This window comes from Hemicordylus capensis, chromosome 5 (genome assembly GCF_027244095.1).
Source record: "Hemicordylus capensis ecotype Gifberg chromosome 5, rHemCap1.1.pri, whole genome shotgun sequence".
Lineage (NCBI taxonomy): Eukaryota > Metazoa > Chordata > Lepidosauria > Squamata > Cordylidae > Hemicordylus > Hemicordylus capensis.
In genome coordinates, this window is record NC_069661.1 from 62700203 (window position 1) to 62772291 (window position 72089).

Here is a 72089-nt window from a genome sequence, read left to right on the forward strand (position 1 = left end):
GGGCACATTCTCAGCATGTCCCCTTCCTAACTGTATGGACAGAGATGGTATGTCTACCAGCCCATTGTGCTCATCACACACATATAGTAGTGCTTTTTCTATCTGTACTCTGCATCTGAGGGCACCTGTACTCCAGTATGCTTTTAAAATGAAATGAACACATGTACATTCACACAAATCCATATATACAACACCTTGCATGTAATGTATGTGGCTGATACTTTCAGGTATGCAAATTACAATGTGGACATACTGGGAGGCTTATTTCACTGAAATCTGCAGAATATGCTCACAAGCAAATATGCTTAACAAGAAGGTGGTAGGAATAACAGCAATCATTCTGCAATTATATGTCTATTATTCATGCATACATTTTATGCAAGGAGTTACAGTTAAATTATGAATTGATTTTAAAAACAACATTTGGAAAAACATGATGTTAAACATAATGTTGCAATTAAAAACCTATTAAAAACAAAACTGAATATATCTGAGAAGCTCAGCAATGGGAACCAGTTTGTTCAGCCGTTCCGTCAGAATCTCATATGTAAAATGGAAATAACTTCAATCCATCTTGTGTGGGTAAAGATAAAGACCGTAAAACATGATTAGTACTTAGTAATAATGCAGTATCTGTCAGAAATTTCACCTTGGTGCTGTTTAAAGTGCTCCCGGAAGAACATTCTTCCACTGTGTCCATAGGAAAAGTTTTACATTTATCTCGATAGTCTGCTCAGCCTCTGAAGAGGATTTCAAATTTTTCTCTGGTCCTGATGAAGGCACTGACTGAATTTCTTTCTGCAAATAGTATAACCTGACTAGACATTCCATTTGGCAGACACCAGATGGTTGGTGGGAATGTCTCGTCAGAGTCTGGCAATTGCCTAAGCCTGAAGAGGGAGGGAAACGACATCCGTTGCATAGCGTTCAATATGATCATGAACTGCTTCCATGGCTTAAGCAAATAACAGAAGATGGTGAGCCTCTGGGTCAGCTTCTTAAGACTTCCATGTCACTTTCATGTAGAGTCAAATGGTAAAAACAGACACCACAGTAATCCAAGACATGCATGAATATGACAGCAAAGTCTGTAAACACAAATGCCTGTATGTAGACAATGTGCTCCCGTTCCAAAAGGTATGGAGGCCTTTGTAAACAACAAAATCTTGGGCACACATTTCAGCACACTGAATCATAGCAGTGAAGCTCAATGAGATAGTTGCCTCCTTTATCACTTACTCTTTGTAGCTGTTCTTGGAAGTGACTGTCTCTCAACCCAGGAGCATTTAGTATGCAATATCCAGTAAACAAGGGGGAAAGCATTCTGAGCAGGAAATAAATTGTGTTCCAGATCCTCCAAATATTATAGCAGTTGACTTAGCCTTTCAGTTTACCACTTGCTTGATTTGAATAATGTGGTGTACTACTAATCCCCTAGAAATTATCTTTATGGGAATATTTGTGAAGGGTTGTTTTTCAAATTTTAAAATGTCTATAACTACCACATTTATTTATATCATTTCTGGTATCTGCTTTTCATGAAGCTGTGTTTCCTGTTTTGATTTTTATAAACATTTAATTAAAAAATACTTTTATACATGTTCTCAAAAATCTCAAATGTTTCTGTTGTAAAGAACAATGCCTTATACGAGAATAAAAATCATCTTCATTGCCTTAATCAGTAACATGTACCCTAGGAAAGGCCTGATACTTCATCGAGTGGGTCCCAAGGCAACTCTTATGCATTTTTACTTCCGTGGGACTTCTTTCTAAGTAAACATGCTTAGGATTCGCACTGCAGAACATGGGACTATTTATGTCCTGTCCAAATAAATTCCAATAGTCTTCAAAATATTAGATGTAGTTAAAGAAAAATATAAACACTATCACACAGAAGCTCTACATGATTTTGGACCTTAAAAAGGTGAGTGGGTTTCAGTATCAAGAATATCAGTTCAAAAATAATCTTGGAAACATCCCTAGCATCGAATGTTTGCCTTGAGACAGAAACAAAAAACGGAAACAGGTTCATAAACTGACTTTGATTAAATACAGTATACTAGTAATTCTAGAATAATTATGGTATTTTGCATGGAGCAGAATGCTGAGATAGACTACTACTATACACAGAGGGTGCTTCACACATTTAAAAGAATGGAAAAACATTCAGCAAACTTACAGAATCTGGATATACAGTACCTTTGATTAGGTAACAGAATATGTTAAAACAGGTTGCATTTAGGAAAGGCACCAGCTACCTTTTTCTATTGTTAGATCAAGGCATAGAGTTATAAAACAAGAGAATAACAACTCACACAAATCAGATTTGGAAGAGCAGGAATGAAATACATGGCACCGTCAAAAACTCAAACGTGTGTGCATGTGCAAGTCTGTGCACACACAAAAGCAATGAGAGCCAAAAGTAAAGAATGGTGAATGGAAGGTTCTGGAAAGGCAGTTTAACAGTTACAGAATCTTAATATGCTTGCAGAAAATGCTGCTTGAAATGTAAGTTCATGTCCTATGCATTCTTTTGTTCTTTTTTAACGACATAGGCAGAAAAGAATTCACAGCTATTATTTCTTTTTCTGTGGCATCCTGTCTATCATTGTTCATTTTCTAATGGCTCCAGTTTTCCTATATATACTTTTGAGGTAACAGGGATGAAGCGGTTCAGTAGGATCTGTCAGGATTTTAGGCCTCAGGCCAAACTTGTTTCACTTATGTCCTAAACCATAACAGGTTCAATATGTGCATGTGGATGCTCAAAATAGACAACATTATGAAAATGAGCCACATTGCACCAATTTTCATCAAAGCTGTAAGAATACTCTGTTGGCCTGTTGGCTCAAATCCCCCATGGAAGCATTGTCACATGTGCAAACCCATTTTCAGATTTCCCCAGCTCCCATTACACTAAATTGTAGTTACATTTACAGAGAGTTGGAGAGCAGTTGGCCCTGATCTCCTTTGTGTTTATGACATGTGTTACTGTAATGCAGACCAAGAAACTTAACTGAGAAGGCGCATTGTAGCCGCAATTTCTTAGGTAATAATTCTTTGATCTTTTATTGCGGCCTTGTAAACTCTGTGAACTAGTTCTTGAAATTTTCATTCTTGTGAAAGCTTTAATTCTTCATTTTTGTCCTTTGTGAGGTAAAACTACCATCACCTAAGAAAGATTTAAGCTTTAATGGGAGTAGATGTTTCATGATTTGGCTGTATTCCTTCAACAAATTAAGGCAGTGACTCATTTCCTTAATTATTTTTATCTGCAAGAATAAGATTGGCTATGACTAACTATAAGATACAGTTTCCTTGGGTTTGCAAGCAATGTCAGAGATGTCAAAAGACAATCAATAGACTGCCTGTAGGTACAAGTCCAACATGGTCTTTTGTGGCACACTATATTTTCTCCTCCACAAGTAGAGGTAGGTGGAGCAACGATTTTAAAGATTGGGGAATTCTGTGCTGAATCCCCCAACACAGAAATTGATTTCCAAAAGAAGGAATTTAATAAGCTTAAATGTCAGCCAAAAGGAGATTCTGCTCCTGTTGTCCAAGCCAAACGTTTCCTTACTATATTGCTATATTGAAAACAAATGAATTGTTACATAGGGAAGGTGGAATAAATGCAGGTCAAACTTTACTTGTCTTTTTTGCTCACTGTATAATGTTTGCTCAGTGTGCACATGTCTGTCTCATGCTTGTGCTAAGCTACAAGTTGCCATCAACAGGATTTGAACAGATTGCTTGCATTATGGCAGCAGAGAGGAGCTTGGCAACACTGATTGGTGTTATTATGATGCTGACTCCTTGCTCAAGGGCAAAGACAGGGAAGAAATATTGGTTCCAACATGGTGCTAGAACCACTATCTGTGAAGTTCAGAAGTTGGAAGCAATAGCAGTAAATAAGGCTAAAATTATTTTAGGTTTACATACTTTTAAAGTCCCTAGTGACTGAAAACACAGCCAAGAATTGCTTCAACAGTATTCCTTCATAAATCTACATAATTATCTCTCTCACAGGGGCTTTGGTGAAATTACAAATATACATTTACTAAATTGGGTTCAGTGTCCGTATCGCACATGCCACATTAATATTCAGGACTACAAATGCTTACAAACTGTGGTGAAGTTAGCACACTGCTGAAAAGTAATTCAAATTAAGAGCCCATAACTAGATTAGGGGTAGAAGGTTGTAGGCTACAGTTATCATCAACCCATTCACATTGGTAAGTGCCTATTGAATTAAGGGGATTTCCTTATGAGTACATTTAGAATCACAATAAGAATGATTATAAAATAGTTGTAGTTTCAATCCAGTGAGCTGTTTTGTATAAATTGTTCCAATTTTGATTTTCTGATATAATAAACACACTTAAAACACTAAAAAAGTAAACTGCTTTGTATGAAATGTGGCACACCATAATTCATTGGTTCATGAATTGTTAATTTACTAATTATATTCATACCCATTTTTATACCAGTTTTAATGCACTCTTCTTCGTGGGGCTGCATTGTACGTAGTCCATAAACTACAGTTGGTGCAGAATGAGGCAGCCACACTGGTCTCTGGGATAACATGAAGATCCCATATAATACTGAACTTACAAGAGCTACACTGGCTGCTGATACGTTTCTGAGCAATATACAGAGTGCTGGTTATTACCTATAAAGCACTGGATGGCTTGGCCCAGGATATTTAAGAGAGTGCCTCTTTTGTCATGAAATCTCTCACCTATTAAGATCATCTGGGGAGGTCTGGTTGCATCTACCACCAGCTCCTGGTACCAGGCCTTCTCTGTGGCTGCCCTGGGGCTCTGGAATTCACTCCCTGTTAAAATCAGGGTAAAATCAGGTAAACAAACAAATAATGTGCAAAGTAGGGGATCTTTTTCTTCAGATAGAAAACAATTTGGAAATACATTATAGTGAGTCAGTGACTAACACTTCCAATGTAGTGGGGGCTCTATTCTATTCTATTTAGCCAAGTGTTAATCAAGCCTTTGATGGGTATTGAGGCCATTCATACAATCATATGGGGATCGCTTGAGGTCAGGAAGAGCTCCTACCATGTTCCAGATAGATGAGCAGAACTCCCATTTGGTTCTGCAAACCCTTCACCCAGACAAGCACATCAGCTGGGAGCTTGAAACAAAGAAGGTCCTCCCAGGATCAGGAGAACTTTCCTGGCAGGCATTTCACTGCAGGAGAAGGGAAAAGCCAATGATGTCAGCCTCCACCAACATCCATCAGACTGGCCTATTCAGTCAGTCTCAGTCCTATTCATGCCATTTTGAGGAATGAACCATAGAGAGTGCTGTGCAGAGTGGCTCATTTACAGCTAGTAGCCCCTCTAGCAGCAGCTCTCTGTTACAAACAAGGTGGCTGGCTGCTGGGAGCTTCTGAAAAAATGAAATGCCAGCACACGAGTAAACTCCAAGACAGAAGAACTCCTCTTTTTTTCCTGCCTCAGTAAAGAACCCAGAGGCGCTCTTACCCCTGGACTTCCGGGCCTAAGTCCAGGGCCTGCACACACCCCTGGGGTCCCAGGGGTGTGGTCACAGCTGGCTCGCACTGCACCAGGCAGCCAAGTATGATTGTGACCTGTGCCAGGTGCTTTAGAGACAGAAGGGGGGAGTAGGGCAGGAAAAATGTGGGCTGCGAATATGTTAAGTTGCATATTGAAATGTTTCTGCTAATGCATATTTGCATAGATATACCAGTTTTATATTCTTACATTCTTGTGAGTTCAGTTGCTGTTTGTGTTCTCAAGATGTGTTTAAAATACTGTGTGTGTCACGGTGTGTGTGTCTGTAGGGGGATAATGCTTAATTTGCAGTGGGGTGTGTGTGTGTGTGCTCCAAAGGCCTTTGGTCCAGGCTCCAAAATTACCTAGGTTAAAAGTTTGAGTACACTGGGTGGGAGGGGTTATCAAGGTTTGAGTACATGGGGTGGGAGGGATTATCATGGGTCCACATGAGCCTGGATAACTGGTTTGCTGTTTCCAGTCCTCTTATTCATGGTCCTGTGAAAACATGGACAGAATTTGCTGAAATAAAGTGGGGCTTCTGGCCAACCCCAATTTTTGCATAATTATCAGATTGTCTTGCTGTCTCTTTCCATGCCAAAAGTGCAGTGGTCAAATATCTCCTTCCTCAATATAATAACCAAATACTACCTGTGTGCAAATGAGAAAAAACAGACAAACTACCCTTGGACAAACATTTCTGTTTGTTTGCTAGGAGAAGGTTTAGAGGTATTTGCAGTGTCCCTGGGGTTCTGTAATATATTATTGTCTAAATCTGTATCACAATTTTCTCAAGAATGTCAGTCTTTAAAGTTCACTCGGCACATTTCCGCTTCCTTCATGGCAAGCATTTACGCGTCTTCATAGTCACTTGCCTTGGCAAATGATATTGTAATCCTATCTGTGGGACAGTTTCCCATGTAACAATATTTAATACCACACTACTTAAATTTTGCTTTAACATTAGGAACAAGTTAAAATAATTTATTACATTTATATTCTGTCCTTCCAAGGAGCTCAGAACATGATGCCTAGTTCTTCCCCTCTCTCATATTATCTTCACAACAACCTTGTAAGGTAGGTGAGGTTGAGAGATCATGACTGACTGAAGGCAATACAGAGAGTTTCATCCCTGAGTGAAGCTTTAATCCAGCTCTTCCTGCTCCTAATCCAACACTCTAATCATGCTGGTTGTCAGTTGGACATATATACTTATAAAACTGCCTTTGTGTCAGACCACTGGTCCCTCTATTGTCTGCTTTAAAGCAGCACCTCTCCAAGATTTCAAGCAAAGGTATTTTTCAGCCCTGCTATTTGATATCCTTTTTACCTTAATGTAGCTGAGATTGTATCTTAAACATAAACATCATATCCTGACCCACTGAACTATTATGGTCCTTCCCCTAGCTGTGTTTGGTGAATGTGTCTCGAAAGTATCCATAGGTCAAATTCATACATGCATGTTCTTCACTTGATGTTTCATCCCTAGAGATGTGCACGAACCGGGGTTCAGACAGTTCGGCAGTGGGAGTGTGCATTTACCTTTAAGGAGCAGGAAGGGTGTCCATCCCCCCTCCATGTTTCTCCTGCCAGCACTATCACCAAAAATGCTGGTGCGGGGCTGCTATGTACCTACATGCAGCCCTGGTCAGCGTCGTACTGGAAGTGGCTGGTGCGCATGCGCACATCACACACACTGGCCACTTCTAGTACGATGTTGACTGGGACTGCAAGGAGGTATATAGCAGTCCTGTGCCAGCATTTTTGGCAACAGCAATGGTGGGGGAAACGTGGCATGGGCACCCTCCCTGCTATTTAAAGATAAACCCCCTGAATCGTCCAAACGCCAGACCTCCAGACCAGTTCAGTGGTCCGTAAAAGGTCCGCCGAAATGGTTCATGCACATTCCTATTCATCCCTTGACTCAGCTGATATTGTGAATTGCCTCCATCTGAAAGCATTGTGTTTGTATTGAGTATTGCTATATTTTAACCTGCATGCACCTATACAGTGGTCCATATTGGTAGGGTTGGTCTCAAAATAAGGCAAATAGAGGCGGCCACTTCAGGGGGTGGAGAAGACAGCAGTTGTTGTCCTGCTTCCTGCCTGCTACCATCAAGGCCACCTCACTTGCCCCTCTGCCCTGCATCACCCATGCCTGCTTCCATTTTTGCCCCACCTGTCCTCCTCTCCACTGCTGCCTGGCTCTGTGGCAGAGCACAAAGAGCAGTTCCATTCTCTTCCCTCAGTATTAAGAAGGAGTGGGGATGGAGCAGAAGAGGAAGCTGGGAGGACAGGAGAGTGGTGGGCGAGAACATCTGGGGAGATGTTGTAGCTGACAACTCTCCTTCATTCAGGTGAGGAGGGCAGATAGGTTTCCGATCGAAATACAAAGTGCTGGTCTAAAGCCCTGAATGACTTAGGTTCAGGGTATTTAAGAGACAGCCTTCTTTCTCATGAACCCTGCTGCCTATTAATATCATCTGGGGAGGTACGGTGATGGAGGTGACTTGGGGCGTGGCCTTCTCAGTGGCTGCCCCAGGGCTTTGGAATGCATTTCCTGTCAAAATAAGAGCTTCTTAAACTCTGATTGCTTTTAAAAGTCCCTGAATGTATGCCTGTTTTCTCAGGCTTATAATTAAAATTAATTTTAAACTGTTTAATTATTCTTATCCTGTTTAAAATATTTTGTTTCACTCTGTGAATTGTTTTTATTCTGTGAAAGTGCTTTAATTGTCTTTATTTTTATATTGTAATTTGGGTTGTGTACAGTGCCCAGAGATGTATATTTTATTTATTCATCAAACCCAAACTGCCCAAACTTTCATCTCTGGGTGGTTAACACAGAACAATTAAAACACATATAAAAGTTAAAAAATATCAACAGTTTAAAATCTACCATAAAATTAAAACTGACAATTTTATAAAGCTGAGAATGCTTGAGCGAAAAGATGGGTTTTCAGGTGTTTTTTGAAAATTGCAGAGATGGGGAGGATCGTATCTCAGCAGGGAGCGCATTCCACAATCTCGGGGCAGCAACCGATAAGGCCCGTCTCTGTGTAGCCACCAAACGAGTTGGCAGTAACTGGAGACGGACCTCCTCAGATGACCTCAATGGGCAGTGGGGCTCAAAGTGAAGAAGATGCTCTCTTAGATACCCAGGGCCTAAGCTGTTTTTATATATCAGACAGTTTATAAATATGATAAACAAATAAGAAAGAAGGTGAGAAGGGATAGTATTGGTACATGCCTCAGGTGCACAGAAGTCTTGGTCTGTCCCTGAATTCTGGTAGTTTCTAGCATCTTGAATTTATTTCTTATTACATTTATACCAATCCAGCATTGAAAAACAAGCTTTGAGGTTTTATAAAAGGCCCATTCACATGTTATGTGAATGATCATATAATGAGTATACACAGATACACTCCGCAGGTACAGAAATACACTTCTTATCTCTATCATGCATTTGAAGGGCCTGTATCCAGGCTCACTTTTAAAATGAACACAAGTACAAGCAGAAGGCTGCCGGTTCGAATCTCCACTGGTATGTTTCCTGGACTATGGGAAACACCTATATCAGGCAGCAGCAATATAGGAAGATGCTGAAAGGCATAATCTCATATTGCACGTGAGGAGGCAATGGTAAACCCCTCCTGTATTCTACCAAAGAAAACTACAGGGCTCTGTGGGCACCAGGAGTTGAAATTGACTTGGCAGCACACTTTACCTTTTACATTCATTCACACAAACACTTGTACAGCATAATGTCTGAATCGGGCTGAAGTTGCCCTCAGTTGTCAAGCACCCAATTCTGTGCCTGTTTACTAAGAATCAGATGGTATACGGGTGATGAGATACGCATTTCCACACTTCATAGCTTTTTTCCAATGACCTTCTTTAATGCACAATTGATTAATTAATGCTATAGCCCTTCTCCCAGTACTGTCAAGTATCTTTGCATAAGGCTGCAGCCAAAACTGGTAACAGTTTTGCTGAATTATTGATTTAATGCAACAGGGATATGACTTGAATTTTAGTCTTCCGAGATTAAATATCCGACACTGTACTCAGTTATCATGCTTCCCATTCAAGAGCTGCATTACCTGCTTTGTGAATAAACAGCTTTTATTTTTTTATTTATTTGGCAGCTACCAAGCTGCTAACTTGGCAGCTCTCTTTCTCAAGTAATAAACTCGCTCTTAAAACCCTGCCACAGGATAAATGTAATACCGTATTATTAGCTCTCAGTTTGGCACTATTTTTTTCTCTGAAGGTCTGTACATTTAACACCTGTGTGTCAGGCAGAAATTCAAAAGGTGAGGCTTTGAATGGCGTAGAGATAGCTATGAGGAAAGCTCTACCTGTTTAACTTCTGTCTGTCATACAGCTGTGAAAGGTGCAGTGACTCTGACAGGAATAAAAATGGCAATTTTATATTCAGCCTGGATACAGTCCATACGTTTATAATAAGAATGTGATGTAGTTTGTTGAGATGGCACCACTCACATTGTAAATGGGGGATTGTATGTTTGAAGGTGCCTGAACCTAAAAACAGCTTGCATTTAGGAAACTAGCACATGGGGTGGGGGGAGAGAGCTAGGATAGAATCTTTCTGTCTGATGTAACATCATGGAAAGCATATACTTTTAACCATGTCATTAGTATGTCCATCCAAAATTTGCATAGAGCTGTTTCTGGTTAAAAAAAGTACCTGGATGAAATTTTGCACAACTGATAAGCATTCTGCTGTTATCCACAGGTACTAAAATGGGATTGATTCAATGGACCTGTGAACTTGAACGTGGCTCATTACTATTAAAAGAATAGTATAGATTGCTGAAAGTCTTTCAGCATAATCATTTTTTGAGAATCAAATGTGCATTTGTTTCCTACATGTACTGCATAATCTACGCATGTTTTGTTTGAGCTGAAACCACACTTTCGTTGAGGACATCACATTTTCTGAGTAGTCAAAGTACAGTTTTTGCATCAATTAAAAAACCAAACCAAACCCTCCAAGTAGTGCTTTTATAGGCTTTGCCAATGCAATGTGTGCAGAAAAGTCAAAAGATTATTATGTCTGTTTTGGTTGAAGGTTTTCATGCACTCCCTTGTCCAAACTTACTAGTGCATCCTCAATATTAGAAAAAGTTGCAGACATAAGTATTCCAGCTTCACTCAGTGAATCCAGACACTTCCCACATGCAGGAGAATTACTGGGCTACACTGGAATGGTATGGATCATGGGTTCTCAACCTTGCGTTTCCAGGTGTTGTTGGACTTCAACTCCCATAACCCCCACCCAAAGGCCTTTGGGGCTGGGGATTATGGGAATTGAAGTCCAGTAAGATCTGGAGACCCAAGGTTGAGAATCCCTGGATTGGATGATTAGGTTACACTAATTAATGCAAGAAAATATATAATAAATATGTATACTGCTCTTCAACAAAAGTTCCCAAAGCTGTTTACAAATGAATGAATGAATGAATGAATAAATAAATAAATAAATAAGCTCCCTGTGGGCACCCAATCTAAATGATATAAGAAGTAAATAATGTAAACAGTAAAACCTATGTTCCTCTTCCCACCCCTCATCACTTGTTACTTTTTAATATCACCTTTTTATCATTACTTCTCATTTAAAGTTGATTTGGCATTGGGCAACTTCACCTCCTATGTCTAATTGTATTAACTCTAAATATATTTTTTAAAATCACATTTAGATTTTGGTGTTTCCTAATCAGACTGAGAAGGGAATAGAGATATATGTATCAAGGCAGGAATATCCTCCCAGAAATCCTTTAGAGTGAGAATCAGTGAGCTGTATTGTTAATTTCAAAGCTTTCCCTTGTAATACTGTTTTGTCGATTATAAAGTTGACGAAAATGAAATTTTTAAAAGTGGTTTTCTTCATGGCATGTTCTCCACTTAGTCATGCTTTGAAAAACCAACAGGCTCTTTTACTTTTTTCATTTGAACATCCTTCATCCAAAAGAGGCTAATTTTCTCTGTGGGTATGCTTGTCAGATCAGTGAACTGCAAACCTTGAACCTTAACAAATAGAAACCGAAAAGCTGGCTTTGAAAAGGTAGAATTGCTTACCGTAATGCCTTGCACAAGAGGCATCTTAAAAAGATAAAAAAGCAGATATCATTTGTAATGCATATGGAAGAGGCTATATTAGCTGGACCAAAAAAAAAAAAATCCATATTTTTAGAACAATAAAATATGATGAGTTGTCATTAGCCTGCCCTAAACATATCTGCCTATATACATATCCAGTGTTTCAGGTCTGATGCTTTTTAAGGGTTGGAACCACAGTGCATTAGTACAATTTATTATTGATGTTGCCTGACTGCCATATTTAATGGCTGGACTGAAAGCCCCAACATTCCATTATTATTGTTTATCTGAAATCACATATAAACTGTTATCAGCCATGCAGACCTAGGGCAAGTTTGCTCAGTCAAAAATAACTCCACAAGAAGTGGCTCATGCCAAATGTAATCATGCACATGCCTGGGATTTCATGGAGGATGTAATCTGGCATGTCTCTCAGTACAACTGCAGCTTCCCAGTGGCAATTGCTGCTGTCCTAAGAGCACTTTTTCAATTCAGTGCGCTCCCAGGAATTACTGCCAGGAAGTTGCAGCTCCATCTGGGGAGGTGCTAAGTCACACATTACATCCATGTATATTACTGCATCCTCATGTGAACCATCTCTAAAAGACAAGGCAAATAATTCAGCCTTAGGCTGAAGATTGATATAGATGGCCAGCCTAACCCAGAAATAAGTAAACAGTCAATCCAGGATATATTCCCTTTCTGCTATCAATCTTTCCAGTTCATTTATTATACATTTTGTGCACTGCAGCCTGCTCCAAAGAACTGCTGCATCAGCATCAAGTGCTTGAGGTGGGACATACCAACAATTACACCAATATAGTATCACCAAAAAGGATGTTACACCTGGATTGTTGTGGTACTATGCCAATGCTGCATGCATATGCAATAATATATCTTGTGAGGCAGGGATGCAAAATATATAAACCACTTATTATGCAAGTCCTTTATCTTCTCGTGTATCCATTTACAGGTGGAACTCGGAAAATTAGAATATCGTGCAAAAGTCCATTAATTTCAGTAATGCAAATTAAAAGGTGAAACTGATATATGAGACAGACGCATTACATGCAAAGCGAGATAAGTCAAGCCTTAATTTGTTATAATTGTGATGGTCATGGCGTACAGCTCATGAAAACCCCCAAATCCACAATCTTGGAAAATTAGAATATTACATGGAACCAAGAAGACAAGATTGAAGAATAGAACAATATCGGACCTCTGAAAAGTATAAGCATGCATATGTATTCAGTACTTGGTTTGGGCCCCTTTTGCAGCAATTACTGCCTCAATGTGGCGTGGCATGGATGCTATCAGCCTATGGCACTGATGAGGTATTATGGAAGACCAGGATGCTTCATTAGCGGCCTTCAGCAATTCTGCATTGTTTGGTCTTATGTCTCTCATCCTTCTCTTGGCAATGCCCCATAGATTCTCTATGGGGTCAGGTCAGGCGAGTTTGCTGGCCAGTCAAGCACAGTACACTGTATACTTTTCAGAGGTCTGATATTGTTCTATTCTTCAATCCTTGTCTTCTTGGTTCCATGTAATATTCTAATTTTCTGAGATTGTGGATTTGGGGTTTTTCATGAGCTGTACGCCAAGATCATCACAATTATAACAAATTAAGGCTTGACTTATCTCGCTTTGCATGTAATGCATCTGTCTCATATATCAGTTTCACCTTTTAATTTGCATTACTGAAATTAATGGACTTTTGCACGATATTCTAATTTTCCGAGTTTCACCTGTTTCTATGAAACTCAATGCAAACAGGACTTTCACTTACTCAGGTACTTGACACATTAGGAGATGGGGCATCGCTCAGTGGTATGCTTTGCATGCGTGTTCTAGATTCCATCTTCAGCATCCCCAATTAAAAGGACCAAGTAGCACGTGATGGGAAAGACCTCTATCAGAGACCCCAAAGAGATGCTGCCAGTCAGTACAGACCAGGGCTGTACAACTTCAGCCCTCCAGTTGCTGTTGGACTACAGTTCCCATCATCTCTAACTAATGGCCACTGTGGCTGGGTCAGGGGCGTAGCTAGGGGAGAAGGGGCCCATGTTCACCCCTCTCTCTGACAGCCCCCCAGAGTGAGGGAGATAATGAAGAAAAGAGGGAGTGGTGGAACTGGAGGGCCTTCAGGAGCTGGGGCCTGGGTTCTTTGAACCCTTCCGCTCAATTATAGCTACATCCCTGGGCTGGAGATGATGGGAGTTCTAGCTGAAGAACAGCTGGAGGGCAGAAGCTGTGCAGCCATGTTATAGACCATAGTGAGCTATATGGACCAATGGTCTGACTCCCTATAAAGCAACCTCATCTGTTAATCTCCCTCCTGATCCTGCTATATGAATACTGAACTGAATTATGCAGATTACTGTACAAGCACATTGTGGAATGGTACTGTAAAGCTATACTGTATCTTTATTGCTTTCCGTTAAAAAAGAAAGAAATATACATGGCATTATGACCAGTTCTATAATTACTGTAATATTGCTCTGCTGTTTAATGAGTATACTGATTATGCTTAGCAAAAGTTTGTGGAACAGCTTTCTTTAGTCTCAAATTCACGACAGTTCCCCCTTCTATTTGGCAGTACATTAATGGAAATGGAAAATTGCCTCATTCTAAATGTCAGAATAATAGAGCACCAAAAACAGTTCAGTCATGTCTTTCAAACCACGCACATATGGTTCAGCACCAAATGTCACAATTCTTCCCCACTTCCTTTCCATTTGTCTCTTGTCTCTTATCACTGTCTGAGTCAAAACTTTCTCAAAAGCTCAGTCTGTAACCTGCCTCCCTTGACAGTATATTTTTCTAGCCAGGAAAGCATAAAGGTCTGTGCTCAGTACCCTAAATTAGGTATGCCAAATGAGTTAGGCAAGTTTAGAGGCCACATGGTAGCAAATGCCAGCCTTAAAAGTCAAATTCTCTTAAGTTACAGTTTTTTAAATTATTCAAAATCTTATGTCAATCACTTCATTGGTTTCTTAGAGCCAAGGAAGACTGGGATACAATGAAGTTGTGCTGAATGCATTTATATTGCCATAAAGCACTTAACAGTTTCTAGCAGTGCACCATATTCTGCCCTTTCTGTCTTTCATGACCAGGCTCAGCAGGTGAGTAGCCACAGGAACTATCTGTGGTGTAGTAGTTCAAATTCTCTGCCCACAATATTTCACAGGACTGTACTCCTCATGTTAAGTATTGTGTCCTGATTTGGCCTTAAATTAGGATAATATTTCTGTCTCTTAAGAAACTGTTCACAAGTAGAAGACAACTTTTGTTTCATTTCTTAAACTGTGTTCTATTTCTTTCTTTTTCATTGCAGCTAAAATACTCTTCCCTCTGGCTTCAAAATACTGTAAATCCTCAAACAAACATTGCTTTCTAGACTGAAGAAAAACTCTTTAGATGAATACTTGAAGCTCAGGGTTGCTGAAACACTGAACTCCATAACCATCAATGACACCTATTCCAAAAGTATTTTTGGTTCTAGAACTGAAACAAGTGTTTTTGTTGCATACAAGAGATTTGACCAAATTCACAGGCATACACATGGGAATTAGAGCATGACACTAGTTTGATGTGTCATGCAGTATTTATGCTTTCAGCACTGTGAAGGGCGTTATTATACTTGCTCTGTTCTTTTCAACAACTGTTCTTTTTGATGGGGTCTTATATAGTTCTTTGAAGATGCAGGTCACTCTTGCAACACCCACAATCATGCATGTTGCACTTTTCTTAGCAATATCAAATAACTAAATACTGACACTTTAATCCTGCAAAGAATCTCTGTTATGGCTTGTACATGCACTATTTTGTTTGTCACATCTACTTCCAAGCTTCTACATTTGGGTTTTTCATTAGCTCTAGATATAGCAGGAAATATAGCAAAATATTCCAACCCATTCTTATTTAGGAGGGGAGCTATAGCTGACTGGTAGAGCACACACTTTGCATGTAGAAAGTCTCACCAGCCTCAGTCCTGGGCATCATCATTTAAAAGGATCTCAGAGATGGGAAAGACTCTTGCCTGAGACCTTGGAGAGGCCCTGCCAATTGGAGTAAACAGTATGAGACAAAAGCCATAATTCTGTGCACTGTTACCTCGGCGTAATCCCCACTGGGCTCAGTGAGACTTATTTCTGAAGAAACATGCTGGGTGGCTTCACATTTAATACTGCAAATAAGTACGGAAGAGCTGTCAGTTCCCACCAAGCACACTACTGTCCCTCTACTGCCACTTCTGTGACATCTGACCCAGCCAATGTTGGGTGGAGAAAGTCAGTAACTCACCTCAGCTCAACTCTGTCAAGCTAACTGCAAAGGTGTGGTTCTGAATGATGGGCTGAGGTGGGTTACCAACATTCTCCACCCAACATTGGCAGGTTCAGACATCACAGAAATGATTTCAATAGTGGGAGCATGCACATGGTGAGAACCAGCAGGTCTTTCATAATTAACATGCTGCCATTGTGTGTGAAACTGCCCACTTAATATTGCCTTGCATGTGCAGCAATGGAAATAACTCAGTATAAAGCAGCTTCATATGTTCACATGTTATTATCTGGATCCACCATGCAAATTTAAAACTAGTTTTTGAAACCTAGACTCTTCATATTTTAAATCAGAATCTTGCTCCTTTAACTTGTACAGCTCTGAATGGAGTTGTGTTTCAACTAAGACTGTATTTTGGATGGTAGCTACATAATCATTGGTGTTGGGAATAAAGCACAGACGTATATTGTAATGCCCCCCCCCCCCCCGCCCACACCAACTAGACACCTAGACAGGAATAAGAAAATGGTTGTTTTCTGTATCAAAAAGCAATTGGTAAAACAGACATGAAATACAATTGCATGGCTTTGTGACAGAAAGTTCTGTACTTTGAAAAGAAAGTAGGGATTAATATTAAGTTAAAAGTAAAGTTAAATTAGAGGACTCAGTATTATTGGAACATACTCATCTGCTTAAAAAGAGGATCAGGTTGGTGGAGATACATGTACACCTGAGATAGACAAGAAATAGGTACTGGACAATAAATGTACTTGTGGAAGTTTTTTTTAAAAAAATACAATGTAAGATATGCAGGATGTGCATATCAATTGACTTCTAAGTAACATGTGATAATTCCATTATGTTTGCTGAAAGATGAATGTATATGCGTGAGCTCAAATGTGTATAATGCCTAATCTCACAACATATCCAGGGTGAGTAAAGAAATGAATTAGGACCATAATGGCAGGTCCTGATTCCAGTCTGTGTAAATTCAGTTGAATGTCTGTATGGGGTGTCTGCATATACAACTGTATGTGTGTAAGAGTTTCTCCTCATATTCAGGAACAATGGGGAAAATTAGAATTCTCAGTCACAGCGACACCTACTTATGTACTGTTGAGATATAGATAGATAGATTATCTATCTATCTATCTATCTATCTATCTATCTATCTATCTATCTATCTATCATACATTTAACATCACTCACAAGTCCACCTTCTATGTATGTTTATACAGCCTGGATCTGTTGTAACTTGTAAGAAGAGGGCTATAGAGTGATGATTTTCAATTTCATATGTTCATAGTAGCTGTATTCACATATTAGATTCCTAATAGCCTCATTCATATAACCCTAATCAGGGTCGGAGGGACATGCAGCCAGCCAGGGTAGGAAAGCCATATGCGCTCTCTGTCAGCAGTCATATGAACCCAAACAAAAAAGTAGAAGGAAGGGAGAGTGATTGTGTGGGAGGCAGGAGCTGGGTAGGGTGAAGTTATGTCCACCCTCAATAAAATGATGGGGATAGAATGTGGGTAGGGGGCACCTGTCCTATATCTGGTTGTCTCTAGCTCTTATATATTGAGGCTATTCACACTCGTGGAAGAAACCAGGCTAAGGGAGCCCAGCCTGTTTCCTCTCGTGCATGTGAACCACTGGGAGCCACATAACTCCCATTCAGCCTGCTTAATTGCCTCTCCTTAAACGAGGTTAGTGGAGTGAGCGCTCCGCTAACCCTGTTTAGTTCATCGTGAGTTGCTGCGGTGCAGCTGCGCACCACGGCAACCTGCGAGTATACCCCTGACCAGGAGCCAACAGCAAGCCTCTTGTCTTCAGGGGTCTCCCCAGAATGCCCCCCACACTCACGTGGGGCATCCTGGGACCTCCGAGAGCCAGACAGCTCCCGATCCCCACCGCCTCGGAGCCAGTAGCTGTGTGGGCAGCCAATCCAGCTGCCCAGGGCTAGCCTGATGATCGTCTGTGGGGAGAGTGGGCTTGACCCACTCTCCCTGCAGAACCCTATTAAGCTCTACACACTGATCATGTGTATAGCCTCAATAAGTAAGTTTAACCATCAGAGCTATATCATGAAAAACCAGTGAGATAATGGTGGCTTTGTGTTCTTTTTCCAGTTTGCTGCTAGAGAGATCTTTGTAGTAGCTAATTTTGGTAATCATTTAAATAGCATCCTTATTCATATATTGATTGATTAATTGATTGATTTCAATTTAGATACCACCTTTCATAAAACTCATCTCAAGGTGGTTTATAAAACTTAATACAATAAAATCCCATATAATCACATTAAAATATCAATTAAATTAAATCCATAAAAAAACACATAGAAGATATGTTATTCACAATACCTGTAAGAATTCAACAGAATTCTTACAGGATCCTCAGGTAAATGATAACATGCTATTTGGTTAACACAGCATTGCTTGATTTTAGAACACATCCATTAAATGTGTATAATCTGCATATGGTTCTCCAGCCCACCAACAGCTCTCATGAGGTAAATTATATATTATTTTCAATTTATATTGTATTAAGAATGCTTGATGTAACATTTTCAAACAATTCCCTTAAATTCATAGAAATCCGGTTCTTACTAGGGATGTGCACGAATTGAAAATTGTGAGTCATTTTGTGTTCAAATCAAAACCTGCTGTTTTGATTCAAACATGAATGCATTCTGCTTGAAACAAGGTCAATTCGATTTGGACTTTATTAGATTCTAATCAAAGCTGAATCGATTCGACCTGTACTGGGGGAGGGAGAGTCTCATTTTAGCACTTTAAAACATAAACAAAGAGGCACCAGGGGCGCCCTGAAATTATCTATAATGAACATAGCCCACAGTAGAGAGGGGATGCGGTGACCCCCAACCCACCATCCCCCTTTGCCAAAGAAGAGGCGCAAAAGCACTTTGCAGAGCTGGCAGTGGCGCCAGCAGGGAAGCAGCAATGACCTAACTGCCTGGTGCCCTCTATTCCTCTGAGGCCGCTGGCTGCTTCTTTTAGGACGAAGAGGTGCAGATGCTCCTTTGAACCGCTCCTGGTGGGAGCAGTTAAGATTGCAGTGCTGGCAGCAGTGGGGAAATGCAACCGAAAATGCCATCCCTCTCCATGGCTGGCCTGGCCGGCCACTCACAACAGACTAACACACACCAGGCTATCTCTAAGCCTTTAAATGGCCTCTGCGCAAACGCAGGGTGTTCTCGCAAAAATAAATAAATTGGGCTACCCCTTTAAATGGCCTCCCTGTGCCTGCACCTGGGCCAGCTCTATAAGAATTGGCCTCGGTCCAGTTTGACTTAGATCCGGCTCTAATTTTAAAGTTTGGGCACTATCTAGAACTGTTGAGCCACGATGGTTCTATCTAGAACCAGCTCACACATCTCTATGGTATATTACAAATAATAGTTCAGATTTAGTTAGACTATCTGAGTACGGTGGCCCTCGTAATTCATGGGGGTTCCATTCCCACCAATTCACGTAAATATGGAAACTGCAAATAAAGAAAATTTACCCCATGGGAATCCAGGGATTAGGTTTCTTCTCTGAAAAAAACACTAAAAAATTGGGGGAGGGCAGAAATAAGGGTAGAAAGCATAGCACCTTGTTCTGCAATTCTCTAGGTTTCTAGGAATGCCAACCCCCACAATACTCTTATTTTTCTTTTTTTAAAATTTAAACAAAAAAGAACCACAAAATGGCTTTGTCCTTCAAAATGGCAGCCAGAAATGACATCAGAAGACATTTCCGGCAACTCAGGAAGTGCAGATAGACAAAAATTGCCTTTATATCATGCCACCGATACAGAATGACCCATCCGCAGAAACATGAAATTGCGATTCATGAAACCATGGATAACGAGGGTCTCCTGCAGTGTTCTCGCTCTTTTAAAAATCTGTGTGTGGAATTAGATTTGTTCTGGGCAGCAGTATCAAGGCAGTGTGTGCGCATATGCATTCAGCGTGGGGCCTTCCTGATTCAACTTGAGCGGGATCTAAAACTGAGCGGACATCAAAAAATGTGTGAGCATGTGCACATGCATACGCCTTAGAGTGAGCACTGGTCTCTAAGAGTACAGTCCATATTTCCTGATGAAGGCTACTATTGCATGTCTTATTTGTGGGGGAAAGGTGCATTCTTGGGGTATAGCATCTTATCTGTTCCTTAACTTGATCAAATGAAACAACACAATATTTAGTGAGATCTTTTAAAATTGCCATATCCTTTTCCTCAGATTTGGACAGATCACTTAGAATAGCTCTATTGTTAATCTACTCATTATATTGATATGAAGTATGTGGGGAAAGACCAGGTGCCAACTTAGATTTCTGTTTCCTCCAAACTTGAAATATTGTTTTAACAGATGGACGTGCTGAGTTAAAATCAAGATAAATTTTAGTACAATACCACCAAGCATTTTTAATAGATGGATATATACAGCTCTTAAACATGTACATGTTTTGTACACATCCATGTACAAAATATGTACGTATTTTTGTGTGAATGATTGTATATGTGTTCATTTTAGAAGTGAGTACAAGCTCTCGTAAATGCATGGTACAGATAAGAAGTTTATTACTGTATATGTGTTGAACCTAATGTGTGAATGTATACACTTACAGATCTGTATGTGCGTACACTATACATAGATTGTACTTGAAATGAACATACATGATTAGGGCTTAAGTATATTCTGCTTGTCTAATTATAGTTTTTGTCATGACCTGTGGGTTTATAAGTACAGTTTTTGGGATTTTATTTGTATTTTTCTTTTGTTATGGATGACTGACAAAACAAATAAAACTTACTGACTTGCTTAATATGTTCATTGATCAAACACTACAGAATTTATATATCACATCACCTCAAATACAATCTTTTACAGTGGAAGCAGTTCATCATTCACTTATGCATTAGACACTTACTAATGCATAAATGAGAGCTCTACATGCATGTGTGATACATCCCTAAATGGTGTATATAGAGGGAACAATCCAAATCTATAAATACTAATGGAAACCAGAGAAACTGTCATTTCCCAGGTTTTGTTGGCCAAAAGGTAATAAATAATCATGGACTGGGAAGTAGAATAAGGCAACAGGGAAATAACTTAAATACTTACATATGCATTTGAAAAATCTCAATAACAGACCAGAGGGATTAGAATTACTAACACAGGATGTGAAACTAGATATTATAGGAATCATTAACACTGAGTGGAAGGAGTCATGACTGCAAAATAGATGAAGCATATTTGTTATTCAGGAAATCTGAGCATAATTGAAGAGTTGTGCTGAATATATTCACAATGCAACTGATAAATAATGAAAACATAAGGCAACACAGAGCTGAAATCAGGACTCACTATTGTTGGGCAGCTACTGAGGCCTCAGGGCCCCCAGAAGAGCTCACTGAAACAACCTCTATGTCCACAGGTTTCATGTGGTCGTGGTGGAGGGATTCTGTTGTGAGTATCTCAGGAACCACCCAGGTAGGAGGCAACCCAAGGGGGCAACTTGTCAATGGGCCCCTGAAGCCTGGAGCTGGTCATGTGGTGGCAGTATGGCCCAAGAGGCTAATGTTCAGATTTTGCTATATGAGTGACGATTATTCAGTTCTGCTGTATTGTAGCCAGCTGCTATTTTGGTTTACTTGTTCATTTCAAACCATGATGTTTTCTTATATTTCATTAAAGTCCAGTTCTATCCGTGTTGTAGGCTGTAAACTGAGGACTAGATGGACCTATGGTCTGCTCTAGCAGGGACCTTCTTATGTTCTTGGCATGTACTTTTGCACTGAAATGTGATCATACCATGGAAGCTTAGTGTAGGGTATCTCTATATGGTATGGCCTACAGCACCAATAAGACTTCTGGAGTTACCAGAAAGATTCTGATGTATTCAGCAGTGAACTTGGGGTCTCCACAATCTGAAAGAATTCCAAAATGCATTTCTAAAAGTTTCACCCATTCCTATATCTCTATTATATCCTATTAACGAAATGCAAAATGTAGTTTCACCCATTTCTTTATCTTGCCTTCCTAATTTTATTTTGAGGCAGACTTCAAGAAGAGGGGCCACTTCCAGACCAGGGTTGCACTAACATAATACCATTGTACCAGCACAAAGATATAGCATGGCATTGAGAGCTGGTCTTGTGGTAGCAAGCATGACTTGTTCCCTTAGTTAAGCAGGGTCTGCCCTGGTTGCATATGAATGGGAGACTAGAAGTGTGAGCTATGTAAGATATTCCCTTCAGGGGATGGAGCTGCTCTGGGAAGAGCAGAAGGTTTCAAGTTCCCTCCCTGGCTTCTCCAAAATAGGTTTGAGAGAGATTCCTGCCTGCAACCTTGGAAAAGCTGCTGCCAGTCTGTGAAGACAATACTGAGCTAGATAAACCAATGGACTGACACAGTATATGGCAGCTTCCTATGTACTGTGAAAAGAAAGGAACATCTGTTCCATACTAGTTCTTGCACTAGTGAAAGATATTGACTAGTTGCACCATTCATGGCATAACATGTAGCACCTCCACTAGTTGTTGTGCAAAATCATGGGGTACTCAACTTCATAGAGCTGTGCAAGCTTTTTAAGTGTGTGCAGGGGCCTAGCTACAATTGAGCAAGGGGGAACAACTGTCCCCAGGCCCCAAGGGTCTGGTGGCCCCCCAAGGCTCTCCTCAGCCAGGTCACCTCATTGCCCCCTCCCACCCCCAGCAGGTGAGCACTTCACTGGGTGGGGCCAGTGCTGAGAATGGGGCTGTCAAAGCCGCGGCAGAGTTTCATTTCCCCTGTCAGCAGTTGGTGGAATTACTGAAAAGGAGTTCTTTCCAGGGAAAGGAGCTCATTTTCAGCTATTCCACAAACTGCTGACAGGGGATATTAAACTCTGCTGGGGCTGTAACAGCCCCGTTCTTGGCAACAGCCCCACTCCCTTGCATCAGATGCCAGATGGAGGAGGCATGGCTTGGGGCGCGCATGCAAAGGAACAGGTCAGAGGAGAGCTGGTCTTGTGGTAGCAAGCATAACTTGTCCCCTTAGCTAAGCAGGGTCGACCCTGGTTGCATATGAAAGGGAGACTAGAAGTGTGAGCACTGTCAGATATTCCCCTCAGGGGATGGAGCCATTCTGGGAAGAACAGAAGGCTTCAAGTTCCCTCCCTGGCTGTGCTGTGTACAGCCCAGAGGATGTGATTTTGATAGGCCTGCTCCAGTCCATCGGCACTGTGATTTATTGACCATCAATATCACAAGCTATCTACTTTCTAAATGGTTGGTTTATGCTATGGATAAAGTGTTTTAACATTATTTGTCAGGACCTGAACAACTGAGGACTCTTTTGTCAGTTCTGTACAGCCTTTCCAAATGGATGTGAACCTGGCTAGGCTGGATGCTGTGGCAGCACTGAGGAAAGGGTGGGGATGACCCAACTCAGGCCTGAGCCCCATATAAGCCGCTGCCATGGGTTGGTTGGCAGTTGTTAAGAAAGTGCTCCAAAAGAACAACCAAGAGGAGAAAGAAAATAAGCCCAGGCTCCAAGAAAGGGTCTAAAAGTCCCCAACAGCCAGGCAACCACTTTTGACCAGTGCTGCAACAGCAACAGACCTAGGCATGACCTCCCCGAAGGCAATCTAGTGTACATAGACAAGCAGTAGCACCATCTTAAAGGGACAGATGATACTGAAATGATACTTGAATAACATTAATCCAAACTTGACTGATGATAAGGTGAATGTCCCTTTGGCGCTTGTAAGCAACCTCACCATCTAAGGTCTCTCCTTCTGAGGCCACGACCTATCGGACCCTGACATATTGGTTTTATATTTTTAAATGATGTGCGTGTTCTCAGAGGACTTCTGGGGGCGGGGGGAGAAATGAATCAATAATCATCCTCATGTTGGTTATAAAACATTATTGTTCATTGCCCCTAGGCTATACCTTCTAGCGTATAATGCACATTTACAAGTTTAGCCAGTTGATGTAAAGGTGCACTGGAACAAATGAAAATGGATAAAGTTCCATACATTTGTGCAGCTGTTTTGAAGATTTCTATGATTCGACAAAGAAAATGGGAATTAATAAGCAAGTGTCAATAGACCACTCTCTGTTTTGAAACAGTACTTTTCTTTTTTTTCATGAGAAGTCAGTATAATATGTTGTTAAACAGAGGTGCTTTGAATAACAATAAAACATCTAGATCTTCCTTTATGAATTGAAAAAGCCAATATTGGTAGAAGCGCAGCATGGATACAGTAGTGAAAAGCCGTAATTAAGACCTCTTGCCTGCTGTGGTACACTCTAATAAGTCTCCTAAGAATGGATTTAATGTGCGAATTAGCTTAATCACCAAGGAATTAAAGAGAATACACTAATTCATATGAAAATGGTGCTCTAAATGCAGAGAGGCAAGAGAGAAAAAGGTCTTGGAGTAATTTCTGCATCTGATCAGCTGGCTTGTCAAATCCATTTTACTGTAGATAGTTGGCATGACATGACTTCAGATTTGGGTTGCTGGGTCCAAATGGTGAAAAAAGTCAAAATCCATCACCAAAAAAAAGTGGAAATAGAGGATGTTATTCACGAAACAAGTCTCCAAAAACTCTCCACTTTGCCTAACATTTGCATATGTTAATTGGTATTATATATGTGTATTTTGATGAGAATAAATACAGCTCACCACGGTGAAGTTGATGACCAGGTGAGCTGTATGTCTGCTCAGTATGCTGTCTAGGTGCAGAGTTCTCAAGGCCCCAGCTTCTTGACTGTAAATTCAACTCCTGGTTAGGTTAGCCACACACACTGTCTTCCACACCCATGGGTCACCCAGCCAGCTCTACCCAGCCAGGCCAGCAGCTTCACCTCTTGGCTCGAGGCAGGGCAGTCAGCTAGCTACTGAGCCAGCCTCTTTGCATGCTGGTGCAGTGGTGCATGCACGGACTCCCACTCTACAACTACAAACATTTCTCTACAACTTTTCAACAGAAGGTTTCACAGTGGTTTTCAAAGAAAATTAAATAAAAAGATGCTCCCGTTCCCAAAGGGCTCACAATCCAAAAAGAAACGCAAAGTAACAGCAGCATCAGCCATTGAAGGAATGCTGCGCTGGGGTAGGATAATGCCAGTTGCTCCCACCGCTCTCTATGAGAGGAGAGCAGGTCTTGTGGTAGCAAGCATGACTTGTCCCCTTAGCTAAGCAGGGTGCCCCCTGGTTGCATATGAAAGGGAGACTGGATGTGTGAGCACTGTAAGATATTCCCCTTGGGATGGAGCCACTCTGGGAAGAGCAGAAGGTTTCGAATTCCCTCCCTGGCTTCTCCAAGTTAGGGCTGAGAGAAATTCCTGCCTGCAACCTTGAAGAAGCTGCTGCCAGTCTGTGAAGATAATACTGAACTAGATAGACCAATGGTCTGACTCAGTATATGGCAGCTTCCTATGTTCCTATGTTCTCCTCATGATAAATAGAATAAATTCACCACTTTAAAAGGTGCTCTTTTACTCAGTTAGCAGGGGTAGCTTCTAATTGAGTTAGTTAGCTAACTGCTAACTGAGTAAAGTTAGCTAAATGCTAACTGCATAAATTTAACTAACGGCTAACTTCTCATTGCCGCCGCCGCCGCCGCCACCACATGAAGGAAGCAAACTGTACCTGCCAGGCCCACCAATCCGTGTCCCTGCATCACGTGGCTCTGCAACCTGCCACTGAAGCAGAACGTCCCCTCTGGCTTCCCCATTGGATGGATGGTTAGTAGGAAGGGGAAAGAGACAGAGGAAGAGACGCTGCTCATGAGAGCAAAGTGTCCTGTGCAAACAAAATGTTCCTGGGGCTCCCCAGAACGTCGGACAGCTCAACACATACCATTTAAGGGAACATTTTTTTAAAAGCTGTTTGGTCCCCAAAATAGTTGAATGTCCTCAGTAAAAATCCCTAGTTGGCAACCCTACCTCAGATTAGTTTAATAGGGATTAAAATGGCATGATGTGTCTATAAATGTATGAACCTGCAAGTACAAACATGCTTAGGAATTCCTTTATTTGAGAGGAGGCTGGTGAGCATGGAAGTTCAAAGTAAAATCTAGATACATTTAGAAACAGGGATCGTTGTTTGGGAAAGTGCAAAAAGAATAGCCCATTATGCCATTCCAGAGTTTAAAACATTCTGTGCCTCCCCCTCTTCCCACCATGCAAGCAGCCACTGAAGCAAAGGACTGCAAACTGTGCTTGGCCCTACTTAAAACCCAAATTCTTTTTGTCAGAGCCGGCAAGTAAAGCAGGCTCCTACCATTTCACTTCGTCAACTGGCACAGCCTTTGCATAACGTCTTTGGAGCAACAGCTGCCAAGAAGAACAGGTCAAAGACAGCCAAATTATGATATCACACCAATAAAACCCTGTCGGTGTGACATACATAAAACACTCTGCAAATTGCTTTTGTTCATTTTAATTTATTAAGAGCTTTTGAACTCTGTTTTTATTCTGTGACATGTTTTCATTTACCTCTCCTACCCTTCATTATCTTGTTTTTTGGTCTGTTTGTGGGTTGTTGTTTTTTAAGACAACATTGTTGCTTGTTTGAAAGAGCTGAAAAGATCTCTTGCATTTTACATGGAATAGCTTGTCAGAGAACAAGACTCCCAGAGAAACTCTGAATGCTAGGCCAGGGGTGGGCAAATTTAAGGAGCGGCTTTTTTCTTTTTCTTTTTTGAGCTACCAGCATAAAATACCACCTTGCGGGGGGCAAAGGCAGTCACAAATGGCAGATTGTACAAAAATACACATTGATATGGGCTTAATATCAACTGCCCAGAGATGTGAGTTTTGGGTGGTATAAAAATACGTTAAATAAAGAATAAATAAACATCAGAACCCTTGAATTTTGCTGCAGGACAGGAGTGGAGCAAGAGAGGCTGCTTTATGGGAGAAGAAACTGGAGAGAAATAAATGGGAGAGACAGTAAGAGTACAGTAGGTAAGAGGTAAGAGTAGGCACTGTAAGAGTTACAGTAGGTAAGAGATTCCCTAACGCCTAGCTAGTCTTCCAGGTCACTCTGGGCTTGCTCATTTGAACAGTTGAAGTCTTGTTTTACACCATCAGGAGCACAGAAAGTTACCTGCTCTGGTCTTGATAGCTGGAAAACATTGAGGCACTTTACAGACATACCCCTCCACGTTTCTTCTCTATTTTGTAAGGCTTGAAATGCTAATCTCTTAGATGAGAAGAGGTTGCGTATTCATGCATCCTGGAAAATGTACTAAGATACTGAGATGGCTGCATATCAAAGAGATAAAAAGAAGGCTAATTTTCATCATTGAGTTGATAAAAGATCCAGAAGATGCTGTGAAAAGGGTTATCACTTATTCCACTCCTCCTCACTTTTGATGGAGACAAAAAGCCCTTTTGGTGGGTCAGTTAAGCTTCTCAAAGGTTGAACTATGTGCTGATGCAAGCCTTTGAGTTGGTCCCAGCACGCAGTGACTCAGGATAAGAGCATTAAAATCAGATGCTTTGGTTTACAAATGGACTGTGGATTTAATAGTAACTTAAAAAAAAAGATTAATATCATAAACAATAATACCTATTCAGCTTTTTTAAAAGGTCCTAGTTCTTGAAATAGTTTCTATACATTAAAGAAACAAAGTTAAAAAAATTACTCTAAAACTTAGATATTCTTGTCAAATAGGCAAACTAGGATTCTTTTGAAGATGGCCTTTTAGTTGTGGTGAGTTTGCGGCCATTAGCTACCTCACAAACACTTTTGTTAGGCATTTCTTTATTCATTCATTCATTCAGTTTCTATACTGCCCTTCCAAAAATGGCTCAGGGCAGTTTACACAGAGAAATAATAAATAATATGGATCCCTGTCTCCAAAGGGCTCAGAATCTAAAGATTCTGGCTAATAATTCTGGAGGCCAACCGGATGGTTGGGAGATTATCATGGAGGGGAGAATCTTGAGAGACTGGCAGGTAATCACATCCACCTGATGAGGAGCTGATGCAAGAGTGAAAGGTGACTTGCCTATCTCCTTCCTATTAGCCCTCTCCCCCTCCCCCTCCCTAAGGTATCAGTTGCAGGTTAGGTGTGAGACAGAAAGGAACAACACTTGCAGGCTAGGTGTGAGATAACAGAGACAAGATTTGTAGATCCTGGAATGGAATTTTGGAACAGGAAAGCTGAAGCAATTTGGGATTAGGTTGGTTCTCTGGGGATCTGATGTAATATATGGCTGCTTGTAGCAGTGCTCTGATATTCTGAACTCCAATTTAGAAATAAATGAAATATATCAAAGATATTATAAAGCACCAGTGATCTCTCCTCCAAGGAAGGCCCAAGTATCTCTGCACTCCTGGTATTTGGAAAAATTGCATTGAGGGTGCATAACAATACCACCACCTGCTGCTACTACTACTACTACTACTACTACTATACTTATACACATATGTGAGGGCCAGAGTACTATATTTACTTATTTGTTTAGGACACTCCTCACCTACCTTTCAGAAAATTCTCCCAGGACAGTGTACAACAATAAAAATGCAATATAAAAATATACAATATCACTGCACAAGGCAGACTGTTACAACAGAGATGTGAGTTTTGGACTGTTACAAGCTCTTACAACTAAAAGAGTCCTCCTAATATCCAGTCTAAATCTGCTGCTTTACAATTTCAGTAAAATGATTTAATTTTGAACAATTGACATATCACCAAACTAAATTATTTTGCCTGAGCTCATTCTGAATGGAACCAGAGGACACATTTCACTATTTCTGTCATAACGGCAAGCCTTCATGAATCACTTTTGTACAGGAGTGTAGGGAGGAGGCAATGGTAAACCCCTCCTGTATTCTACCAAGACAACCACAGGGCTCTGGGGCGCCAGGAGTTGACATCGACTCGATGGCATATTTTACTTTACTAAACATCTCAGAAGTTTCCCCCTCAATTTAATGAACACCCCCCCCCACACACACACACTAAACCCAATAACCCATAACTTCCCAAAAGTGTCTTTCCTCTCCCCCCACCAAATATTGTTAGGAGTTGCTCCTCATGCTTCCTCTCTGTCTGCACCTGTTTTTGAACTGCTTTACTACCAGGCATTTTCAACCTTCAACCTTACTATATTGCTCCTTTAGATAGTGGGTTGGATCTAAAGGTTTCCTTTGGATCTAACCCAGTGTCTTTTGGATTAAGCCTTTTATCCTTTTTATTAGGATAAAAGATAATTAACCCAGCATACTTCCTGTATTTTGACACACTTTTATTTTTGCAATTTAATTGAATGGCTGTAGTATCCATTGCATTAAACTAAGATGCAATCAGATATTTTGACACATGTGAAACATGATACATTTTAAAATGCAGCCCCATTGTACTGCATTCTATATATGAAAAATGAATTGTCAAAATAGATTACAAAAACACTTGCCTTTTACACTTTCTGTTACTTTGAATGATTTGAAGGATGTTACAGTCATTCCAAGAAATGTCAGATTGATTGTGAAGAGAAAGGCTGAGAGATGTTTTTATATGTATGGCATGTAGTATTAGAATACCCTGGCTTTGTTGTTCAAAGTAACTTAGGGAAATGGCATATTTTTTCCTTTGCTCTTTGTATGAATTCACAGTCCACTATGTTGATTTTAGTGACAAAAATAATGTGTACTTGTCTTCAACTCTAATAGCTTTAAAGAGCCAATCTAGTTTAGATCTGGATTAACTCCTCTACATGATTAACAAAATCAATGTGTTGTGTTTGTGTTAGTAAGCCAACTTAATTTAACTCAGCCAAATTCAGGTACTGCAGACAGACTGAGTAAACCACTATTTAGAGCAGACTAGTAAGGAGGTCTCACAGGGGCATAACTACCATTAGGCAAGGGGAGACAGTTGTCTTGGGGCCCCAGTGCCTCAAGGGTCCCCCAGACGCACATCACATGACTCTCCACCCACCCGTGTTGCACCCCCTGGATCTTTTAAGTACCTAGCAACACCTTTGTAAGGGAGAGAGGAAGAGTGATAGGATTTTACATGCAAAAAGCTGGTATTAGCAGGTATGTTCCGAATTTCTTCTAAAAAAAATTAAAAATCAATCTTTCCCTGAGTGTATTTTAGTATAAACAGTAGTGAATTCAGCTAATTTAAAGTGGGGGGGGGGTGAGAGAAAGAGCAGAGAGGAGGAGGAAGATAGGTGGTGTGAGATGGGCACAGGGCTATGTGTGGCTCACCAGAGGTGCATCAGAATCTAGTCTGGTTCACCACCAAATTTTAGTTTGACACCCCCTGGAATAGTGCACTTGCAAGAGAGAGAAAATCCAAGCCCCAATATTTATATGCAGGTGGAATCTTTTATGGGGGAAAATTCTTGTTGCACCCCCTGTAATTTCCTGCTGGATTTCCCTGTGAACTAGATAATCACCCTATTCATAATGGGGATGTGAGTGTGAGTGCCTTATATATTGTGAAGTGTGTTTGTGTGTGTATATAAGCGAGGGGCCCATTTCAAAATCTTGTCTCTGGGCCCACTCCAACCTTGCTATGCCCCTGAGGTCTCAAGCTAAACTGAGCTGCCTTTTGTGGTATAATTTGTGGGAGCTTCCCAGTGAGGAAAGGGTATATATCTTTGTCTGTGTATTAGATATACAAATATTTATATACCGCTTTTCAACAAGTCTACAAAGCATAGGGGATTTATATCTATTTTTACATAGATATAAACAGATAAATAAAATGGCTCCCTGTTCCCAAAGATATCACAATCTAAAAAAGAGACATAAGACAGACACCAGCAACAGCCAATGGAGAGATGTTGTGCCGGGGATGGATAGGGCCAGTTGCTCTTTCCCTGCCAAATAAAGAGAATCACCACTTTTAAAAGGTTTCTCTTTGCTTATTTAGGGTGTGTTACAATATGTTAAAATGCATTCTACACCCACCCCCCACCCCCGCCGGCCCCCGGTAGATGGTCTATGCTCTTGACAGCTGCAAAACTGATATTTGCCCACAGGGCCGGAAGTAAAGAGTCAGGACACAGTGATGGTGTTGGAAATTCTCTGTGGTGAGAGAATCCCTTTCTCATTATAGCAGAGTGCACAGAGGCACAACACAGCGGAAATTTAGTTAGGCATGCGTGTATGCTGAGCGTAAAGTAACTTGGAGCCAATTCATAGTTTCAAATCAATATAAAAGGCATTTATTAAGGAACTCCATTCTAGATAGGAAAGTAAGGAGCTAGGATCTCTAATCTATCTATCTAGCTGGATGCAGATGGATTCTGCATCTTCTCTGCACATATGGTGCAGGGAGAGAGACTTGCCATGTTGCAAGGTAGAAGGGCAGGTAGGAAGAGAGAGAAGAAGGAAGCTGAATCCCTAAGAGTAGCAATCTACATTTCAAAGGGATAGCATCAGAGCAGTGGAGAAGGGATGACCAATGTCTTGACTCTCTAGCCCTCTGACTTACTAGTCTGTCCTCCACTGTCTGCGGCAAAGAGACAGCACAAAGTCCTTTAACTTCCAACAGATGGAGCAATAAAGAGTGACAACTTTCTAACTTACAAATTAGGATCTGCAACAGATAACTTACCTACTTAATGGTAACCCAGCCCTGGTAAGGTTTATGATAGGACAGACTACTATATCACCAGCTTTATTTCAAGGCTTAGGGCAAGTCTTACCCTGGCTCTGTACCTGCCCTGATCCTGGGCCCTCCTAGCCAGACTTCCTAAGGTGTCTTGAGGGAGTTCTGCACTCTTCACTCCCCACCCCCTGAACCCTTTGGCTAGGGTTGGCAACTCCCAAGGATTGCCCTGGAGTCTCCAGGAGTTTATGGAAAATTTTCCAGAGACGACTGCAAGCAATCCTAGAGAGTTTAGTAGCTTGATGTTGTGGAAAATATTGGGATGTTGTGAAAAATGGGTATAATAGCTGACATCCAGACTAGCACTGTGCTAGTACAGCAGTGCTGAATTCCAGACTAAGGCTGCACTGTGTTGAGAGCAGGAGGAGGGGTGATTTCCAGCAATCTCTCCTTCCCTCCAAAGTTCACTGTGTAACATGAAAATATGTCCCCAAGGGTTGCACAGTGGGTGTCCCTTTTCTGCTCATGCGGCAGTGCAATCTTAGTCAGGAACTCTGGATGCCAGTTAATATTGAGGAGGAATTCAGGAATAGCTTCAGTTAGAGTTAACAACTCTACCTTTGGCCCTGAGCAGGTCAGTTGGACAGTCCACAAGGGATTCCAGCCCCATACATCCACCCCCCCCCCAAGCCTAATGGCTTCAGGAGACTAGTCTAGGGAAATGCCTTCACAAAACAAGTGAAGCACCATTGTGCTTATTCCCTCTTTACCAACACTGACCTCTCACTCTTTTTTTGAGTTCCCAGGCTCTTCTTCCATTGTTTTAAATATCATAATAGTCTGAGAAAGCAAGGGGAAGAGACTGGAGCCAGCGAAATCTGTGGTATTGGTGCAAGCACTACACATTTCATGGTTTTGGCAGGCTTGACTAATAGCCTCTCTTCCTAGATCAAATATTATACACTTAAAATTTGGTCACTTTAAAAAAAAATCCCATACAGAGGTCATTTATTCAAGTGAAAACTGTGTTCTACCCAGGTTTGAGAGCTGAGTGTGGTCCCAATATTCAGTTGTGTGGGTGCAAATGACTAGATAGGAGAAGGGAGAAGTGATTGTATGGAATCAACGCAGGAGGGAAAGCTATCAGCTATCAGCTTTGAGCAGCAGTCCTCTCGCCATCTTCCCAGGGCCTATTATCTGAGGAGCTGATATTAGTTCCTCTGGCCTTGGCTCTTCTTCCTCTTTTAATACAGTTGTGGCATGTGTTAATGATTATTAGTGTCTGTCTCTTTGCCTTCTGTCTAGAAAGTAGTATATTTTAAAAGTTCTACACAAGTGACTTCGCCTCTGAGCACTGACGTGGCAGATTTTTCCCTTTAAGTCTCAGGTCTCCACTTAATGGTTAATGGCTGATAGGATAATGGGTCCTTTTTTGTATCTTCCTTTTTTGTACCTTCCTAGAATGGGGTCCTAGGTCCCAGTCTTATACTTTTTTACTCAGAGGCAAATTGGGACCAAAGAAATAGATGGGATTCCCCCCTCAGGAGGGTTCCCTCTGTCTCTGCTTTGAAATCTCTGTTTAGGAGTTAAAAACCTAATTTGCTGTATCTCAGCCATTTTGCAATGGATTTGCAACAAATGTGCAAGAGTAGTGTCTCTTTTCCTTTAGTTGATGTGTGCATGATTTCAGAGGGATTGGGTGGATATCTTTGATTTTATAAGCAATAGAATGTTCAGGGCTTATAATGGTGGAATGTTGAAAACACTCCACCTCTTAACTATACTGGCACAACTGTGTCAGTATAATAAACAAGACAAGTTAGACACAACTAACTTAAATTGTATTAATTTCAATGGGACTCAGTCAGGACTAACTTAGTCTGAATACTGCCCCAAGAACTAGCTTTAAGAATCCTGTGTTCCAAATAAACCTTCTGATGATATTTAGCAAAGACACAGTAGTGCTATTCACACGGTATGTTCAAAGCATGTACAAATGGTGTGAAGTACATGCACATGCAGATCTGTATGCATGTACAATATCTATACACATGTACAGATATTCAAATATTAAGGCTGTTCTTATGTTGATTATTAGGGTAGGAGAAGCCTCCTACCTTAGTTTGGGAGCTGCGCATGTTCCTGATTGGCAATCATGAAAATTCTGCAAGCAAGGTAGGAGGAGGGGAAATGCTTGTCTGTGAGCTGCATACAGGAGGCAGGAGAAATGGGTAGTGGTTTCCCTCCACTCTCATTTTGAAGCTGGGTACAATTTCTGGACTCTCCACTCCCCATGTCTCTCTCCTGCCTTAGTAATCATGGGCTTCTCCAATCCTAGTAATCATCATGAGAACAGCCTGTCATTTCCTTGGTCTCACCAGCCACTTTCCTTCCTCCTGAAGTGTTGACAAGGGCTTAGAATCATTTGGCCAGGAGAGCATTTCTTGCCATGGGCAGGTCTTGTTACTTGCATCAACCCTGCCCCTGTGCTGCTGCCCCATGGCTCCGTCGGAGTCCAAGAGCTCTTACCAGGGTGAGGCGTCCTCCTAGCCTGGCCTCTCATCACTGGCCATTCCTGATATAGCCCCTGACAGCCAAGTCAAGTCTTGCAAGATCCCTCCAGCCAGCGAGATCTCGCACTGAAATCTCACGAGAGCTTCCCCTGGTCTCATGGGATTTCACCAAAGTGTGTTGGCAAGACTGGGATTCCCTGCCGGGGCTAGTGCTGATGTTTCCAGGTGGGCGGTTGTTTGTCTTCTACTTCCCCCAACCAATCGAACAGTCCCTGCAGGACTTGGGTGGGGGAAGCCTCAACACGGAGTGGGTTGCATTTCTCCACGGCCAGCAGCTCTGTGTCAGGGATTCCCTGACACAGCCCTATTATGTTCAGTGCACATACAGTAGTACAGTTCCCGAATTTGAGGGAGCCTGCATCTAGAATGCATGTACATACTTTAACACAAAAACCTGTAGATGCGTACAATGTAATGTCTGAATAGGCTCCACAGAATCTTCATACTGCATTCTTGATTCTCTAACTGTGATAATGTGTTACTGGGAGGCCTCGGTTCCATTGTACAAAAGCAGGTTCATTGATGTCACGGTTAAGGGGAAAGGTCCAAATACTCCAGTGTAAAAACCAATGTGTGCACATCCTTCTTGTGTGTGAGAGACCGTCATTATTCATTTCTGCTGAAGAGCCAAATCCCCTTGAGAATATAGATAGGATCTTGCTGAAGTAAATATTAAAACTGTTGTGGATGTAAGACAGGCTGGAACTCTAGCACATGTAAGTCTTTATGGATTAGGACAACAATTTCCCACTAAACAGAGGAACTGGAAATAGAGTTGGCTCTTCTCTGTATCCCTGTACTGCCTGGAGATGCACTAGAATAACTATTTTCTTTCCATCACACATTTATTTGCCAGTTCATACACAACGCTAATCCAGGATTTGGCACTATGTGAATGAACCAAAGGTTACCACCACTTTGTGAGCTCTTCCCTACCACCTCTTGTGTGTTAGAGAAGCTTCTGTTCTCACTTTAAGAACAAATTGCGTCCCCATTATGTAAGCACTTTAGGAACTATGGTTAGCTAAGATTTAGAAGCAAACCAGGATACTGTGGTGTGGTATCTTGGCTTGTTCTAACACTAGTTCATTAACAAACTACGGTTCCACAAGCGTATAGTTAATGTGGAACTACAGTTTGTTCCAAACTTTCTCTAAACGATGGCTTAGCATCATGTCTAAATCCAGCCAGTGCACAATTTCTTGTAGTTACAGAATTTGGGACATTAGTAGGAAATGTATCTAATTTTAACATAAAATAAGTTTTAAGGAGTTGTTTATCACAAAGAGAAAGCTCTTACGAGAAAAGGCCTGATTTTGATAATCTGTTTCATATCCAAACCATCCTTTCACTGACAATTTTAGATGTCTGATTTGCGGAGAGTCTCAGAGTCTCGGGGTATATCTCTGAAGACCAGGCTTTTACCCTCAAAGTAATTACAGCACCATCCATTTCAAATGATGAATTTTCTAAAGTAAGATAAGCCTTTGCAAAGCTGAACAGCTCTTCTACAATTTGCAGAGGTAAATGATTAAAGTTAATAACCCAGAAGTATTTAGTACATTTTCAAGCTTGCCTTTAATTGGCAACAAAATCCATTATAGTCCACAAATCCTCCCTAGAATTATTTCTCATTATGTACCCAAAATGCACTGAATTTTTTTCTGCTTCTCTTCTCATTCTTTTGTTCTGGATCTTTGTTAGTAGAATATAATAGTGGTTCTTATGGGACATACAAGACTCTGTGTTATAAATAGCTTAATTAATCACTGTTTGGAAAATGCTGTGAATGTAAAAAGGCTATGGCTGTTTTTTGTATTCTTTCTTAACTTGGGATAGTATTATTATGCCACATAATACATATGAAGATGCAAACAGGGTATGTATAATCTATTAGATATGGACATTTAGAAAAAAATGTCAAAAACTGGTTTCCAATAAGAGTGATATTAGTAATACTAGCAAATTAAGAAAAAAGAAAGGTTTTCATTCAGTCCTTCAATGCATTGCTCAATTACAGTTGGATTGTAGTTTTAGAAGTGCATCTCAAGCAACATTCATAGAAAGCCTTGCCTTGATTCAAGAAACATGTGATGAAGTAGTTGAATCAGACTCCTTCTACTCTTAACATTAATAGACTTTGAATGACATATATAGCATTTGTTGCAGCTGCTGAGAATCACTTTTAGTTTTAGAATTTACTTTTAGAATTCTTCAAGAGCGCTGCAGTAGATTTTTATGCAGGCAGAAGACTGTGTATCATGTCACCCATTATTATTTAGATACCACTTCTCAACAACAACAAAAAGTGTTTTCAAGTTTACATAGAAAGAGAATGATAAGGAGAAGGTGGGTAGCTTTCTCCAAATAGTTCACAGTCTAAAAAAGAACACACTAGGAACAGCCCCTGGGACGATGCTGTGCTGGGATTGAACAGGGCCATTTGATCTTCCCCTGCCTAATGTAAAGAGAATTGCCACTTTTATAGGTGCCTCTTTGCCCAGTTTGCAGGGGTAAAGTAAAAGTAAAACAAATAGAAGCCATTCACAAAACCAAAAACTGGGTAGCACAAGTGTCCTACGCAGGTTTGGGACTTGTGTGTGCTCCCAATTTTCAGTTATGTGGGAGCTAACAAGTAGGAAGGAGGAGGGAGAAGTGATTGCATGGAAGCAAAGTAGGAAGAGAAGCTGGGTAGGACAGCTTTTCCTCCTACCTTGGTCAAATGCTGGGTATGAACACTGGGTAGGACAGTGATATCCTACTCAGCTTTTCCTCCTACCTTGATTCCACACAATCACTTCTCCCTCCTGCTTTGTTCACACCCACACAACCAGTAGGTGGGTTCCTCTGAGCATAAAAATAGTTATATTTGGATGTTATAGTGTTAAGATATTATAACTCAAAATCATGTACAGATTTATTTTTAAAAAGGCAATGTATTTGTCACCCTTCAGTAGTAGCAGCTGTAGGAGTAGGAGTAGTAACAGTGGCTTACATACAGAGCAAGGTTGGACTGGTGTACCAAGAGAGCAGTCTAACAGAATTTCCCAACTAATTGCACTGGTGGAGGTTTCCCAACTAATTGCACTCTGAGGTTTGCACATATTTTGGTTCTTGTTGCGTGTGTGTGTGTGTGTGTGTGTGTGTGTGTGTGTGTGTGTGTATGCACAGACATACACACAGCTGTTTTTAGTGTATTTTTATTTTGCTGTTGTGTTATATTTTATGTTTTAAATAGGATTTTGTTTAAATTTTGTAAGCTGTTAAGGCCTAAGGTGGGGTTTTTTTGTTTTTGTTTTTTTAAAAAAACAGTATAAACAAACAAATGAATAATATTCACATTCTGCCTCATGCACAGGCTTTAATAAGGCTGTGCGTGTATTTGTAAAGGAATTCCTGTCAGCAGCATCTTTATCCTAGTTTTCTGGGTCAAGGAATCTTCATGTCTGCAGCTGAGGAATTTGGCCTTTAGAGTTTGTTGTTATGAAATGCAAAGGGTGGTATCATCTGTGTAAAGATGGATATTTACACATTTAGCTCAATAACAGGGACCTATAAGGAGTGTTTGCGTAGCTCAAAGGAGATCTGCAAAATTAGATTCAGGCTGCTATAATTGGCTTTATGATCTTACCAATTGTAGTGGTATATTTAACATGTAATATTACTATCTACTATTTTGTAAATTATCTTTATAATCCACTCAAAAGGTTTTCTTTATGCATTATTATGGAATCCTTCTTAGAGTGCAAGCAACATTGTATACAGATTAATCTCTTACATCTAAGTCTATGACAACTTTCTAGAAATGATAGCAGGGACCCAAGTGTTCCATGAATGAGTACATGGAGGGAAGCAGTTCTGATGACCATGAGTGTTCAGTTTAAAAATTGGGCAGAAGCCATTTTAAGTTCAGTTTTTTTGAAAGATATATCATGTTAAGTAACATTTGTTTCACACTCTGGGTTTTTTTTGGGGGGGGGGGAGTTGTATGTATGGCATCGTTCTACAAAATTTGCAACATTTGTTTTATATAAGGAATATATAATATTATATACGTATACAATTCCAAGATGTAATTGTAAAGTTTGTGGACCATGCACAAAGCCAAAACAAATTGTCCTTCTTGATCTCACTCTGTAGGGATTCTGCCAGTACTGCTAAAAAAAGAAAGAGGAAGAAGATAGGACAACCATCTGCTTGCTTCTGAAGTGTATTTGGGCAGCTCTTCTGGACAGAAGGAATCTTTAGGAGATACAATCATTAACGTTTCATTGTAAAAGCCACTAATTTGAAAACACTGCTCCCTATCACACATAAAGCTGGTCTCTTCCCTTAAGGGCAAGATGGAGTTTTTACACTGAATTATTGCTTGAAATGAAAGGAAAGTACAAATTAATTAATTCAGCTATTGTAATCACATTTTATATATCTATTTGCCTTCTTTAATACTAATTGGTGCAATTACTGTTTTCTGCCTCTTGTTTCCTTATAAAATGGTTGCTTCTACTGCTAATTTAGTGTACACTTTGTTTAATGTTGCCATCCATTCAAACTTACTTGGATATTAGGCCCATTGAACCAGGGCGGGAGCTACTGGTATGCCTATGTGTGCAAAGAACATGGGCCAGTTGTTGGGTGAGGCTGCCAAGGGCCCCTCCACTGAGTCTCCATACCCGCTCCCACCCTTCCCCCAATTGCCACCATGGTACCTGCCGACCCTCTCTGGCTCCTCGCCACCTCTTGCCACTGCTCCCTGCCAGCTGCCGCCCTAATTGCTGCCTCCTCCTGCTGCTATCCACTACTGAAATGAAATGGTGCCTCCCTGCTTCTCAGTGATCGATATCACCGCTGCTGCTCCTGCAGGCTGCTGGCCACTGCCATGGATCTCTACTGCGGAGTAGTGGGGAGGCCCCCATTCTTTTCCTCTCTGGAAAGAGGAATGGATTGGGGCCTGCTTCCCAGTGGTCGAGCCAGATGGGAATGGAGTGTGCATGCGCACTCTTCATTTCCATCCTGTTTGGGGGCTGCTGGGAAGCAAGGAAGCAGGACCTGATCTGTTCCTCTCTCCAGAGCGGAATGGAATGGGGGCCTACCTGCTTCGCAGCAGTAGAGATTGGCACCCATGGCTGCCACCGTTAAGGAGAGAAAGCGTATATCACTGGTGGGGATGGGGCTATGCACTACTAGAGGGCTCTGGGGGCCCCCAAACATAGGCCTACTCTGCCCAAGCTGTGCCAATGCATTGAACTCAGTGGAACTTAATTCCAAGCAAACATACATAGGCTTGCACTGCACATTCAGGTTCTCTGTTTCATAGAATACTAGTATGAATAATGAGAATTTGTTATGAGAGATCCATTCATTGGCTTTTATAAGATGCTTTAAGTTTTACAGTTGATGACCATGAAGCTGGCTAGAAAGGGATTAGGAAATCTTTGAAAGCAAGTACTGAAATAGAAAAATAGAAAATTGTTATATATTTGGTTACAGGCACTAAATTGAAACATTCACTGCAGCATGTTTTAATCTGCATAATTTCCCAACAAATTTCTTTCCTATAGCGGGCTGATAGAAAGCCCAAACGAAGCAGAAACACAGGCTGGCATGAATATAGTTGTGTGATGCCCATTATTTCCAATGAGCATATAGAGATGTGCACGAAACAGATTTTGCATTTTGTTTTGAGCTTGAAACTAAATGCAGATGGCTGAAACACTTTGTTGAAACAGTGGTTGAATCGGTTGTTTCGACAAAACAAAATTTGAAACATTTCAAGTGTTTCTGCCACAGGGAACAATGGGGATACTCAAAACACCTCATTGTTCCTCATGGGTAGCTCCTAGCTCCTATATCCACCAAAGTGGGTTGTGTGTAGGGTATGATGGGTGCTACCTACCACCCAACCCACAAAAGAAATGGGCAAACAGGTGATTTTTAAACAATTTTTTTAACCTTTCCCCTAAACTCCCATAGGAGCCTATGGGAGTTTGGGGAAAAGATTAAAAAAAAAAAAATCTTTAAAATTGGAAGGAGTGGGGCTGAATAACTTCACCTTAGCAGCAGACTATAAAACCCGGGAGTCTTCTAAGAGTTGTCACTGTAGCAGCATTCCCTTTATTGCAGGACTCAGCATTTGCATGTCCTGGTTAACTCTGGCTTTGTTTCTGACAAGTTGTCTGGGAGCTATCCTGGGTCCTTGCCAATGAGGAGACTGTGGTGCAACCCAGAGCTGGACAGATTCCTAGTAACTCTGTAGCTAATCCTTGTACATGCAAGGAGTATATAAGCAAGAGAAAAAAGTTCATATTTGCTCTATCTATCTATCTATCTATCTATCTATCTATCTATCTACTGTATTAATATACCACCCTATATAGTGTCTCCCAGACTATGGGAAACACCTATATTGGGTAGCAGTGATATAGGAAGATGCTGAAAGGCATAATCTCATATTGCGCATGAGGAGGCAATGGTACACCCCTCCTGTATTCTACCAAAGAAAACCACAGGGCTCTGTGGGTGCCAGGAGTCGGAATCGACTTGACAGCACACTTTACCTTTATATAGAATCTCAGGTTGCTTTACAAAAAAAAACATAAACTAAAACCTAAAAATCATGTAAAACAAATTAAAATCACCATAAATAAAACTTTAAAAATTTTAAAACATCATAAACTAAAAGCCCAACAAAACAGGTATGTTTTCAAAAGTCGTATAAAATCAACCAGGGGTGGGGAGGTTCTGATCTCATTTGGGAGTGTTTCAGAGCCCCAAGGCAAGCGTAGAAAAGGCCTGGTTTTGGGTCACCACCAATTGAGTTGGTAGCAACAGCAACTGGACCTCCCCCTATGATCTCAATTGGCAGCGGGGTTCATGAAGAAGAACGTGCTCAGTTAGTTAGTTAGTTAATACATTTATATACTGCCTCATATTTTAAAAGTCCCTGGGTGATTCACAATATAAAACCTCATCCAGAAAAGGCAGAACAAACCACTTCCTAAGTTCCAGCCTTCCACAACAAGTGCCTCCATCTTGTTTGAATTCAGCTTCAGTTTGTTCTCCTTCATCTAGCCATTACTGATTTCAGGCAGGCAGTTAGATAGGTTAAGCCATCTCCTGACAAAGTTGATATGGAGAAACATATGTGGGTGTCAACAGCATATTAATAACCCCCTGCACCTGATCTCCTGATTCCAGATGAGATCCCCTGGTTACAAAGCACTGGGGATAGAATGGCGTCCTGTGGGACTCCATATAGTAGCTCTTACTTTGAAGAGCAACAATCTCCAAGTGACACCATCTGGAATCTACCTGAGAGGTAGATGTGCACAAGCCAGTTTGTCACCTCCTCTGGGAAGTGCTGAATCGGCTCTGGCACCAGTGTTCGAACCAGTTCGGCAGGGCAGGAAGCGGTTCCTTTAAAAAGCTGGCATGTAAGGAACAGCTTCGCAGCTGTGAATGGCCTTTTAGAGAGCGGGTGCCACCACCTCAGAAATACTGGGGCAGCAGGCAAGCAGGTAAGGAGCTGCTTACCTGCTTTTTAAGGGAACCGTTCCTCGCCCTGTGGTGGCTGTCTGATCCATTTGTGCACATACCTAAAGAGAGGTAGGAGCAGAATCACTGCAAAGCAGTGCCTCCCACCCACAAACCCCTCAGGCCTTCTGGAAGAATACTATGGTCGATGGTATCAAAAGCCTTAAGCCACTGAGAGATCCAAAGGACCAACAGAGTCACACTTCCCCTGTTGATTCCTACTTGGAGATTATCCATCAGACTGACCAAGACAGTCTCCACCCCATAGCCTCCTGAAAACTGGTTTGAAATGGGTCCAGATAGTCTTCTTCTTCCAAGACTATCTGGAGATGAGAAGCCACCACCCGCTCAAACACCTTGCCCAACCATGGAAAATTGGAGACCTATAATTAGCCTAGCTCTGAGGGAACCAATGCAGGTTTCTTCAAAAGTAGTCTAACAATTGCCTCCTTGAGAGAAGGAGGAATCCTGCCCTCCCTCAGAAAGGCACTTATGATAGTAACAGGACCCTCTGCTAGGCTGTATAAGTCATGTAGGGCAAGGGTCAAGATAACAGGTGGTAAGGTGAACTTCTTCAAGCAGCTTGTCCATGTCCTTGGGATTCACAAACTGTAATGGATCCAACCTAACCATTCAAGAGATGTTGCTGGACACCTCCATAATAGACTCTGCAGTAACAGTGTAATCCAGTTCAGCTCAAATCTGAGAGATTTTATCCACAAAAAACTCATTAAATGTGTCAAAGCAAGTTACCAATGGTTCTGCTGGATATGAGCTTGCAGATGCAATTTGCGCAGAAGAGAACTGTTTCTTTGCTGCACACATTGCCTGAGCATTAATCTTTATATGTGCTCTGTGCTGTTATCTGTGGGATTTGAGTCACGTCTTTCTCCAACTGTGTTCTAACCGCCTGCCTTGCCACTTCAGTCCCTGTAGTTCTCCCATAAACCAAGGAGTTAATTTAGAAGTGGATTGGGAGGGACACTTAGAAGCAAGCAATTGTGTCTACCACTCCAGTTTGTTCATTATTCCAAGTCTGAACCTGGATGGGGTTCAGACTTGGCACAGGCACCATTTTCATGGTCAGCATGGTGACCACAACAAACCGGTAACCGAACCATGGTTTGTGCACACCTCTACAGCTAAGCCAGGTATGAAGACTTTCCAGGGAAAGTGAGAGCATACTTAGGTATGATTCTATTTCTCCACTCCTAAGCTGCCCAAGAAAAGACTTGAAAGCATAGCCAACCTTTCTTATGGTTGCCATATGGAAAGGAGCAGAGGTCTTCTAGATCAGGGATTCTCAATGTTGGGTCTCCAGATATTATTGGACTTCAACTCCCATTATCCCCAACCATAGGCCACTGGGGCTAGGGATTCTGGGAGGTAAAGTCTACTAACATCAGGGGACCCAACATTGAGAATTCCTGTTCTAGAATTTAAAAAATGCACAGAATAGGGAATTTAAGCAGGTACTGCTAGTCTTTGCCCAGCATGATAAGTGGCACCTGCTGAAATTCCCTCTTCTGTGCATCTGTTAAAGGTACAAGAGACCAGTGTTCCCTCTAACAGGGATTCCTAGATGTTTCTGACTACAACTGCCAGAACCCCCAAGCAAAAACCATTGCAGCTGGGGATTCTGGGAGTTGTAGTCAACAACATCTGGGAATCCCTGTTAGAGGGAACAATGCAGGAGACCTGTTCTCTATTCTATATGCAACCCTATGCTTACTGGTGAACACCAAACATTCTGCTCTGTGTTGGAATTTACTGTATAAGTGTTGTCTTGTTTGTCTTGTCAAGGGGTATGCTTGTCTGTATTTGTTTGTGTCAATGGGTTTGGGGGTGGAGACAAAGCTCCTCCCTCCTTCTAGCTTCTTACTTGCTGTACTGAATTCAAACTGAGGGGTTCTCCCTCTCATTGCATAAGCGACTGTTAGTCAATCAATTTTTTTTTAATTTACAGCCGTTGGCCAGCCAAGACTGTTAGTCTATTTATTGTTTCCTTATCCTATGTTTCAGTTAGTAATAAATATCAAGCTCTTGCTTCCTGTACAATTACTTATAAAGATAAGAATTTTTTTCTGAAACATTCTGCCCATGGCCACTGCTGGTCAAACACTCATTTCTTTGCTGGATATGAACCAAGGAACAAAGAGAACAAACAGAAAATAAAAACAGAGTGCTAATGCTAGTTCCTGGAGTGGATGGATGACTATTGTCACAATGATTAATTGTCTCTCCCAACAGGTGAAGCTCCAAATGTAGATGTCAGAAAACAGCTAGTGGTAGAACGTGGAGTTCGGCTGAGGCATGCAGAATGCCAGGATACTCAGGTGATAGCAAACTTTCACGATCTCACCAATCTGAAGTATAGGATCAAGAAACTGCTCTCAAGTCTGATGTCAACTCGTATTACTCCCCTGTTACATTGTGCAAGTTCCAACACTTGAACAAGTGTATGCAAAAAGATTCTGGCTTTCGTCCAGGCTAGGGTTGTGCTAGTGTAATGTGAAGCTCTAAGTGGTCTGTGGTACTCTGCAATGTTGCACCATCTCTAGCAGAAAAGCTTCTCTAAAAAATAAACAAAATTATGCAACATCTTCCACTATCACAAGAACTCACTGGGAACAGAGGTTCCTTTGCTCAGTGTTGCTGCACTACATCCTTACATCAGCACAATATTATGCTAGAGCAGCACTAATCTTGACACAGGCCAAGAATCATTGTAGTATGGGTTCCACATAAATATTTTCCAAACCAAATTTTTATATAGATAGCATGAGATCAAAATCCTTACTAAATCCCAAGCATATTATATCAGCTTTGCTGTCTATTAAACCCATTACTTTCTCAAAAAAAGTACTATATTTGATTTATGATTTCCTCCCATTAAAACCATGCTTACAGCTACTAGACCTGTGCATGTTCAAAATTTGGATTTGGATTCGACCCAATTTGAATGTGACAATGTTGGATTCGGATTCTATGGGCTCTGGTGATGTCGGTTCAGATTCATTATTCAAATGTGAATTCCAACTTAAGTACTTTATGTTTCTGTTGTTGTGGTTAGAAAGAATTTCTCACTTTCCCTTCTAGCCATTAAAGGATTAAAAGGTGTGAAGTCCTTTTAACCCCTTTTAAAAGGTCTGCCTGTTCCTGCAAAGGAGAAGAAAAAATATAATATAAAATCAAAGGAATGTCTTTATCCTCCCCCACATGGGCGAGGAATTATAGTCCAAGCAGGTCCTTCAGTTTCAGGGTTTTTTGTAAAGTTCTGGCTTGAAAGAAGCCAGATTTCACAATTTTTAGCTATTTTAAATGGGGGGAAATAACCAAAAGTCAGTGGATTGACCCATAGCTTTGAAAAAAATTGGAGTCCTGCCAATGTGGACTTCATGTGTGCCATATTTCATAACTGCCCATCCTTTCTAGAAATATAAAAGCGGGGCGGATGCTTTCTAGAAATATAAAAGCGGGAGGGGCATGTTGTTACTTATTTTCATGAGGGCAGATTTCTCCACATGGAGGTAAAATGATGACCCAAGAGGGATCTTCTGGGGTTTTTTTTGTAAAGTTCTGGCTTGAAACAAACCAGATTTCACAATTTTTACAAAAATTTCAAAAACTCACCAAAAGAACAGGGGATTGAACAATTCTCTTCACTTTTATGTTACAGTTTCAGCTTAGTCCTGAATCTAGTGATACTTCATAGAGTAGCAGAAACCAGCTAAAAATGCACCACCACTCCGCAGTAGATTTTGAGGCCTGCTGGTCATATTTAATTCAGAAATGATGCACACAACCATGATATCTATCAATGAGAGGCAACGTTATCACTTATTAATGACAACCAACAGGTGGGGCAAACAGGCTCTCAGTTTTGTATGGATTCAATTTATATGCTTGTTTGGTATTCATCCCCCCAATGTGGTTTGCACTAGGACAACAGGACCAAGCATAGATAATAAGGATTTATAGAAGTGGGTGGTATCCCTATTGTAATGGCATCTGATTCCATATCTCTGTTCAGTCTCACACAGATTGATCTGTTTATTGAACATGTTGGTCAGAAGCCACAGAAATATCTTCAAAATATATTCCTTTTGTTCACTGTAATCTCAGAAGTTTTTGATTTTTCTAGTCCCGATCCCCTTGCTCCTCACAGGGATTTTAATCTAAAATTAAAATCCCTAATCTAATTAATCTGAAATTCCTCTAGATTCCTGTGGTTCAGAGCCTGATTCTTATGTTGTCTCTGGGAATATAATCAAACTAGAGAGGGACCAGTGTGTGTGTGTGTGTGTGTGTGTGTGTGTGTGTGTACATGGATGATATGTTCAAAGCAACCATAAGTAAATGAAAGTGGGTGAGATGAAGTCATTGGTTTTAGTTCCTCCTTTTCTGGTGTGGGTTAAAATACTGTTTGGGGGGGAATTGTTTTGAATGTAGAAATTGCAAAGATGATTATGCTTCTGATAAGGCTGTAGCGATTAGCTGTTGAAAAATAAGTAAAATGGTTTAAAAATACTTTTCGTTTAAAAATACTTTTCTTCTCACTTTCTGTGAGGGAAATTAATTGAGTCTGAATCACAGCTGAAAAGAATTTGGAGAAAACTTATGAATGTTAGGTAAAGTTTGGAAAGAGCTCACCAAAACAAATACAACCTGGTTCAATTCAGTGTGTATACATGTATAAACTTGCACACGTGTCGATCTGTACACATCCATACCGCAGTGCAGAAGGAGAAAGAACACTTGCTCCAGACCTTTGGTCATTAAGCAATGTTTGCTTGTGTTGAAACATGTAGAGGCCAAGGGTTGTACCATCTTGCCTCACAAAGTCTTAACTTGATCTTTATCAAGGTAATTAGCCAGACTATCAGCTGTAACAGAGAGCCAATGAAGAGGGGTAAGTAGACACATGGATTTGAGAAACAAAATTTTGGAATGGCAAAAAGCTCAAAAGGTCATCTGCACTTTGATAAAGAGGATTAATACCCTGAAGGAATCACTGCCATAATCTAAGAACATGGTTAAAACCCCATCAATGTAATGCTGAAGAACACATTAGACATGTCCATTAATGGCTTGTAGATTCCCATGCTTGAGATACCCCAAGTTCTTTTCTTTACCTAAAGCAGCTAAGTGGGTCCTTGATCCAGCTTTGGACCAGGGCATTGGAGGAGTGTGCATAACCCTTTGTTCATGTTATTTCCTGACTCAAGAAATCCCACTCAGAACCAGCTATTTACCTCCAAAGCTGCTGTTTTCTGCACACAGCAGCTTTAGGATCAAATAGCAGCTTTGGGAAGGATTATTAATAGGAAATCATCATAGAAGTAAAGGGTTACCCCTCACGCTATGGCCCTAGGCTGGATCAAGGTCCTTCATGGCTGTTGAAGAAGAAGAAGAAGAAGAAGAAGAAGAAGAAGAAGAAGAAGAAGAAGAAGAAGAAGAAGAAGAAGAAGAAGAAGAAGAAGAATGCAAAGAGTTCCACGCTCACTGAAAGTAATACTTAGTTTGGCCCTCAGACAGCTGGAACTCCACTGAGAGCATAGACTAGTTGAACTATAGGTAGTTCAACTAATGCTTCCACAGTGCATCTTTTCTACCTACTTGTCCTTTCCACATATCATACTAATTGTAACAGTACATCCTAATTGTAATTCTCTTCCATTCTTTCTCTGCCTCCGAAGATGCTCTGTTTGATGAATTGCATCATTTCTAGAGCTGCCAATATTCCGTCCCATTGCTGCTCTAAGTAGCTTTATAGTTTTCATCAGAAAGGGATGTAAGAATACAATCTTGCAATAATATCATCTAGGCCTTCTTTCTGAATCTGTTCTAAATAGCCTCAGAAATTGCATCTCCTAGATTCCTCCTCCTATTGTGATAGGCAGTAGAGAAACCCACAAGTTTAGAGAAGGAATCTGAGAATATCTCAACATAAAATAAGAAGGAACAAGCTGAACCCGCACAGAGCATCTATGCAGTAGTTTACTTACTTTTTGGAGTTTTATTTTTTGGTCGGCAGGTCAACTGCTGGGGAATAACACAGTACTCCCCCCCCCGCCCCATTGTCTCCCCTTCACCCCCTCTCTCTTGCCCCATTGTTTCACCTTCCACCCCTCTCTCTTGCCCCATTGTTTCACCTTCCACTCCCCCCTCTTGCCCCAGTGTCTTACCTTCCATTCCCCCCACCTCTTGCCCCAGTGTTGTCCTTTAAAGCCCCAAGGATTTGGTTTTTTTGGGGGGGTATTTTTTGGTGGGCAAATAAGCTGCTGGGGAATGACACAGTACTTCCCCCCACCTCTTGCCCCATTGTCTTGCCTTCCACCTCTCTCTCTTGCCCCAGTGTCTCCCCTTCCATCCCCCCACCTCTTGCCCCAGTGTTGTCATTTAAAGCCCCCAGGATTTGGGTTTTTTTGGAGGGGGGTATTTTTTGGTGGGCAGGTCAGCTGCTGGGGAATGACACAGTACTTCCCCCCACCTCTTGCCCCATTGTCTCGCCTTCCACCTCTCTCTCTTGCCCCAGTGTCTCCCCTTCCATCCCCCCACCTCTTGCCCCATTGTTGTCCTTTAAAGCCCCCAGGATTTGTTTTTTTTTGGGGGGGGTGTTATTTTTTGGTGGGCAGATCAGCTGCTGGGGAATGACACAGTATCTCCCCCCCACCTCTTGCCCCAGTGTCTCCCCTTCCATCCCCCCCACCTCTTGCCCCAGTGTTGTCCTTTAAAGCCCCCAGGATTTGGTTTTTTTTGGGGGGGGTTATTTTTTGGTGGGCAGGTCAGCTGCTGGGGAATGGCACAGTACTTTTGCCCCCCTACCTCTTGCCCCATTGTCTTGTCTTCCACCCCTCCCTCTTGCCCCAGTGTCTCCCCTTCCATCCTCCCCACCTCTTGCCCCAGTGTTTGCCGTAGAAGTCCCTGTTGAGTGTTGAGTGTGGCTACTGTTGGCCCCTTCCCCCCCACCCTCAGTACTTTTTTGGGGGTAGGGGGAAGTCGTGATTGTTTTTCCTTACAGTCTGGCTCTCTGTAGCTTTGTCCCCCCCCCCCCCCCAGCCAGCCCTTCAGTCCCTCTCCCCACCTGTTACTCTACCATGGTCCTTTTTTCTTTGTCAATCTTTACATCAAGTCCCTCAGTCTCCATCTCTACTGTGCAGGTACTGTGGCAGATACAGTGAGCAGCCAACTGTTGTTTAACTGCTCCCTTTTGCCCAGCTCCTGCCAAGTGTTTCCAGTGTCACGTGTCCCCCTACTGGCTCCCTCTCGCGACCCCCCTCCCACTCTCTCTGCACTCTTCCCATGGGCTCTTCCTCGGGCCAGCCCAGGGCCAGCGTCTCCTTGCTACGGCCGTAGCACGGCCTCTCCGCCGCCTCAGCACTGCTGGGTCCAGCGGCTTGCGTCCAGCAGCTCTGGCTGGTGGGTCCATTTTGCCCAGCCCTGCTGCCTCTGGCCTCCAGGGCCCGGCCTGCTGCCATCGCTTGCCTGGGTGCACCTTAGCCAATCAGGCACCTCCACCGCTCAGCCAATCAGCTGGGTGCCAGGATACACATTCTAAGGTACACCCAGGAGAATTAATATAATAGATTGTCAGCCTGCCGTATCCAGATCTTGTTGTACCACATGTGCCAAACTAAGGGAAGGAAGCCACATGAATCAAGAGGAAGGCAACAAATCCTGCGGTCTCTTTTTAATTTCATTTAAATTGCTGCCAAGACAAAATTCTTCCATATAGCCGGGGATACACACAGCTGTTGTAACAGATAAAAGGGGCTCACCACCATGTGAAATAGCACTACTACATTGTTAAAAAGTTCTCAGTGGGATTCAATAGGGAAAATTATAATAATAATAAAGTCCCCATGCTAGTACTACATTTTTCTGGGATTATTGGCTGACATCAAGAATAATGTGTGTCCCGAAAAACATTTTGTGTGCATCAGGGACATATTTTTGGGAGGCATAGAGGGCTGTAGAAAGAAAGGATTGGCAAAAATTGAGCCTTCTCCATTACACACATGAAACCCTTTTGGCACAGATAATGCAGGATATCCGTCACTGTTGCTAGCATGGAGTCTTTCCACATGGTGGGACCAAACTATGTAGCAGCCCCTTAAAGCAGTTGCTTGGAGCCCTTAACACACTAAAGCAGTTTTGATGGTATGCATTTATTATTTATTTATTTATTTATTTATTTACACAGTCAGACAGGTGTTATTGACTAGTTTGTTTTATCCAGACATCGAGTCCTTCCCAAGGACCTGGGATGGCTGAATTTTATTGTCAATGTTGTTGCTGTTGTTATAGATATCGTCGCAGAATATAAGCTGTTCCCAGTAAAGTTGCTTTTTGTAATTGGCTGATGGTGATTTCTGTGACCCCTATGGTGTTGAGGCGCTCTTCAAGGTCTTTTGGAACTGCACCCAGGGCGCCAATTACCACTGGGATTATTTTGGTCTTCTTCTGCCACAGACTTTCAATTTCAGTTTGTAGATCTTTGTATTTGGTGATTTTTTCTATTTCTTTTTCTTCTATTCTGCTATCCCCTGGTATTGCTAAGTCGATTATTTTAACTTGTTTTTCTTTCTTCTCAACTACAGTTATATCTGGTTATTGTGTGGCAGATGTTTGTCTGTTTGTAGTCAGAAGTCCCATCATATTTTTGCGTCTTCATTTTCTACCACTTTTTCATTTTTATGGTCCCACCAATTTTGGCTACAGGTAGCTTGTATTTTTTGCAGATGTTCCAGTGTATCATCCCTGCTACCTTGTCATGCCTTTGTTTGTAGTCAGTCTGTGCGATCTTTTTACAACAGCTGATTAGGTGGTCCACTGTTTCATCTGCTTATTTACAAAGGCGGCACTTGCTGTTTGTGGTTGATTTTTCGACTTTTGCTCTTATTGCATTTGTTCTTAGTGCCTGTTCTTGCGCAGCCAGTATTAAACCCTCTGTTTCTTTCATCAAGTTGCCATTCTTAAGCCATTGCTGGGTCTTGGTGATGTCTGATTTTCCACTTATATTGTGCAAATATTGACCATGCAGTGGCTTATTTCTCCATTTTTCTGCTCGGTTCTTGACTTGTTCTTTCTTCTAGGCCTGCTTTGTTTCATTGGTGTTCAATAGTTTCGCGTTATTGACCATTTGAAGTGCATCTTCTTCCCTGTCCTTAATATATTCTTCAAGGCCTCTTTTCTCCTCCTCTACTGTTTGATGGACTTGCAGCATTCCTCTTCCACCTGAGCTGCGAGGGAGGTATAGCCTATCGACATCACTGTGGGGGTGCAGAGCATGATTGATGGTCATGATTTTCCTGGTCTTACGATCGAGCGTCTCTAGCTCTGCCTGGGTCCAGTCTATTATTCCTGCAGTGTATCTAATAACAGGTATAGCCCAGGTGTTTATGGCGTGTATGGTGTTCCCACCACTGAGTTTGGACTTTAGGATTTTTCTAACTCTCCTGATGTATTCACTTCCAATTTTTCTTTTAACTTCAGCATGTGCAATGTTATCAGCCAGGAAAATGCCCAAGTATTTGTAATGTTCTTTCTCTTCCAGGTTCTTGATGTTGCTTCCATTGGGCAGCTCTATTCCTTTTTCTTCTTATTATTTTTCCTCTGTTCATTATTAATGCAGCACACTTGTCTAGTCCAAACTCCATTGCTATATCACTACTGAATATACGGACAGTGTTTAGCAGTGATTCAATTTCTGACTGGGACTTTCCATACAACTTCAGATCATCCATGTACAGCAGATGGTTGATTTTACTTGATGTTTTAGATGTTTGGTATCCGAGGCCTGTTTTGTTTAGTATTTGTGAAAGTGGGGTCATGGCGATTACAAACAATAGAGGGGATAGTGAGTCTCCTTTGAAAATGCCTCTTCTAATGCTAACCTGTCCAAATGTCTTGCCATTGATTGTTAACTGTGTATTCCACATGCTCATTGCTTTTTAAATAAATATCTGAACATTTTTGCGGACACCTGTTGTTTCTCATCATTTTAGTATCCATGTGTGAGGCAATGAGTCGAAGGCTTTCTTGTAGTCAATCCATGCAACACTTAGATTTGTTTTTCTTCTCTTGAAATTTTCTAAAATCATTTTGTCAATCAGCAGCTGGTCTTCTGTGCCTCTGGTGTTGGGGCAATTTCCTTTCTGTTCAGCTGGAAGCTGCTTATTAGTTAATAAGTGTTGCATCACTTCATCTGCTATTATTCCAGTTAATAATTTGAACATGGTTGGCAGGCAGGTTATTGGTCTATAATTACTTGGAACTGCACCTTTTACTGGGTCTTTCATGATGAGATGAGTTTTCCCAGTTGTTAGCCATTGTTCAATATCACTTCCTTGCAAAATGTGATTGAACTGTTTTGATAGTTGTTTATGAAGGCTTGTTAGGTGTTTAAGCCAAAAGCCATGCAGTTCATCATCGCCTGGAGCAGTCCAATTTTTAATTTTCTTTGCTCTTTCACTTATTAATTCTGGTGTTATTATTAGAACTTGCATTTGTTGGTTAGATTTTTTGACCTCTTTCATCCAGCCTGCTTCTTTATTATAATCTATTGGATTGTCCCATAATTTCCAACAGAATTGCACTGTTTCTTCTTTATTTGGTGTTTCTACATTTCTTGCAGTTTCTCCTTCTATGCTTTGGTAGAAACGTCTCTGATTCGACTGGAATTGGAGGTTCTGCCTGTGTTGTGTAATTCTGGCTTCATATCTCTAATCTTCTTTGACACTGCTGTTATTTGCTGCGTTATTATTTCCAGGACTTCTCTAATTTTCCTTGAATCTAGGTGGTATTTTTGGATCAGATACTGTTTGGTGTTTTCATTCTTCAGCTTCTTGTCTTTCATATCTTTCAATTTATTAGTGTCTATTCTAAGCCTGGCAATTTTATTTTCTAATCTAATCTTCCATTTAGGTGATGTACTATTTTCTTTTTTTACGGGTCCATTGATCTTATATCCAAGCTCTTGTGTTGTTATTGTTGCTGCACTTTTGTTGATTTGTTTCTTGCAAATTATTGGTTGTTATTTCTGCAAGTGCAGCATTGACATCTTTTAATGCCTGAGCAAGTTCTTTTTTGGAAACTGTTTTTAGAGCTGGATGTCGAACCCTGGTGGTTGTTTGGTTCATGTGCTCAGTTACTTTTTGCTTTAGTTCTTGTTGCTTTTCTGTTAAATAGCATTCAGGTTTTTGAGGTGAAGGCAAAGGGGAGGTTGCCTGGTTTTGATTTTGAAACCGTTCAGCAACAGTGGCATCCTCTGTTTCCAACACCTCCTCCATCTGCGCCTGAGCAACTTCTTCAGTTGGTGGTAATTCTTCTTCCATATCTTGAGCCTGTGTTGCTCTTTGCAGTTCTTCCAGCTCAACTTCTGTGAATACTTTATTTCTTATTATGAATCTTCTCTGGTCTGTTAGCCTTTGTTTTGTTATTTCTGTATCTGGATGCTTCTCTTTCCAAATTTGGTACATTCTTTTGAAATAACCTCTTCTAGTTGGACTAGACTTGTAATAGCAAATCATTATTCCCTTGTTGGCATTTCTCTTATTTTTTTTCGGTTATGCGATGTTTCTTCCAGTAACCTTGCAGTCTCCAGCCCTGGTTGCTCAACTGAAGATCCTGAGTCCTGTTGCCCACTTGCCACCAGATGTCCAGGGACTCCAGCACCTGGCGCAGTCCTTGTTGGCGCAGGCGATGACTGATCCGGTATAGATTTATTAAAGTTACATCTCACCATATTGTTGATGGGAGAGGCACTCTTTGTCTGGCTCCTCTGGTGAGACCTGTCTAGTATGGTTGGACCTCTGGCATAGCTCTCACCTTCCTCAGAGCACGCAAGCCCCACAACCTCGCCAAGGTAGTGCCTCACTGGGGGATGATGATGATGATGATTACATTTTATATCCCGCTCTTCCTCCAAGGAGCCCAGAATGGTGTACTACATACTTAAGTTTCTCCTCACAACAACCCTGTGAAGTAGGTTAGGCTGAGAGAGAAGTGACTGGCCCAGAGTCACCCAGCAAGTCTCATGGCTGAATGGGGATTTGAACTCGGGTCTCCCCGGTCCTAGTCCAGCACTCGAACTACTTAATAATGCATTTAATAATGTACAAAGGAGTGCTGAATCTTCCAAAGGGAAATGTGTTGAGAGACTGAGATAAATTCTCATCCTGGTTCTAGATTCAGCATTCCATGATGTTCCAGAGGAAGGGTTCCCAATCTTTTATTACAGATCCCATCAATACCAGTCAATAAGCTGGGGATGATGGGAGTTGTAGTACAACATCATCAGGAATCCCAAGACTGGGAAGCCCTATCCAAGAGGAAAGAGGATAACCTCTTTTGTTTTTGACATAGCAACATAGGAACATAGGAAGCTGTCATATACCAAGTCAGACCATTGGTCTATCTAGCTCAGTATTGTCTTCACAGACTGGCAGTGGCTTCTCCAAGGTTGCAGGCAGGAATCTCTCTCAGCCCTATCTTGGGGAAGCCAGGGAGGGAACCTAGATGCTCTTCCCGGAGCGGCTCCATCCCCTGAGGGAATATCTTGCAATGCTCACACATCAAGTGTGAGGGAATGCCCCTCCCCTTGGCCTCGTGCAGAGGGGAGGGCGATTTGTCCCAGCCACCCTTCATGAGGCCAGAAAAGCAGCCTCATTGGTTGGGATCAGGTAAGGGGCGTGGCTTGGACCATTGATCAGCCTGTCTCCGCCCCAAACTCTCAATCCGCGCTGGGCATTCAGCGTGGAAGGAGCTCCCATTTGGTGCTCCTCCACGGCCCTGGGCAAGCGGGGGCTGTTTCTCCCCTGACTAATGAGCGGGGCGGCGGCATCGGGGGGCATCGGTGGCTTCTGCCTGGCGGCCTGCATGCAGCTTTGGCCTTTGGTTTGGGCCTGGTCCCGGCCCGCAGCCGTGAATCGTGGCATCTCTTCTGGCGGCTCCTGGCAGTGTTTGTTTTTGGCCTCTGGTTTGGGCCCGGCCCCAGCCCACAGCCGTGACTACGGCATTTCAACTGCGGAGATTTAGGGTGGGAGGTGGCCATAGTTGGGCTGCGGTTGGCGAGCGGAGGGCCTCAGCGGCCCGTATGTCACTCCTGGTTGGGCCTGCCAGTAGCTGGGTGGTGGTTGGTCTTTGCACTGTGGCTCTCTGGGGTTCTTTGTTCTGCCTTCTGTTGATGGGCAGCAGCAGCTAGTTTTCTGGATTCTCTCCTCAGTGCTCGGTGTTGTGGTTGAGGGGCTTAGGGTGTACCCACGTTCATTCTCCCTTGCTGACTTTTGGGGTTTTGCTGCTTCTACTGCCAGAAAAAATGCCTAGGAAGGCAAAAGGGAAGTCTGGGGGGAAGCCAATCAAGCAGCCTAAGCGGCCTGTGCCCCCTCCCTCCTCTTCGGATGAGGACAATGAGGAGCTGGTGTTAATATGCGGGCTGGTTCAAAGAATGGAGGCCCTGGAGAAGGCCAAGGTGATACCTTCTGACAAAGGGGCGGGGCCATCCTGGGTGCCCAGGAAGGTGCCCAGGTGGACCAGGGGGACTGTCAAGACACAGTTATTGAGGTCTCTTTCTGACAGGTTGCGTGTGCTGGAGCGCGGAGATCTCCCAGCTGATCCAGCTGTCCTGGCTGATCCACCTGATTCTGTGCCTGCTCCTGGATTGCCTGTACTTGCTGCTCCTGGTAACCCAGTTCCGGATCCTGTGCTGCCTGCTGACCCAGCCCCAGCGGGCCCCTCCATACCTGTCTTTCCGGGTGAGCCCACTGCACCTACACCCCCTGGCGGTACCGGCCAGTGGCCTGTGTTTCCCTGGCTGATACCTGCTATGGGTGGATGGGGGGGATCGTGCTGGGCACCTTATACACACCCTTGGGGCATGGGTTACGTGCCGGGGATCCCGAGTGTCTCCGCAAGTTCTCAAGGGGCAGCTGAACAGGTGTGGTTGGGACAGAGGCCATCCTTGGGGTTGCAGGTGGCAAGCCCACCGGGTGTGGTCGGTGCAGCTGCTGGCCGACTAGCGGCACGGGCTACTATCCTATGGGCATTTTGCCGTCTCTACAACATGCCCCTTATGGTGCAGTAGGGCTTCCCCTCATGGACCATTTGCTGCCAGCTACTCAGGAAAAGATCATTAAGGGCGAATATGTAGACACCTTTAGCCCGCTTTTCAGAGAACCAGAGGTGAAACATAAAGAGGGAGAGTCATGCAAAGAACACGAGGCTACAAAGAGGAAGCCAGTTGATAAGACATGGAACAACTGGCTCTCGGGTTTTACTATCTATATGGGTGTCATCATGCAGTCCCAGCTGGCTTAGGGGCCCAGCCCTTCTCAAATATATGGACATCATCCATAGGGCTGTATCTGACTTTGCTGACACGGCATGGGTACGCTACAACGAAAGTTTTAGAATGTGCGCCACGTTAGACCCTTCCCTCCTGTGGGACACGCCCTTACAGGAGTTTTGGCTCGTCATTATGTCCCCGTCCCGGCCTGTGGAGGGGGATAGGTCAGATAGCAGGCATCTACTCTCCAAACCTCATAGTACTTCTTCAGCTGTAGGGGCAAGCCAGCAGTGGGTTCAACCCCACATGGTTTGCTGGGAATTCAACAATGGTGGACGCTGCGCGCGCCCAGCATACAAGTTTAAGCATGTGTGTGGACTCTGTGGTGCCAAGCACCCGAGTTTCACTTGTCCCAGGGCCTGGGCTCCAGGATCAGGGAACAGGTTTAAGCCGGGTGGCAGCAAGAAAGGGGGACCCCCTCCACCCCCTGCGGGAAAGGGGGCCCAGCCCAATCAGGCTTGTGGTACTTGGGCGAATGTTGCTGGGGTACCCTGACGAAGCTGCTGCTACTTATTTGTTTACGGGTTTCAGGGATGGTTTTAGGATCCCTTCTAGGTCCTGCAGGGTGCTCACCATGTCCAACAACCTTAAGTCGGTGTCTGGAATGGAGGCGGTTGTTCTGAAAAAGATGAAAAAGGAAGTTGCGGCTGGTAGGGTCGCTGGCCCATTTGATCACCCCCCTCTTCCCTGAACTTAGGGTTTCTCCTTTGGGAGTGGTGCCTAAAAAGGCTCCTGGTGAATTTCACCTCATACACCATTTGTCACATCCCAGGGGGTCCTCAGTTAATGATGGGATTCCCGAGGTGCTATGTTCAGTTCGCTATACCTCCTTTGATGAAGTTAGGGAAAGGGGGTTAGGGAAAGGGGGGTTGGTGCCCTTTTGGCAAAATCTGATATCGAGTCCACCTTCCGCCTGCTGCCGGTTCACCCGGTAGACTTTGACTTACTGGGTTTTGCTTATGCAGGCAAGTTCTACTTGGACCGTGCCTTGCCAATGGGATGTTCTATCTCTTGTGTGGCCCTTGAGGCTTTCAGCACATTCCTTGAATGGGCTTTGAGGCGGGAGGCGGGCTTGAATTTTACGGCTCATTTCTAGATGATTTCCTTTTTGCAGGGCGGGCTAATTCTACTGAATGCCAGCATCTCCTTTTTTGCTTTGAGGAGCTGTCCTGAGAGTTTGGTGTCCCCTTAGCTCAGGACAAAACAGAGGGGCCGGTCACTCGGCTCTCCTTTTTGGGAATTGAACTTGATACCCTAGCAGGCTGCTCTTGTTTGCCCTTGGGTAATCTGGGTGTTCTCCTGGATTTGGTTAGGGTTTTAGGTCATGCCCGCAAGGCTACTTTGCGCGAGCTTCAGGTAGTGGCTGGACATCTCAACTTTGCCTGCAGAGTGGTGGCTCCGGGCAGGGCTTTTCTTAGGTGCCTATGCGATCTTATGTCTGGCTTACGGGCCCCGCACCACCAGGTTAGGATCACTGAGGGTGTTAGGGCCGATATGGCCGTTTGGGAAGCATTTCTGCTAGATTTTAATGGTGTGTCTCTTTCGAGGAATGAACAGCTTCCGGAGGCTGAGCTGCAAGTTTATTCTGACACAGTTGGGGGTGTGGGATTCGGAGTCTATTTTCGGGGCCGCTGGTGTGCAGCCCGCTGGCTTCCTCAATGGGTGTTGCAGGGGGTCACGAGCGACTTGACTTTCCTGGAATTTTTCCCCATCGTGGTGGCTGTGCACCTATGAGCTGAGGAGTTTTCTAACTCCACGGTCCATTTTTGGTGTGACAACCAGGCGGTGGTCCAGGTTGTTAACTCCCAGACTTCTCTTTCCAAGCGGGTTATGGGTCTACTTCGGGCTTTCATGTTACAATGCCTCAAGGCTAACATCTTGTTTTTGGCACGTCATGTCCCCGGCCTCCAGAATGATATAGCCGATGCCCTGTCTCACTTTCAGGTGGACAGGTTCATGGAATTAGCGCCCGAAGCTTCACTTCACCCGGAACCTATGCCTGTCTCCTTATGGCACCTTGGCAAGTAGAAGCACAGCGGGCTATAGTGGCTTCTCTGGCACCCAGTACCCGGGCAAGCTATGCATCCAAGATCTCTGCTTTTGCTGATTTTAGAAGGGCTTTTGGGTTAGCTGAGGTTTGGCCAGTGCTGGGGACCATTTATTGCAGTTTTTGGTTCACTTACTGTACATGGGGATGGGCGTGCTGTGGCTACTTTACACGGTTACGTTGCAGCACTATCCTTTGAGGCCCAGGCCCAGGGTGTCAGTATCTGGCCACCTGGCAGGGAGGTTCATGGTCTCCAACGAAGTTGCAGAAACAGGATACAGCTCGGACACAGTTCTTCTTATCGGGCTTGGCTTCAAGCTGTCGACAAGGAAGTTAACAAACGTTGCTTTCCAGCAGTGAATAGAAAGTTGGTGACGCAATTTATAGCATAAGCCGAGAGCTCCCAGCTGGCAGGAATTCAAGGCTTATCAGCCCTCTGCAAGAGGCGTTTACTCCTCCTAATATTCTCTAGCTGTGTCCTTCGTCTTGTAATTCTCCTCTGTTATGGAGTCAGTGGGGGTTGCTTGCATAGCTCCTCTTCTGATTGGTCCGTCACGGTTTCTGCTGTCTCAGGTTGTTGTGCCTGCTCTAAATCATCTGCCTCAGCCGTTTCTTGGAAACTGACAGCTGGGCTCTGCCCCCAGGCACCCCGGCATCGGCTGGAATGTTGGCAGCTTCCCCTTCCTCCTTGCTGTCTGAGATCGAGGGCGTGACACGGGGGGGGGTGCAGATTGTTCTGGGGACCCCAGGGTTCGTAGGATGTTGGAGGGTTGGACCCGTGGGTTGCCGAGAGTAAGTTATAATAGATGCCCCCTTACTCTTCAATTAGTTCAGACATTACTGGGCCAGTTGCATGCATGCTGTGGGTCCCCATGGGAGGTCCAGCTTTTCCAGTCAGCTGTGCTGGTTGCCTTCTTTGGAGCGTTCCGGCCTGGGGAGCTATTGCCTAGGAGTGGGCGGTCTCCCAGGGATTGCTGCCTGCGCTTTTCTGACCTGTCCCTCTCATTGGGGGAAGCGCAGCTACTTTTACGTTATTCGAAAACCGACCAGAGAGGGCGAGGTCAGGTCGTTCGCCTGGCTGCTGCTGGCGCTTCTGCCATTTGACCCGTGGCTGCGCTTAGGCACTACGTGGACTTGGGGCCCCGGAAGGAGGGCTGTTTATTTGTTCATGAGGGAGGGGACCCGCTAACCCAATATCAATTTTTGGTGGTCTTGCGAAGGGCTTTGGTGTTGGCAGGAGTGTCAATCACGGGCCTCACACTGCATTCTTTTTGGATGGGGGCGGCCACCACTGCCAGCCGACTCGGGTTTCAGGAAGAGGTTGTGAAGCATATTGGACGATGGAAGTCCAAAGTGGTACGGCACTACGTGCGCTAGGGGGTGCCTGTTGTGTGCTGTTTCACATGTTTGGTTTTCTTGGCAGGTGCTGGCGGAGCAACGGCTCCTGTTCGCGTCCTAGTTTGCGGCCATTCGTTGGTCTTCTGGGCATTCAAGAGGGCCAGCACCTCCCAGTGGGGCACCCAGCTTGGTCTGGGGAAGCGTGCGGCTGTTTATTGGAAGGGTATGCGGGGCATGCTGTGGCGCCAGTTGCTCCCAGCAGTTTGGGATCACTTAGCTAGTTTTCCTAGGCCTGACATTATTATTATTCACTTGGGCGAAAATGACCTGGGCAAACAGACTGGCATTTCTCTGGTACAGCAAGCCTCCTCCGATTTAGCGACTTTGAAGGAGTGGCTCCCTCAGGTTCACATTTTGTGGGTTAATTGGATACAACGCCGGGCATGGCAGGGGGTGCAGAACATCAGGGGTATTGAACGGGGCAGGTGTAAGGCCTCTGCTGCCATTGGCAAGCTAGTGGTGGCTGGCGGGGGGGTTATGCTGCCCCAACCTGGGCTCTCCGCGTGGTTCCCACAACTTTATCGCCCAGATGGGGTTCACCTCTCTGAGGCTGGGTGTGATCTATATATTCAAAATATTAGGAGTGGGCTTGCTAGTTTTCTAGAGGAGTGTGGGGCAGGGAGGTCAAGCTAGGCTAACCTCCCTGTGTGGCAGGAACAGTGCGGGCTGGGGGGTAATTTGAGGAATAAAGCATCGGTGAGCACCTTTGGCTATTTAACTGGTGGATTGGTCAATCGCTCCCTTGTGGTTTGTGTGGCCCAGGAAGATTGATTCACCATGACACCGGCTTCGGGAACTCACCAACCCTTGGGCTGCGTCATCCGGGGTGGGCGAAGGCCTCGATGTATTCAGGCTCCTTTAAAAAGGGGGTTGGCCTTGAAGGTAAGGGGCAGGTTGTACCTGCCTCTTTCCTGAGCCAAGGTGTGTCGCCCTTTAAGGCTTGGGGAGGGAGGATGGAGTCCCGACCCAGCCTTGTTAGGCCCGCACTGTTACTTGAGGGTGATTAATCGCCCTTTGATGTCAGTCCGCTTTGCCCTGTAATTGGTTAAATAAAAGTTGTGGCCCTTTACCCAAAGAATTCCTGTCTCAGTGTCTTTTTTGGACTGGGGTCTGGGGACAATATCTTGTAGTGCTCACACATCAAATCTCCCATTCAAATGCAACCAGAGCAGACCCTGCTTAGCTAAGGAGGCAAGTCATGCTTGCTACCACAAGACCATCTTTCCTATGCGCTGCAACTAAAGCAGCAGAATAGTAATAAAATGTCCTTCAAAAATATGTTCAGGTTTGGCTTGAAGCCAAGATGGTGCATTGCTCATGACAGGCAGGCCAACAATCTCACAAGCAATTCTGGAGCTGCAGATTCTCATGTGAATTAACCACCTCTTTTCTTCATGTATGCCATCAGAGGTATGTTTTCAGTGCAGTTGAGGCAAGTTTTCAGGAGGCTGCAGTTTGATAGCAAGCAGAGATCATTCTGACATTGTTGGAAGAGATTAAAATGGGGAAAAGAAGCACTCTGTCACACTATTCACTGACTATATTTATGTCGCAGAGCCAGTCTTACAACTTTCCCAAGGACAGGCAGGAGTTGACTCGGGGTGCCAGTCTGTTGACAAAGCATCAGAAGGTAGTTTACCCGGAAGGAGGCACCTTGTATTTCTGCACGCATTTGCGCAAATGGATATAATTGTGACTCTGGAAAACAATTGCCACATTTCTCCACAAATACTCATATTTTCAATATAACACCAATTGTGTCTGTTTGAAAACCTTTGTTTTCACTTTATACTGGTAACATAATAAAATCACTAAAATACCTGGAATTTTGAAGTAAAGATTGATTATTTCAAATGTGAATGCATTTTGTGCAAATATTTGAAAGATCAGTTCATAGCCTGCCCACTACCCATGAAATCCTACTAAACAGCACTTTATCATATAGTCTAATAAGTATCCATGTAGATAAGGTAAGAAGTAATAACAGCATTCTACTAGGGAAGTGCACAGAATTGATTTGTCCAGTTTGGTTCAAATACTGCTGTGCACTGAGGGCTGAAACAGCCCTGAAATTGGTTGAAGCAGCCTGTGGGAGACTGTAGGAGAGGCTGGCAGGGGGAGAGGGAGCTGCTGGAGACCCTGCATAGCCGCAGCAGCACCCCCACAAGGCCATCAAAGCCCTTGGCGGTGGTAGGTCCACCTCTTAAAAATATAAAATTTAATGTCGCTGACACCCCAAAATGGGCCTGAACTGGCCCGGGGGGTTCGGCTCAACCTCGAACCGGTTCGAGGTTGAGCCGGTTCGCACATTCCTACATTCTATCCTTGCAAGCCCTGTACATCTTGGTCATAAAGTCCAAACAGTTAAATCTGCTTAAAATTTGGCATGGAATAACTAGGTGGCTTAAGTGCTATTCTGTACTTAGAATACATATAGAGGAGTGGTTTGGATAAACTGCACCCCTTTGTGATTAAAGAATGGCAAGGGCAGATTTGCATTTTTATGGTGTGCATACATCTATATTATGTGGGAGCCGGGCTTCTTGGGAAGTACTGTCCAAACCAAATCACAGTAAAGTTTATCCATCCTTTATTCCATAGTCCCTCTGATGAGCATTGTTAATTCCACTCTAAGCGTGTACCCATTTTACCCTCACAGGTACCCCAAGTTTCTATAATTTAAACACACATAAGCCTTCTTCAGATGTAGCAAAACCAGAACATGTACAGTGTCCCAACTCCCAAGCACTCCTGGAAGTCCCACTTCCAGTGTGTCACTCATTGACTTTGCCCACGATGTTCATGCTCAGGGCATTAGTCTGAAGAGGTGACTGCCCAAAGCATAATGGCATGTAATTCCATGATTGGCAGCCTTGGGCGCCTGAGACTGCTGAACATGGAAATGGCTGCCATCATGCTTAGGGTGCCATCCTGCTCTTCAGACAAATGCCCTAAGTGTGAGTATCATGGGTAGAGGCAACGAGTGACACATTGGGGGCAAGACTTCCAGGAGTGCTCAGGATGCCATACACAATTATGTGTCCTGGTTTCGCAGTGTCTGAATGAGGCTATACTATCATAGAAAACTGACACGATTTAGTGCATTTTTCAAAATGCAAGAAACCTAATATATAAACATTAGTTTGAGATGAGACTGAAGGTGCATACAATTAACACTCATGTTCCCAAAAGCATGGAAATTGCAAGTTAAAGTTTCCACCTAAACTTCTGAGCCATGTAAGCAATATAGAATTTTTACAGTCTTACATACTATCCTGGCTATATAAATTAGGCTCCATGCACACACACTTTAGCTTGGTCTTTAAGCTCATCATTTGACTAGGGAGGGATCCTCAACAAATTCAACAGGTGCAGCTTTCCAAATCACTTGCTACAGATGCACCTGATGAATTTCTGTCTGAGTCATCTATACAAAGCACAGTGTTTATCAAAAATGCCACCTAGTATACTGGCAAGCACATTAATAGAGATTATCTTATTTTCCATACCAGTATACGGTTTTACTGGAAGCGTAATCACGTTATAGTGTTATTTAGCCAATCTGATACCACAAAGCTATTTCAGAGCAAGGGCAGTGCTTCCTGACCTGAATGAGCAAAACCCTCTCCATGGAACACCTTTCCATTAAAACATTGGCAATAGGGGATGCTTTTTGCAAAAGCTGTGCAAAAGCTTTCATTTTTGCAGCTGATGAAAGCTTTTGCAAAAAGCTCTCCCCTTTCTTACCAATCTTAGATTGTCTAGCTAGTTCTACAATCTAATTTCCACCGATTTTATAGATAGACTGTAACAACAATAATCAGCCCATTTATTCATTTCTACCTAGTCTTTCAGTCCCTTTTGAATATGGCTATCATAGCTTCTATATCTGGTATCAATATAAATATATGCCCTGGCTTCAGGGTACATCCTGAAGGCCCCCATGCAGCAGCTGCTGTAAAGGTAAGAAGATCTCTGTCTGGAAAAGGGGCCTGGAGGGGAAACTTTATTTGTGCACTGCCTTGCATTCCATAATGGAAGGAAGGCAGGAAATAAATAATTATTTCCATCAGGCAGTTTAACAAACATTTGAAGAGAAAAATTGAGATACAAACAAGCCTCTAAACCTTTCTGAATGAAACAAATATAGGAAGGGTGGGAAAATAATTTAAAGGCAGTGTTATGGTAGTTGGCTGTGAGCGAAAGGCCTCCTTGGCTTAGTCTCTTGAATTTTGATTGTGGCGGGAACCAGAATTCCAGAAATATAAAAGGGAGGCAGAGAGGTCTACTAGTCGGGTGACTATAGGTCATCAAGATGCCGCTAAATACCTGTTGCAGGGGAGCAACAGCAGGAGAGAGGGCAAGCCCTCACCCCCTGCCTGTGGGCTTCTCGGAGGTATCTGGTGGGCCACTGTGAGACACAGGATGCTGGGCCTGATCCAGCAGGGCTGTTCTTGTGTAAGGGGGTGGTGTTTATACCTTTTCATGAAGGCAAAGGGCAGATTCCTCCATGTGGGTGTGGAATGATGATGTGGCGGGGGGCGGGCTTCTGTTCCAGAAGCTTGGGTACCTTTCTGTCATGAAGCAAGCCAGTTATAGAAAGTTTTGGACAATTTTCTTTTTAAAAATCAAAAATTCATTACTATCGACAGATGGACTGACTGGCTTCAAATTCAGCACACAGAGTCCCGACATCCTGTGCTACAACTGTGCCAATTTTTAGAGCTCTATGAGCAGCTGTTCCATACTTATGAATTTTCCTCTAATTTTCCATGACCTCTATGGTTTTTTTAAAAAAAAACTGTAACTGGCTATAGAGACATGAGGCAGCCTTGTACAAGACTGACAGCAAATTAATTTGTTTAAAGAATGAGTCAGACCTTTTGGAAGTTTAAAAATATATATATAGTGAAGTTTTATTTAAAAGACAGGCATCTACCACACATGCGCAAACACGTACTGCTTCCCCACCGACACCCAAGTAAATCCATGAATAGGGAGGAGGAGGTGGGGCTGCTGGCCAGAAATGGGCAAGAAAGATGTGGGGAGAACATGCCATATGAACAGCCCTATAGTAAAGTTGTGCTGTCGAGTCGGTGTCGACTCCTGGTGACCACAGAACTCCGTGGTTGTCTTTGGTAGAATACAGGAGGGGTTTACCATTGCTTCCTCCCGCGGAGTATGAGATGATGTCTTTTAGCATCTTACTATATTGCTGCTGCCCGATATAGATGTTTCCCATAGTCTGGGAAACATACCAGTGGGGATTTGAAGCAGCAGCCTCTTGCTCCCTAGGCAAGTTACTTCCCCGCTGTGCCCTTAGGTGGCTCATGAACAGTCCTAGGTTGGTGGTGGGGTCGCGGTCAGATAAGGAACCAACCCTAACCATAATAAAAAATACCAATGTGAATGCCTTGTGTATGCTTATTTATGCGCAAACATGCTTTATCTGCTCTCATCCCTAACTTAAGCCACTTTCTCCCACAGTAAATCTCGCAGTCTGTAAAACCTGCTATCGCAGAAACGTTCTGGGCTGATTTGAATGTTAAGCTCTTTTAATGAAGACATGTTTCATGTGGGAGCCATAACACTTGGAATTTGTTTACTGTCAGTCAGTCAGTCATGTTTATTTACGGTCATAGACCAAAATTTACATACAATTTGTTTACTGTGTGGGTGGTCCTCAGGGCCAACTCGATTTCAGGGATCCTTGGCAAATTGTCCTCCATAGGCCCTCTCCTGTCTCAGTACACCCTAAAAGATTCTTCTGCTACTGGTGTGCAGGAGTGCAGTCATGGAAAAAGTGAGGACCGACGCCTCGCTTTTTGAGGGATATGTGACATGTTTGGTCGGGGAAAGTTGAGTAAAATGAAGAGGGGGCTCCTCAAATGCTGAGGTTGGGTGGGTGGGTGGTGCTTCTGCACTCCTACCACCACATGAAGGCTATTAGCATAGAGGTGCTTTCACCAAGCAACAATGGGGTCTTAGGGCCCTAGGCTCTCAGCAGCTAATCCTGATCCTTGATGGTGGCCCTGAGGGTCCTGTCAATGCCTTTTCGTGACTGCTGATACTGGCATAGAGACACTGCACACGGTCAGAGGAATCCTTGTAGTTAAAGGATTTCAAATGATATGGTACCCAAATGGGACACTGGCAGTTAGAAGGAGTTGTTGGCAGCCTCCATGGCTAGGATGTAATGTCCAAACTGGCCTTAAGACTAGCATTAGCAAGTCCCAGTGCTCCTGTTAAGGAGATGGATATTAATGTTGTATTGTAATGCAGCCTTAAAATTTGTGTTGAATTTCAGTGGTATTTGTATTATATTATTTAGTGAATTGATAAGCTGAGCTTCTCAAGGCAGTGGTATATTTGTCAACATGACAGTTTGAAATAGAACATCTCTTCTGTTATATTTTTTAAGTTACTGTCTTGAAGAAGAGCCTCAAGCATACAATGTGTCAAGATTTTTGAGATCTTCTAATAAATACTGATTTGCACCATGTTAATGTTCTGTTTTCCATTGTGCTGGATCCCCCCCCCCCCGTTGAAATGGGCTGTCAATATTCATTCATTCATTCATTCATTCATACATACATACATACATACATATATACATTTACATCCCACACTTCCTTCAAGGAGCCCAGAGTGGTGTACAGGGCTATGTTTATCCTCACAAAAACCCCATGAGATAGGTTAGACTGAGGGATATGACTGGCTCAGAGTCATCCAATGAGTTTCTTGGCTGAATGGGGATTTGAACTTTGGTAACTTCTGGGCTTGATTACTTTACTTCCTATGGGGTAGCCTTTCAAAGGTCATAGGAAACTTCAGTGGATTCAAAACAAGACAGTAAGTCTGCTTAGGACAGGTGCTTGCTGGTGTGAGAGAATATTTCACCTATACTTAGGAATCTTCTTTAGTTCCAGCTTGTTTCTTGGCATAGAAACTTCAAATCCCTAAATAGTATGGGAAGTGCTGCATGATTCCATACCAACCTACTGGGCAGCTGACATCATCACCAGAGGCCCTCCTCTTTGTGCCCTTGCCCATAGAGAAGTTACATGAGTTACATGAAGAAAGAAGAGCTTCTGAGATTGTGCTTCACTGTGGAACTCCTTCCCAAGGAAGGTCCACCTGGAACTCTCTTTGCTCTCCTTTTGGCACCAGCCAAAGTCTATCCTGGCTTTTGGTGGTCTTGTACCATTTTAGTTCCACTGTGCTTGACTGTTTGGCTTGGCTTATGAGCTGCAGGAATGATTTAATGGCTGCATTAGGTATGCAATGGAATAGCTTGATGTTTTATCTGCTGTTTTATGCCTGTATTATGATTGTGCCTGATATTTTTAATGAATTAGTAAGTTGGTAGGGATGCTATTTATAGAACAAAGGCAGTAGGCCATGTTTTAAAAAACATTATTACATGATGTAGAAGATCCCTCTTATGGTGGCCTGTGCATTCAAGTCATGGCAGAGTGTGCCATCACTATTCCCAAACAGGAATAATAAAGAGAGATGTGGATTAATCAACCTGAAATTTTGCTTTTTGAAATGTTGGTTAATTGCCCCACGCATGCACTTGAATGATGTGAACTGCCATCACAGCAGCATTAGTTAATCAATCTAGACTGCCATTTGTGATATACAGTATTATTTTACAGATACAAAGTGGAAGCAAAAGTTACCGGGATAAGAAATTGGAGAACACCATAAATGAAATGGCAACGCAGAACTCAGTGCCAGGGTCCACCCTCTGTCTGTAATATGGCGCAATAAATGATTTACAGCTGATATGACTTTGGCTGCTTTGAAACAGATATATGTAAACAAAAAAATCACCCAAAATCTTTTCCATCGGTCTCTTTATGTGAATAGGTCAGGTATTTATATAAAGGTAGTTTCCTCTTGGCAATATTTCTTTAGTAAACACAGTAATGCTTATCTATTATCCTTTTGTTGTCGAATGAGTTCATTTCAAAGAAAGAAAGGTAGCCCCACCAGTTCTACCATGTCTTCTTAACACACCTCAAGGACTGATTCACATGACTGTCTTTTTCCAGTACAAGGGCTATGGATTCACTTTGTGTCTTACTCCTCCAGAACCATGTACCCCGCAAGGTCTGTGGTACAAAAATACTCATAAGAACTGGACCAAAAAGACCTTACATCCTGTTGCGGCCCCCAAGACTTATTGAGCACCACCACTTTAGAAAGCCAGCCGTGCATGGAGAGTGAATAAGATATTCTCTTGGTAAATCTTCGTAATTATGGTATCCCCTTTAGCCAGGCACAGCAATAAAACACCAGGGCTTCGAAGGCATAGAAGGGTAGTGTTCCTTAGTTGTATGTAATGCCAGACTGACCTTGAAAATACAAGAAGAGATGAGTAACCATGCATTCAAGCTTAGATTCAAGCTATCAGAAATGGCACATGAGCAAGAAACAAACTGTAACTTACCTGAAGTAATTATAAGCACTAACGTTTAGCTTTCTTTCAATTCTCCATGAATGCACATGCTCACAGATGTATTTTAGACATTTGCACTTTTAATGCAGTTATTTTCCATTTACTCTATAGTCATCTTAAAGCAAGTGGCATCTCAGAGTCAAAGATCCACAACTATAAACAAGTTATATTTGTATAAAGTGTAGAGGATCAGGATGTAAACATCAGAGATATTCAGAGGATCAGATTAGGCTTTGAGCTGTGATGTGGTGCATGCAAATCCAGAGTAGCTCCACTGCAGTGGTGATTTGATTGTGCTGCTTTAACCTCCAGTAAGATAAGTGCTGCTTATGTTATCAGTTAGAGCAATGTTTGGCTTTTTTATGGTAAGTATTGTGTGTGTGTGCCTTTTTACTATTTAGGTTATCTGCAGGTGGTGCTTATTTATTTTTAGCATTCTTAATGGTATGCAGCTTACTTATACCATCACAGCCCTGCCTCTTCTATAAGGTGAATGACTCACCGATGACTCCCGATACATTTGGCTACTCACATAAAACAAAGGTGCATAATGAGGGGGAATTAGAGGACACAGAATTCATTAATCCATGAGGTTGCTGTGATGCCAAGTAGAGAATCATATATTTTCTTCTATGTGCTCAGTGGAGAAGCAATTCTTAAATGGGCTGTGAATTCAGAACACTGTATTCACTAATATGGTTATGTCCTATATTACCGAACACTGAATTACTAATATGAGTATGTCCCCTGCCTCACTGGTGGAAAAAGTGATCTATGGACTAGAGCAATCAAATAGATTTATAGAGGGAAAACATCATATCACTTTTGCCTTGGGACCGGAGTAACCTTTGGCCTGCATATACCCATGTGAATCTGCAAGGGCCCTCAGATAATCCAGTCAATTCCCTCGGCCCTGCCATTGTCACAAAATGGGTTGGCAGGGACCACTGATAGGACTTTTTCAGTAGTGGCCCCCCATCTTTGGAATGCCCTCCCAGAAGGGCTTTGCCAGTCTCTCTCTTTGCTTAGTTTTCTATTCTCATGAGCTTTTATTCTGACCAGTAGTCCTTTCATTCCCTATTACAATAATAATGGGGCTACTGCACTTCTTGTCTATACAGATGTCCATTATGATTTACTGAAAATGTTATTAGACAAGAAAAAGCCCTATTCAGACATCATGAACACTCATACATGAGTGCACAGTGTACACAGGTACTGATCAGTACATAAGTACAGTTATTCACTTGTTATCTTGAACACAGATACAGCAGTACACTTCCTGAATGGACCATGCATTTGAGAAGTCTATATCCAGTTTCACTTTTAAAATGAATGAAGTTATAGTCATTCACACAAAAACATATGCAGGTATACAGACATTTGTACACTCATAAACTATAATGTCTGAATAGGACTAAAGTCTAATTATAATTCACATTATTTTACAGCACATCTGGATTATAATGCCTGTTAGACAACACTCTGGCCCCACCTACCCCCTTTTCAGTTTTTGTACCACTAATAATCTGAGCAAGAATTCCATGTATTCATTTGTTCAGAACCTGAAGGGGATTGAAAATAGGGGATTGGAAATAAAACCGCTAATATTCTAATGCCCTTATACAATACTATGGTACGGCCACTCCTGGAGTACTGTATACAATTCTGGTCACCACATCTAAAAAAGGACATTGTAGAGGAGGAGAGGTTTATCAGTGGCTACTAGTTTAGGGGCTATAGGCCACCTCCAGCCTCAGAGGCAGGTTGCTTCTGAGTACCAGTTGCAGGGGAGTAACAGCAGAAGGGAGGGCATGCCCTCAACTCCTGCCTGTAGGCTTCCAGCAGCATCTGGTGGGCCACTGTGCGAAACAGTATGCTGGGCTAGATGGACCTTGGGCCTGATACAGCAGGGCTGTTCTTATGTTCTTAACCTGCAGGATGTCACCCATGTGGTATATTTTTCAGTGGGATGCTCATCGAGCTACATCTCATAGTAATTTCAGATAACTAGGTCATTGCTCCCTGTCCCACCAAACTTTTTGGGAAAGTTATTGATAATGTTTCTGGCCAACTGAGTAAGCTGGAATCCTGCTAGTTGGGATGTTTAGAGTTTGTTTTTATGGGATTAGTTATTCTGAATTGTTCCTTTCTGTAATTGTTTACTTCACACTGCTTTTATTATTTTAATAGTAAATTGGTGTAAATATTTTATAAATATGCAAGGAAGTAAAAGTAACATTTTATTATTAAGGGTTCCCACTATTCTTTTCCTTCTAGGCTCAGTCACAGTGGGAGAGCACTATCTTCTTCCTGGAAACCTAGTTGCAATTATACATCATACTGAATACCATCATTAAACCATTCTATCCAAATTAAATTTTTATTCCCAGCAGAAAATGTTGCTATTTTACAAGCTAGTTTAGCTGTTAGATTTCTTATATCCTCCAGTATCTCTGACAATATGCTAGGCTTGGTTTATTTTTAGTGTGAAAATAAGTAATAATTTGCATGTTAATAGCACTTTTTCAGGCAATGGTTTCAAGAAGATATGTTACAAATGTTAATTGACAACACAGCACAGTCCCTATCTAGGAAAAAATGGACGCTTGCATCTCTGCTGGGTCTCTGAAGACTAGTGCTTACTTTTAGCATTTCTCATCACCTTCATTTCTAAATTTGTACTGTTATACAAAGTGACAGAAGTCATTAACAGAGCTGGGATAAAAGAAGTCACTGACAGAACTGAGATAAGAGATGGGGAGAGAAGCTGCATGTGATTCCTGAAAAATTCAAACACTCAGTCATTCATCCTTTCATATTTCATTTACTTACTTACTTACTTTTTTATTTTAAAATATCTTGTTCCTATTTTTCTATCCCAGAGCAATACTCAACTTGACCAAGAAGAGAAACAAGCCATCACATTAAATTACTGGAAACTGAGAAAGAGGGCAATAGGACTTCTAAAATCCTTGGAAAACATCTCTCCTAACTTGTTTTAACCTCTCCTCTTAAGCTTTTAGATTTTACATTTTTGAAAACATAACTCAGTTTGTGAATAAACCATATAGCAGGATCACACGTGAAACACTGACAATATGACAACTTCCTAAGAGCCAGTTCAAACAACCATTTTGGCATGAACAATCTGATTTGAAAGTTAACTTGCTAAAATTTGTCTCACTGTAACTAGATAGCCAAGTAATTTACCACACTTGCATGATGGCAAACTCATGTTTGGCATTGGAGAGGAGAGCTGGTCTTGTGTTAGTAAGCATGACTTGTCCCCTTAGCTAAGCAGGGTCTGCCCTGGTTGCATATGAAAGGGAGACTAGAAGTGTGAGCACTGTTAAGATATTCCCCTCAGGGGATGGAACTGCTCTGGGAAGAGCATCTAGGTTCCAAGTTCCCTCTCTGGTTTCTCCAAGATAGGGTTGAGAGAGATTCCTGCCTGCAACCTTAGAGAAGCTGCTGTCAGTCTGTGAAGACAATACTGAGCTAGATAGACCAATGGTCTGACTCAGTATATGGCAGCTTCCTGTGTTCCTATGTTCCATGTTTAACCAAGTAGACGTTTTACACAAAATTAACACAGACTTGCTACTGTATTTACCTAAATCCAAGACTAGTACCCCCCCTCAGTTCTTTGATGTTATAAATTGGGAGGGGGGTGGGATGTCCATCTTAAATTCAGAAGTCTCTTCCTTTTGGGTAAATACAGGTATAATAACCTGTATTTAACTTGCATTGTTTAAGGGGATCATCTTACATTCAGAGTCATCTTCTGTTTAGGTAAATATGGGTAATAATAGTTTTACTTGTGGGTGGCCACTTAGACAGCCAGTTCAACATAATTGTTGTGAGGTGGCTGGGACTCAGGCTTACAAGCACAGGTGGGAATTGGATAGCAAGCTTCTGAAATAGTAACAGTGGAGTTATCGATCTCTGAGGCTCTGCCAATGATGCTTTTTCGCAGGTAATAGTGGCCTTTGCCAATTGAATCACTTCTCTAAATACATTAGAAAACCCTGTTACATGGCGTTTTGTAGCATGTGTAGAGAGGTGATTCGAAAGATCACCCCCCCACACACACACACACGTAGGTGATTAAAGGATGTGCCAAGATCATGTTGGTGTGTCTACATGGATGTTGTCATCACCACCGTGACATAAGCATGTGCAGGGG

The 72089-nt window shown here is 42.5% G+C and overlaps 1 long non-coding RNA gene across 2 annotated transcripts; it reads left to right on the forward strand.

Annotated features, from left to right (window-relative positions):
• The first annotated feature begins 2469 nt into the window (after positions 1-2469).
• Positions 2470-38590, forward strand: LOC128327741 (uncharacterized). 2 transcript variants are annotated; one of them, XR_008308755.1, is made up of 3 exons: positions 2470-2508; positions 26840-26922; positions 38249-38590. It is a non-coding gene; the product is annotated as an uncharacterized LOC128327741 (long non-coding RNA). The 2 variants fall into 2 exon arrangements; XR_008308754.1 differs by having other exon boundaries at positions 2473-2508; positions 26840-26929.
• Positions 38591-72089: the final 33499 nt, after the last annotated feature.